The 72089-nt window shown below is 36.9% G+C and overlaps 1 long non-coding RNA gene across 1 annotated transcript; it reads right to left on the bottom strand.

Annotated features, from left to right (window-relative positions):
* Positions 1-18335: 18335 nt before the first annotated feature.
* LOC114697814 lies at positions 18336-66002 on the bottom strand. Its single transcript, XR_003735246.2, has 3 exons — positions 65816-66002; positions 32978-33067; positions 18336-18427 (listed from the first exon to the last, which is right to left on the bottom strand). It is a non-coding gene; the product is annotated as an uncharacterized LOC114697814 (long non-coding RNA).
* Positions 66003-72089: the final 6087 nt, after the last annotated feature.

Genomic DNA, 72089 nt, shown 5'->3' with positions numbered 1-72089 from the left:
TGTGGTGGTTTGAATAGGTGTGGCCCCCACATATTTACGCATTGGAGTGTTTGGCCCATAATGAGTGGCCCAATTAGGAGGTGTAGCGTTGTTGGAGTAGGTGTTGCTGTGTTGGAGAAAGCATGTTACTGTGGGGGCAGGCTTTGAGGTCTCATATGCTCAAGTGATGCCCAATGTGGCACTCTCCTTCTGCTGCCTGTGGATCAAGATGTAGAACTCTCAGCTATCTCTCTAGCACCATGTCTGCCTGCATGCTGCCATGTTTCCCACCACAAAGATAATGGACGAAACCTCTGAACTGTAAGATAGTTCCAAATAAATTTTCTTCTTTATAAGAGCTGCTGTGGTCACGGTGTCTCTTCATAGCAATATAAACCCTACCTAAGATGGGAGTTTTCACCAGGAACTGGGCTAATGCTGTGATAAGCCTAACTATGCTTTTGTTAGAAGAAATGTGGACTTTAGGGGGTTAAATTTGAAAAGCAGTTGAATGCTTTAAGAGAGGCTTGATGGACCTTACTAGTAGGAACACGGAAGACAGTGGTGTTAATGGTGATTTGTACTGTGGAGGCCCGGCTCAAGAGGTTTCAGAGAAGAATTTGAGTATCTTCTCTAGAGATCCTTCTTGTGAAATTTTGGTGAAGAATGGGACTGCTGTTTGCCCTTGTTCAAAGAGTCTGCTTGTGGCTAAAGTGAAAAATTTTGGATTAATTCCTTTGGCAGAGGAAATCTCAAAACAGCCTCAAATTGACTCTGTCATATAGTTATTAGCATTCACAATAATGAAGTTTTATAATAAAAAGGAGCAAGCTGAGCAAGGAAAAATACAAAATGTACAGATTGAGGAGAAAATGGCATCAGGAAATGAAATGGAACTAAGTCTTGTGTTCAAGAAGATAAACAGATTAAGAAATGGAATAAAAGAAGTGATGACCTCAGAGAAAGACCCCGCCCAGTTCAGCTTCCAACTTGGGAAAAGGATTAAAGAACAGCCTAGGTCGGGGCATTGTGGTGCCTGCCTTTAATCCCAGCACTCAGAAAGCAGAGGCTGGTGGATCTCTAAGTTCAACGACAGCCTGGTACGGCACAAGTTCCAGAACAGCCAAGTTCAGGCAGTGAAGGAAACCACTGAAAGTAGAAAGCTGGTGAAGATGTAATTGAACAAGGGAGGCATGTTCCAGCCTCAGCAAGTAGCAGAACCTGGCAGCTTTGCCAAGCGGTTCTGGCTTTAGAGTAGAATATAGAAGAGACTAAGGAGAACCACTGAGGTCAGGCACGTGGCAAGTGTGAAGTGTGTCCCTGCAAGGAGGCCTAGAGAAGTCATTGCATGAAGCTGTGAAGTTGAAGTCTGGATTGCCTTGCAGACCCCAAGATGTTGGAGATGCCAGGGTCCTGGGATACCTGTCAAGGAAAGCTGCTAGCAGGGAGTGGAACCAGCCTGAGAAAGAAGCAGGTTTCAGTCAGTTAGAGACATGAACAGCCCTTTGACAACAGACAGACAGACAGACTTTGGAGTTTGCCCAGCTGATTTTTGGTCTGGCTTTGGTACAGTATTTCTTCAATATCCTTCCAGTCTTCCATTCTGAAATGGTAATGTTTATCCTCTGCCATTGTATTTTGAAAGTATGTGATCCTTTTTTTTGATTTTGGTTTTATAGGGGATTACAGTTAAGAGATTGTATGAATCTGAGAAGAGACTTTGAAAGTTTGGAATTTTAAACAATGTTAAGATTGTGATAGCCTATGAGAACTGTTGAAGTTGGACTAAATGCATTTTGCATTATCTTATGGCTGCAAGCTTATTGGGTCCAGGAAGTGGAATGTGGTAGTTTAAATAACTATGGCCCCAATAGACCCTTGTGTTTGAATGTTTGGTCCATAGAGAAGAGAGTGACACTATTAGGAGGTACAGCCTTGTTGGAGTAAGTGCAGCCTTGTGGGAGGAAGTACATCCCTGTGGGATGTACTTTGAAGGTCTCATATGCTCAAGCTATGCTCAGTGTGACACTCTCCTTCTGCTGCCTGTGGATCAAGATGTAGAACTCTCAACTCCTTCTCCAGAACCATGTCTTCCAGCATGCCAACAAGTTTTCTACCATGATGAAAATGGACTATACCTCTGAACTGTAAACCAGCCCCAATTAAATGTTTTCCTTTCTAAGAACTGCTGTGGCCATCATGTCTCTTCACAACAATAGAAACCCTAACTAAAACATTCTTCCTTCTACCCCTTCCAATGTTTTCCTACTCTCAGATTTATAGCCTCTTATTTTTTGATGGCTATTGTGACATATATACTCGCAAATTTATAAATACAAACAGCTAAGTTCATTATAGTTGGTTGTGTGTGTGTTAATTCTGAGCTGACCTCTTTGTATTGGATAGTCATTCTGGTGTTCATTCCTGAGAGAGAATACTTCTAGCTCTTAGCACTCCTTAGTTACCTATAGTTCTTTGTCCAGGTTTGTGACTCCTGAAATTGTCTCCCTTCTCTTTTAACATATCTATTGATATTTCCATTGTTTGAATCCAGTTCATGCGCTCATTTCTAGGAGAGTCAGTCTTTCAGCAGAATTCTTGGTACTCTGACCATTACAATCTTTCCATCCACTCTTCTATGATATTCCCTGAGCCACAGATGTAAGATCTGTGTGGCAGATATATCCACAGGGGAGGGGCTCACCACAGTTCATTGATAGCTACCATTTTCTGAAATGGTCTCCATTTGTTATAGAGAGAAGCTCCTTTGTTAAGGTGTGAAAAGCTACATTGGTCTATATGCATAAGACTAAAAATGCAGCTAAGGAACTATGCTTGTCTATCAAAGCTGTGGAAGTATATTCTCTTCTATAACTTATTGTCTCACGAGCCCTGGGGGTTATCTAGTTTCTAGTACCAGGCATAATTTTCTTCTTGTTGAATGGGGCAAGCTTACATAGTCAGCTGTGTGTTACCACCAACAGGTGAGTGCCCCTATTGCAGTATTATGGATATATTGGTCATTGTGCGGTTTGTATTCATAGGACTATTAATTGCTTCACTTTATTTGCAGCTTTAATAGTGTGTTTGGATAATACGGAAGCTAGACCACAGAATTGGGGTTTTCAGTTTAGATCCAACTTGAATAACCCTGGTCTCTTTTCCAAACTGTGTGGTGTCTTCAGCAATAAGGGCTTACCTTCTACCTCTGAGAGGCATCCAAGGGCAAGATTGATACTCTACATTGCTTTGGAAGTCATATGCACACCCTGACCAACACTGGAACAGAGGTTTCCCATGCCTGGTACTGGTGATTTTTAGTTTTGTCTTTGGGTTTTGTGGAGAAGCATTGCAACATATATGTGTACAAGTTTATACAGATACATTTTGGTAAACATAAAGTAATAAAATTCCTCGAGGCATTATCAAGCAACATCGGTGTTATTTGTTTCTCCCTCATTTCTTTTTCTTATGTCTTGACTGCCAGTTAGAGTCTCTCTTCCTAATTAAATTCATAATGTAATGGTCACTGTGTGCCCCCAAAGAAGCTTTTTTTTAATGAAAGGTGAGAGCTATGCTTATCTGTGGAGTCAAGTATTTAGAATAAAATTTGAAATTATACTGATAAAACAAAGTAGTGATAATATGTTTTCCTCTAAGATCTATGCATTCACTAGATATAGGTTACATTTACAAAGTGCAGACAATTGACCGTGGGTTGCCGAGCCCTAATTAATGACAACAAAACCCCCATATCTAATATTAAGGGAACATTGTGGCAGAGGGGACAGACACATTATAGGAGTCAATGGAGAAGGAAGTATGCTTGATCTTTGTTTCTTCTATATATGTGGCAGTGAAGCTATACCCATAAAATATCAACAACGTGACTGCTTAAATAAAACCTGGAGTGATAACACCAGTTGACATGCCAATGTGAATGAAGAAAATCTCATGAGGCTTCACCTTTAGATGAAGAAGTATAGGCAATTACTGACCATTAGGCAATTACTTACCACCGAGAGAGGAAGTATTATCCTGTCCCAAGTGTAAGTACTTTAATTGGCTATTCAATATGAAATGGTCACTCTTAAAGTCATATATGTATAAATAACACTAAGGAGACCCCTCAGGTTGTAAGATATATATTGTAATACATGATTGTAATATGCGATATGTGATACACGCATGAGTGCACGTGCATGTGTGTGTGTGTGTGTGTGTGTGTGTGTGTGTGTGTGTAACAATAAAAATTAATGAAAAGGAGCTATAAATTTGAGAGGGTGAAGAGGCACATAGAAGGAGTTGGAGGAAAGAAAGTAATGATGTAAGCCAGGTGGTGGTGGTGCATACCTTTAATCCCAGTACTTGGGAGTCAGAGCCAGGTGGGGCTCTGTGAAACCCTGTCTTGAAAAACCAAAAAAAAAAAAAAAAAAAAAAAAAAAAAAGTAAGGGATAAGTGTTGAAAGTGTAGCTCATTGGCACAGCACTAATGTCGCTCATTCAAAGTCTTGGAATTAATCCCTAGTACTTAGAGGGAGAAGAAGAGTCTATATTAGTGGCTCCTTGATATAAATCAGCATATTGATACAAAAATGAAAACATAATGTAAATGCATTTGAATAAACAACTGAAATTTTTGAAGGAATACTGGTGGTTGAAGCATCTTGCAATACACCTTGTTACCCATAACGGATGAGTATGCAATATAAATGGAAGGCAAGATTCTTTAAATAGCATAAGCATTCAGAAAGGAAAGATTAATCATTTTCTAGAACAAACACAAATTATCTTATCTCAACCCAAGAACTCAGGGGATCAGCTCTATCTAGCAGAAGAGGAGGATAGTGCAGTTGTGTGTCTCTAGGGCTATCACATGATTGCACATTCTTCTAATATTTGCTACTATCACTCATGCATATTTTTGACTGCCCAGTATGCAAGGCACACATTCTCAACAGACGGGACAAATTACTCATTACATTACTTTCTGTGGCTTCAGTTACCCATGGTCAACCACGGTCTGAAAATCTAAAATGGGAAATCCCAAACATAAGTTTTACACTATTTACTGCATTGAGGAGCATGACGATATGACACATTATCCCACTATGTCCTACCTGGCACGTGAATCATGACTGTGTTCAGGGTGAACACATTATGTATGATTAGCCTTCATGAAGTCCCTTTGATTGGCTCTCACAGGGTGACAATGCTTAAATCAAGCAACTGTCCAAAAACAATGCCAGTGTCACGCACTTACCTTCATCATTCAGCCAAGAATGAACCCGATCTGTCTCTGCATAGCATCCGTGAACAGATGAGATTGGACATGTTCATGGTGATATGTCCACAGAGAGCCTTCGTCTCATCTGCCAGGCATTTTATTACCTATCACCAGCATAAAATGAATGGTTAAAATAAAATAAAATATTTTGAGATAGAGAGAGTAGAGAAACTGTAGTCATATAACTCTTATTAGAGTATATGGCTATAAATGTTTTATTGTTGAAATTATTAATTTTTACTGTGTTTAATTTATGCTGAGTAAATTTTTGCCATAGGCATACACATATAGAAAAAATAAATAAGAACATCTAGGAGCCAGCGTTATTTATAGACTCAAGCTTCCACTGAAGGTCTTGAATCACACCCCCCACAAATAAATGGAGGCTGACTAAACCTAATGGTAGACAATACCTCTATCTGAGAGGTTGCCAGATGATTGTGTGAAAAACACATTTTTAAATAGAGAACAGAAAAATAACTAGGAAGCTGTGAACTTTAAAAATGACTCTGTGCATGTAAAATGGAGATGAGGAAGACAGATGCTTTCTGGAAGGGAATGGAGGAAAGTGGGAAGGGGCAGTAATGTGTTAATAGGATTGAGTTTATTGTTTTAGGTTTAGCTTTAGCTCTGCTGCTTCCTGGAAGCCTGGCCATCAGAGAAGCGCTACCAGCTGCCACAGCAGACTCCTGAAGCAACTGTAGAATAGCAAATAGCTAGACTGGCCCTGAAAAAGTGCCAGAGAGAGAAAGAGGGAGAGAGAGGCAGAGAGAGGCAGAGAGAGAGAGAGAGAGAGAGAGAGAGAGAGAGAGAGAGAGAGAGAGAGAGCAGTCACTGTAATGTTCCTAGCTTGAAGGACATTAAAAATGATTTCTTTTTCTTACTGTATGAAAGTTAAGTATACATTACATGAGTCCAAATAATAATAACCTGGACCCATCTTCATAGCTGAGGAAGCATTTGGATCTCAGATCCCTGCTGCAAGCGGAGCCCCCAGAATACAAGGATAGTTAAGCAAGTTTCAAATCCAAGTTGCTCCAAACAGTGGGAGTAAAATGCACCCCCAGCTGGCATGGGTGACTGGGAACTGGCATCTGTGGCTTGTAATTCCACCCTTATGGTGTGAAGGAAAATGCACACACTATGGCAGTACTATTTTCAATTGATCATTGTCTCTTTTCAGTTGTTTCATTTAGAAACCTTGTAATTAACCTTCACCCAGAGGTTTCATTTGCTAAAATGGATAGCGTATTTTTGGCTGTGTTGTTTGAAGAGTAGAATGAGATCAATATAGTCAATAAGATTAAAATAGAACGAATTCAAATTGTTCAATGAAATTGGACACATTTGACATATGTTAGCATATTAAAGATGTGATTGAAGAAATAAATTAATTTCAATTTACAATAACAATGAAAGAGCAAACTAAATGAGAAACAAGCTGCCCAAGGGGAACAAAATCCCACAGAACTTTCTCTTTCCTCACTAAATTAAGGTGACAACTGTGCTGTGGGTTTCCATCTGCTTGTGATCACTGTTACCACTACCCGTGGGTCACATTGTTATGTGTCACATTACTCTTCAATGTCATTTCTCCACAATGCTTATTTATAAAATGGAAGCACCTCTGGGCTTGCACACGTTTAGGATCTGTGGTATTGTATCTGTAAAGGGTCTGGGGTGTGATATCCTGGATGGTTCTAAACATAGTTATTTGTCCCTTATTCCGGGTGCTTTAGACATGAGGAGTCAAGTGATGTAATGTACAACAACTAATGTAATGAAGGTAATAAACGTTGAGCACAATTTGATTGCCTAGGTGATGGCAGGGCAGATATAACAGGTGGCTTAATGATGTCACCTATGAGTAAGACAAGGTGAGTGTTGATTCTTGATACAGACACGTTTTCCCACCTTGCACGTATGTCACCAAGGGCACATGGACAAATAATATCAAAGTCAAACAAAAAGGGCACACACAAAGACCACACAAATAAGCAAAAACTAACAAACAAACAACAAGGAGTCCATTTTGTGTTTGCCTGCCAAGCCTTGTCCCACAGCCTTCCCTCCAGTGTGGTTGGCACACCCAGTGACATTACATTGTAGAAGACTGACTTTTCCCTTTGAGATCAGGTATGAATTTCAAAGATCTTCTTGGTTTGGAATGAGACTCCGTGTCTACTTCCCCTTCTCAGTGCTGAGATTTTTGTCTGGCTTGAACATGTACAGGTCGCATGTGTCTGCTCACAGTCTTGTGGGTTTATCACTTTTATTATAGCTGAAATCTGCAGTTTCCTTTGAATTATTCACTACCTCCGGCTTGTACAATCTTTCTGCCTTTTCTTCTGCATGAATCCTTGAACCCTAGGAGGAGATGTTTCATAAAGACATTCCATTTAGGGCTGAGTGCTCCACAGTGTCTCCCTCCCTGTACATTGTCCTTTTGAACATCTGTTGGTTGCTAACCATCTACTACAAGAAGTGTCTCTGATAAGGGTTGAGTGAGACACTGATATATGGGTATAATATGTATCATTAGGAGCCACTTCATTGTTATGTTCCTTCAGTAGAATAATAATATAGTAGATTCTCTCCTAGAGCCCATGACATATCTAGTTAAAACCACCCATCTCCTTTCACTAACACAGAGAGAAACCAAAAATTGTTTAAAAATTTGTGCAACCTTTGTGTTGCCTGTTCATGACATTTGTAGCATATTCTTTCATTTATAAATTAAATGACAGCATTAACAACCATTAAAGGAAAAACGAGAAAGGAACAACAATGCAATGTAAATAAAACTGAAATACTGTATAAATGAATTGTTCTACATCTGTGAAAATAACTACCTGGAAGAAAAAAATTCAACACAAAGCATCACAACTTTAATTCATTAAACCACTTACTTAAAAAACAAAACCATAACAGACAAAAATATGAAGGGAGTAAGGAAGAAAGGGAAGAAAAGAGAGAAGAAGGAAGGAAGAATAGGCAGGAAACAATAGAGTAAAAGGAAGGGAACGAGAAAGCAAATCCAAGACTTTACTCCTATTTTCCCTACTATTAGAACGAGCTGATTTTGTGTTATTAATAGCCCCAAACAGTTTTTCCTAGCATCACTCCCATGTCACAATGTGTTGACACATTATGTATTTCCTAACACATTTGGAATGCTAGGTTTCCCTAGTGAATCGCAGTATCTCAGAGGATGAAAACAAAATCTGAACACTGTCAGAAGCCTCCAAATGTGTTCTAATTTCAACACTCAGTGGAATACCCAATTACCTTGAGATACCCATTGTATGACAAGAGCTAAACCTTTTTTTGTTTTTCTGACAATTATTTATTTATTATTTAACTTTCCTTCTGCAACATTGCTGTTGTTTGTAAAACTTTCTTCTTCACTAGGTCATATACATAGATTGCCTAGGGAAAGTAAGGTTTAGAAAATAGAGAAATTAAAAAGTGGAAGTCTGGTTAACTCATTAAGTGTTATACAATAATGAGTTACAATATCACTACTAACCTTTGGCGTTTTCATTACCTTTCTGTGGATACACACAGACAGACACTGAAGAAAAAAGGCAAGTGTTAAGCATTCTTTGAAAGTCTCATTTTCAATAGTTAAGTTAATGTCAGTATATAGATTTTATTTTCTGTATTGTTAAGTGTTTGACTTACTTGTATTTCTTTGAGACAGAGCCTCACTATGTAGCTTTCACTGGTCAAACTCAGGCTATGAAAACCGCTATGGCTGCAGCCTCTCATAGATCAGCCAATCTCTGCCTCCTGAGTGCTGAGATTAAAGGTGTACCCCATTATGCTAAGATTTGGATAATTTTATAGTCACAGTTGTCAGCTACATTTATGAACATAAAATTTAATATATTTCTCATTATTTCCTTTATTGTCTTTTCTGTAATAAAATAATAATCTACCATAGAGGTTTGTTTGTTTGTTTGTTTGTTTGTTTTTAAGTCATGTAGAGAGCAGTTTTCCATTTTCTGCAGGAATGTATGTATCTGAGACTATCAGCAGATTCCTTACACCTGGGGTAGCACTAACTTCTGCCAGTTCTGGTTTTTCCCATATCTACATGCTTGGAACAAAGTTTAAATTCTAAAGTTAGCACAAGAAATGATTAATTTAGTAACAAACATGATATTAACAACTGAAGAAAGCAGAACCATAACCATGGACCCTCCAGCTTCTAAACCTGTGAGAATCTCTGCGACCAGCTGCCCAGTACACAGATCGTTGTGGCCTGAGCTGCCTTGGACACTGGATATGTGTTAATATAAAGCATATACCACAAGTAGTCAATACAATAGAACCAATCATAAATAGCAGCCATTATCATTCCCTTGCTCGCTGTGCTTCTAAACTACATTAACCTATCTATTTCATCATATTGATTTCTGTTGGCCAATTTGTACCACAGACTGGGTAATTTGTACAGAGCAGACATTTATTTACTAACTTTGAGAAAGAGGGAAGCACCAGCTTAGTATGAAGATGGGTTTGGTATTTTGTAAGGGTCTAGGAAAGGCATGTGGCATAAGACCTTGAGTGCTATGTCTCATGTGGTAGGAGAAAAAGCAAGAAATCACACCCATAATCTTTGTCTTATAAAAACATCAATGCACTTAGGGAGGAAGAGACTTCATGACAAGAATGGCTCCCCAAAGCCCCAAATCTCAACACAGTTGTATAGGAAACTAAGTTCCCTGTGTGCCGATTTGGAGAGACATACTCAAACCACAGTAATTTCTAATAATTCCTTCCAGTCATATCACACAGCATTATCTTGGTTCTATGATTTCTGATTGTATGAGACACAATTGTACTCTTGAGTTGTTTTACTTTTGAGGAACTACTTAGCTGACACCGAAAGGGGTCATTTCACTTTTCCACATGAAGATTTAGAATCATATGTGTCTACATGTCAAATGATCAGTGACAACATTTCTTTATGTAATTATATATTATAATGATACAGCCACCTGTGTATTAATTTTGATTATATTTCGTAATGGAAAAATTTATTAAAGTGGTTAATTTAAATATATAGAAAATGCTCATAAACTTATAACTATATTTCTCTATTTATACACTGAAATTTAGCTTTTAACTTAATCTCTTTACAGTAGAATAAAATTAATATTATTTAACTCTGTACATAACAATTTACTTGATTTGATCAATTATTACTCTACTAAACTTTTTTAAATAAAAAAAATTACATATGTCCTGTGAATATAGTTAAACATATACCAAAACCTTCTTTTTCCCCTGTTTTGTATTAAAAACATGAATTTTTAGACACAGTAATCAATTCACTATGTTACAGCATGATTATTCACTTTAAGTCTTCATATTAAGAAACATTATTCCGCCGGGCGGTGGTGGCACACGCCTTTAATCCCAGCACTCGGGAGGCAGAGTCAGGAGGATCTCTGTGAGTTTGAGGCCAGCCTGGGCTACCAAGTGAGTTCCAGGAAAGGCGCAAAGCTACACAGAGAAACCCTGTCTCTATAAACCAAAAAAGAAAAAAGAAAAGAAAAGAAAGAAAGAAAAAAAGAAACATTATTCCAATAAGCAAATCTATAGCTCTCAGAATATCTAAAATTAGTGTTTATAGAACAAAATATGAATGATATTAACAAAGGCAAAAAGTTTTCTATAAAATGTCACAGAATCCAAGATTCTTCCTGATATAAAGCTCAATACTTACAGATTTTGAAAATTGTATTCATGTTTACTATGACAGAATTTAAACTGGATGACTAATTTCACCAGCCTGTCATTGGATAATGATAATCCGCATGAACATCAACTAAAATGATGTCTTAACACTGTATTTTGAATGTAGTTCCCAAGCATACTCACACACACACACACACACACACACACACACACACACACACACACACAACATGCACCAATGTACTCCTGGGAATTTGGGGGAAAATTCGCTGAGTTGAACTATAAGAGATTTTTCACATGTCATATTATATAACAAAGGTTTCCAGTTTTCTTGACTCCAGTTGACAGACAATTGAGATCTGAAGAAAATGTCCATGTTTAATATAAGTAAATACTTCCATTTAAATCAAAGCATTACTGCAATACCTTGCCAGCTGAGAAGAAAATGGGGAAGCTTGTTATATAATATGGGAAAACCACTGCCCATGCGTCTGGGTTATTCTGAAAACACCAAAAGAGGTGGGACTGGATGACAAGCTCTATGTTGTCTTCCTTGATGATCATGTGTGGAGGCATCCACCATCATCAAGTAACATCTTCAGTCTGCTTTTGGAGTGGTAGAAAGTAGAATTGGCTAAATCATTCCCAAAATTTTCAGACTCAAAGTAAAATCTGAAGAAAAAGTCATGTAAATGGAAAAATCATTTACATCTAGACAAAACTAGAGTTTAATAAAATTTAATAATAATCTCTAAAATGAGTGAATAAACAACATCAGAAAAATGTAATTTTAACAAAACAATACAAAAAAGTCTCAATAAGAAAAAATTAAAACTTTATGTGTGCAAATATAATACATATTAAATGAATTTGGAAATGGTAGATATAGGTATTAAAGGTATGTATGACTGTCTAAAACAATTAAATTTGGGGAGTTTTGGCCTTATAAAAACTTTTCAGTTTCATGTGACCCCATTTATTAATTGTTGATCTTAGTGCCTGTGCTATTGGTGTTCTGTTCAGAAAGTCACCTCCTATGTAAACGCATTCAAAGCTGTTCCCCACTTTGTCTTCCATTAGGTTCAGAGTATCTGGTATTATGTTGAGGTCATTGGTCCACTTGAACTTGAGTTTTGTACAGAGTGATGAGTATGGATCTATTTGCATTGTTTTACTTTTGGTAGGATAGCCTTTTGTACTATATTAATCCTACCAATTGATGAGCATGGGAGGTCTTTCCATTTTCTGATATGTTCTTTAATTTCTTTCTTCAAAGACTTGAAGTCTTTCACTAGTTTAGTTAGAGTTACCCAAGAATATTCTATATTTTTCAGACTATTGTGGCAGGTGTTTTCCTAATTTTTTTTCTCAGCCTATTTAGCTTTTGTACATAGGAGGGCTTCTGATTTTTTTGAGTTAATTTTGTATACAGCTACTTTGTTGAAAGTGTTTATGAGCTGTAAGAGTTCCCTGGTGGAATATTTGTAGTTACTTATGTATACGGTTGTATCATCTGCAAGAAAAAGCTACTTTGACTTCTTCCTTTCCAATTTGTATGCCCTTGATCTCTTTCAGTTGTCTGATTGTTCTAGTTAACACGTAAAGTACTATATTGAAGAGCAACAGAGAGTGGACAACCTTGTCTTGTTCCTGATTTTAGTAGAAGTTTTTTACATTTTCTCTCCATTTAAGTTGATGCTGGCCATGTATTTGCTGTAAATTGTCTTATTACATTTAGATATGACCCTTGTATTGCTAATCTCTCCAGAACTTTTACCATAAAGTGATGTTGGATAATGTCAAAGGACCTTTCTGCATCTAATAAGATGATTATATGTTGTTTTTTTTTAAGTTGGTTTTAAAGGAGGGATTACATTTATTGATTTTCATATACTGATTTTCATACGCATCTCTAGGATGAAGCCTACTTGATCTTTGTGAATAATCATTTTTACGAACTTTGATTGGTTCACAAGTATTTTATTTAGTATTTTTAACTATGTCAATAAGGGAAATTGGTCTGCAAACTCTCACTCACACAAAGTGACAGTCTACACAATGGGAAAATACTTTTACCAACTCTACTTCTGATAGAGGACTAATATCTAAAGTATATAAGAAGCAAGAAACTAGATATAGCAAAAACAAGAAAGCCTACTGAAAAATTGGGTACAGGTCAAAACAGAGAATTCACAATAGAGGAAATTAAAATTTCCGAGAAACACTTAAAGAAATGTTCAACATCCTTTGCCATCAGGGAAATGCATAACAAAACTGCACGGAGATCTCATCTTACACCTGTCATAATGACAAAAGTCAATAATACAAGTAACAGCTCATGCTGGTGAAGATACTGAATAAGGTGAACTTTCCTCCATTGCTGGTGGGAGTGCAAAATTGTATACCCACTATAGAAATAAATATGGTAGTTCCTCAGAAAACTGAGAATCCATCTACCTCAAGATCCAGATATACCACTATTGGGCATATACTCAAAGGATAGTTCATCCTTTTAAAATGGTACTTGCTTAGCCATGTTTATTGCTACTCTATCCATAATAGTCCAAAACTGGAAAAAACTTAGACATCCCTCAACAGCGAATGGATAAAGGAAATGTGGTACATAGGCATAATGGAATATTACTCAGCTGTTAAAAGAATGAAGCCATGAAAATTTTAGGCTAATGGATTAAAGAAGAAAAAAATCATTTTGAGTGAGGTAACCTAGACCCCCAAAGATAAATATAGTGTATATTCACTTATACATGGATATAGCCATTAAATAAATGATAACCAAGTTACAATCTATAGACCCAGAGAGGACATGTGTGGAAAAGGGATCTGGGGTGAGGAGAATACATGGATCTCCCTGGGAGGGAGAAATGGAATAGACTTCCTTGTTGTACTGGAGATGGTGGAGAGTAATAGGATCAGGTGGAGAATAGAAGGGAAGAGGATGTTGAGGAGGGGATGCAGGGAGATCCAGCTAGAATTGAGGGATATTTGGGGGTGGGGGGTGGGGAAACAGAGTACAATGGAAATCTCCTTAAATATTTATACACACACACATGTATGATTGTATGTATGTATGTATGTATATATGTGGAGGTGATCTTAGTGAAGTTTCCAAATAATGAGGGAGACAGAGTCCCAGTTGGTTATCTCTTGTTACCGGTTGAAGCTTCCAGTACCAGGACAGGGCTACATCCAATGGATGTAATGGCCAAAGAGGTCCGATAGAAATCCCCAAACAACACAAACACTTGTCAAGGTAATAGGTTGCCCTTTGCAAATGGACAGGGAAACTCTGTTACTGACGAAAATGTCCCTACAGCTCAGAGGACATGGAGAGGCAGAAGTGGTGCCTGCTTAGAACTTTCACCCCCATGTTGTAATGTCTTTCGTATGGGAAGATACTCTACAGGCTACCAAAGAGAAACATGAACACGAACCCAGCTCCAACCGATGATCCACAATCTGCCTTGCCTGCAAATTATGCTAGGGCAATGATGGCACAAAACTTATGGGATTAAGTCAATCAATATCTGATTTGACTTAAGTCCTACCCCACAAAATGGAACTCATACATGACACTGCTTGGGTAACTAAAACACCGATACCAAATAGCCCAGAGACCTAGGGTTGAACCAAACACTACAAACATTTTTAGAAAGGCAATAAAATCTTCTACTGTACTCATGGATCAGTGTTTTATTCAACCACCATCTGAGACGCTTACCCCTGCAGCAGATGGGAATGAATAAAGAGAAATACACCCAAACATTGGAGAGAGAGAGAGAGAGAGAGAGAGAGAGAGAGAGAGAGAGAGAGAGAGAGAGAGAGAGAGAGAGAGAATAACAAATAGATCTAAATGGGATATCCCCCATAAAACCCCTCCCCTTAGAGCTCAGGGAACCCCTTGGAAGAGGTGGAAAGAGTGTGAGTGCCAAATGGACTGGAGGACACCAGGAAAACAAGGCCCTCTAAATCAGCCGAGCAAGCTCATACGAACCCAGAGAGACTGAAGCAACAAGCACCAGGTACTCAGGTACTCTGCATATAGATTGTAGCTTTCAGTTTAGTTTTTTTTTTTTCCTTATGGGACTCCTGCATGCACAAACAAGTGGCTCTCTGATTCTAGTGCCTTCTCTTAGCACACCTTTCTTCCTCTTGGTTTTCCATGTCCAACTTCAGTGTGATGGTTTTTGTTTTATCATATATTTGGCAGACCCTCCCTGCAATCTCCACGCCCTGCCCCCATGCCCATCAGCCTGAGACTCCAGCCACTTCCTGAGACTTAGAGACCAGCTCCCAGCTCCCATCCCACCCTGGAGCAAGAGGTGAGTGCCTGGGCTCATACCCAGAGAGGCCTGCCCCTAAGTCCCATCCCTGGGCACCAGTCATTCTGGGAAAGACCTGCCCAACTTGGCCCCAGGTTCTGGCCATCGGGCAGGATCCCCTCCACCCCCACCAGGAAGGTTCCCCTTCTACAAGACCCCGGGCAGATCCTGCAATCTCCATGCCCTGTGCCCACGCCCATCTGCCCGAGATCCCAGCCACTTCCTGAGACTTAGAGACCAGCCCCCAGCTCCCATCCTGCCCCGGAGCTCCCATCTGGACAAAAAATAAAATCTAAAAAAAATAAAAGTAATTTTGGGGCAACGACTCTCAGGGATATTCTTGCTATTATCTTATTTACTTTAAATTTTTAAAATTTTGCCCTAACGGGAACCTATTACTCATACTTCCATTCCCGGCATTTTCAGGATGCTGAGCCCTACATGCAGCCATTGTCCTGAACCATAAAGTACTAGACCACTGGGTACCAGGATGAAAATGTTAAGACATTTTCTAAGCAGTTGCATGCAATCTAAGGACAAGGAATAATAACAGAAATTGCTGATGCCTTACAAGGCACCAATCCTCATTTTTATGGCAAAGTATCTAGCATAGTGTTCTTGCAACTACTGTTGTACTTGGCATACATCTTTTCATAAATTTTTTAGGAAGTCAATGACTCCAAAGAAGAATGAATACCCTAAAATTTAAAAAATAAGAAGGGTGATATATCAGAATACAATCGAAAGAATGATGCATGCTAAACAATGCCTTGGGTAACCAACCATGAGATAGGCAAAGACGAAGGCCTTTTATCTAAGATGCATTTTTTTCCTGGATTGTTCTTGGATGTGATTTTGTGCCTCCTGTGACAAATATTTACATTCAATTCATAAGATATGTTTATTCTCGTTAGAGGTCATGGCATAGCTCTAGAACCAAATCTGGTCAGTGTGCCCTGATTCTGGATATGACCTTCTGCCTTGCTTTCATGCTTTCCCAGATAAAATCTGTAGAACATGCCAGGCACTTGTGTTTAAAGTGGCCAGTCCTGAGAAAATCCTGGGAAATGGCTGCTCTGTTAATATTTAGTATGTGCCTACTGGTGTTTATTTACACGTTTTTCTGATCATGTTTTTTTTTTTTTTTTTTTTTTTTTTTTTCTGAATTGAAACAACCTTCTTTTGATGATGCTTTCTTTGTTACTTTTGTATATAAAAGTACCGTGAAACTGAAGTGAGATTGTCTACAGCAGTAGACTGTAGTCTACCTCATTCTTTCAGGTCCTTAGATTCCAGATCCAACAGACAAGATCGTCTCAGGTCAGCTAAAAATTTAGTACTCAGTAACTCACAGGTAGATCCATGATCATGAAAAATTCTAGAAATCACAAGCAGACACATTGCAGCTTTTTCTGCTGCCTTGTAGCACAGGATCCCATCTCCCCATATTCAGGACAATGAGGTTCTGAATAAAATACATATAGAATTCAAAATCTGTCCAAGACCATTGCATTTGAATTGTGTTATTATTAGATGAAACTGAGGCTATCTGTTATTGGAAGGCAGTGCCATGTCAAATTATCTTGTTTATGAAAAAAAAATATTGATAGAAAAAAAGTTTAATCCCAAAAGAAATCAACGCTCATTTTAATTTGGTTAAACATACATTTCACATGTCTAAGATATTGTTTCCAAATATATTAATAACTGGGACATATTTCAAAGTTTGAATCACTGTGTAGAGGAATTTGAAGACATTTATATGGGCATGAATAACCAATTAAGAATAAACGATATCCACGAAGCTGGAAGAACTCTATACATGTTAACTTTGTTGAAGACAATGTTAAGGCTTTAAAGAGGTTCTGACTCTTTTGTCATGAGAAGGGTATAAAATATCCTGTTAATGTAGCTCTTCTGCAAGCATTGTAGCCAGCTCAGATTGTTGGGCAAAGGGGACTAAAGGAATAAGTAAATTATGAAATGATTATTTTAATGAATTTTGTCTCACACATTTATTATATCCCTTTTTTGTGTGTATACATACATATTTGGATGCTAAATTAAATTGAAAAAAAATATTAAAGTGTAAGTAATTGTAAGATTATGTACTAGACTTATGATGAATTTTAGTCAATGGCAGGATAAGACATTTAACATAAAAAGAAAGAAGGATTTTTTTTAAATGTACACTATGTTCTGATACTTAAACTGCTGACAGAACCAAAAATATACCTGGGAACATCACTTAGTACAGCTGGCAAAAGGCAAAGGAAAAGCTATTTAAGTGGCAAACAGTAGAAGGTCACACACTTGTAATTACACACACATATGCTGGAAACCACCAGGGTGTCAAGGAGGAACATAAAGTTCAGTCAAGCTAACACAACAAGGAATTCATACACAGGCACATCTTCAGTGTGGATTATCAAGACAGGGTGGTTACCAGTTGCTGGTTTTTATTTGGTCTGTCCTCACTAGCAGAGAAATAGAATGCAAAAACTAGTTTTTTTTTTTCCTTGATGTTACATTATCTGCAACACACAAGGATCATAGTATATTTAAACTGTATATTATTAACTTAATCTGTCATAGAGAGATAGTCTTCATTCACTTAGTTATTTACATAATAATTACACACATACACATACACAGAGGGAGGGAGGGAGAGGAAGAGGGAGAGGGAGAGGGAGAAAGAGAGAGAGAGAGAGAGAGAGAGAGAGAGAGAGAGAGAGACTTTTTCAAGTGGGAAGACATGTTCCTCCCTAGAAAAGAATTGCATTCTAAAATGAGACAAGGCAGGATAAGGAACAGAGACCAGCTGAATAACCAAGAAAACAGACTGCAAATTCACTCATCTGGGGTATTAAAAAATGGTATATTAGTAGCCATATCAAGATCATGAGAAACTTTATGCATGGTCTCATATGCCTATTTGATTGCAAAATTCAGCATCTAATTATTTGTTTCATAAAAATATACTGTACAAAACAATTATTCCAAGTTGGTGGACATACATGTTTCAGCTTGCTTGAAGCAAGACTACAATGCTCTCCTGGGATCCATACTTGCATTTATAGTTCATCTTATACAGAAAATCTTATTTTTGCTCCTGTGGGGGAAAAAGAAACGGAAAGATTACTAAGCCACTAGAAATTGCTTCGGATGGATGCCCAGCCCTTTTTGAGCTTGACACAAGTATGCCTGTGACAGGATGAATTCTGAGGACAGTCATCCCCTGAATGCTTGTACTTGGTGCTGTGGATCATTTACTGCATCTGCAGAGGAAGATCTGGGACCAGTCTCCACTGAGAATATAGCTATTGTTACCGCACTACTTGGATACATTCAAGCTCCATTGGCAGTCTAGAAATATCCCAAGTGATAGGCTCATTGCATATTTATTTCTGGATTAAATGCATTATTAACTTAAGATCTTCTGATAAAGACCATTTAGTGAAAAACTTCAAGTTCTGTGCATCCTTAGACTTGCAATCTGTTAGGGATAAAAAGGATGGTTAGAGAATAAAAGCAAAGCCACACTAGACAAAAAATAAATCCAGTACACTATCATCTCCCTAGTATACAAAATGATATCTCCATAGTAATACAAACACTTAAGAATAAATATCAGTGCATTTTGCATCTAGTTAAAAATCTCCTTTGAACATACACAGAGGTGCTACTTCACAAAATGGTTCAAAATTTCAAAATGACATTTCCTCCCTTGTTTTTTTTTTATATATGAATCACAACCAACAGCCAAGTCAAACTTCTAAATAATTGTCTAATCTATATTTATTTTTCTTCAAGACATTCACAGAAGTTCAAGTGTTCAGAGTCAGCACACTGGTGGACAATAATAGACTACCACCAACTCACCACTGATCACTAGCTATGAAAAAGTAATCTACCATTTAGGACAGAGATGACATCAACAGCACTTCTACCTCATTCAATAGAGGCTGGAATTCTTTCTGCAAACAAGCCCCTATTCATTTTTATTCAAAGAAAAACAAAGCAAGATATTTAAGTATTTGGATATTTTGTAAATGAGATAACTCCTGCTTCTGAAAACTAGAGCAATCACCTCAGTGCTTGTATCTTAAAATGCTAGTGATGTTGGAAGCCTGAGCATAATTGATGGGATACTTGTATTGTAAGGGGAAGTCAAATTCTGGAACCGAATGATATAAGTGAAGTTAGTATTCATATTTTTCTGTCCAGTACTTGAAGAACCATACTATATTTCCCTGATCATTTTTACATTCCTAATAATTAAATTTAAATTCACATATATATAGTTTAAGGGGAAAAGACATATTTATTTGCAGTTACATTTCTTATCCCCAAGAAAAATATAATACCCATAATAGGTGACTCATATACTGACTGAGCAAGTATATCTAAGTGTGTTGTATTCCTTTGAGTCATGGGATAAAGTGTGGCATTTGAATAAATGCAAATTTCCCCCCACTGACTTCTATATCTTTTCAGTTCTTCGCTGTGTCACTGAAAATTGGGAAATTTGGAAGAATGCTGGAGGAAATGTAAAATAACATCAATGTTTTTCTAAGCTTTAATGTCTAGAAGGCCTGGGAATTCTTTGAATTATGGTTGAGAAAAAGATATCCAATTCAAATATATGATTAGCAAATAAAGATTTGGTTTAGAAAAGCTGGCAAGGGTTAGGTGTATATCTTAGTGTTAAAGACCTTGCCTACCAAACACCAATTAAAAATACTTTGATATAATGATACATGCTCAGCTCTGGCTGAATATGTGTTCCACTTGTTTCCTCTGGGACGTGAGCCAAGTTTTATTTTCACTTTTGTTTTCTTTCTCGTGCCTGCATTTTCCTGCTGACATTATTCTCAGGAAGACATCTGCACAGGAACTCGTGATGCCCAATAGCATCTCCAAATGCACATGCCATTCCAGCTTGCGTTTCCAGAGGAAAAGAAAGTATGCATCCTGATAGATCACTCCAGTAGTAGCTCCAGTGGGACACAAGATCATGTAAATCTAACTTAACTGCACATTCCTGATGCAAGCCTTCCTAAGCCTGGCTGTCCCCATAATCAGGGATAAAGATGAAAAGTAGAAGTAAGGGTAGCCCTGTTCATGAACTAGGTTGACAGTGAACAGCGTCCAACACTCATAGCCTGCGAGCACCCTCCTCTCAAGTCACAGCGCATATCCTTATCTCTCACATCCCTCGGTGTTCCGGTGTTCCATGGGGATTTGCTTTCTCCCCCCTCAAACTAGTCAGAATGCATTCATCCCTGAAAGCATGTATCCATGTCACTCCCTTTCTAGACTAGTTTTCCTTCTTCCTTTTGCTTCTAGACTACTTTACACTCTTCTGGTAACCCCAAGTTTTCCAAGGTTAGGAAAGATTCATTGTTCTCTGCTAGAAAATACATATGCTTCTTCTCCAAACCTGTTATTAAGAAAATCACCTTTGTTTGAAAAAGTTTGAGTTTCTCTCATGTTACCTACATGAGAAACTTCCAGACTGTAATCTCTAGTGTTGTTCTAGGGTGCAGCATACTGCATCTGGTTCAAACTAGGCACTAAAAATGATTATACTCACTAATGATTCATGCAAGATTAATGGGTTAGCTAAATAAGTAATAATCAACGCTCCAAGTGGGAGGACAACCTTGCAGTTAAGAGCCAGATAGTAAATATTTTAGACTATTGAAAAAAACGCAGAGGTTTTTGTGGCATACTCTTAGTTTCGGTTTATATTTGGTTGGTTAGCTTGCTGTGTTTTTGTCTGTGAGATTGTCAGTCTGGCTTTCTTTTTATGGTTGTTTAGATCACAAGCTCTGTTTATTCTGTGAGTCGCAGTTGCTGACCTCTGCAGTGATCTCATAGTAGATGCCATGATTTCTGTGCTTATACACAGTATAAAAAGATGTCCACTCCACCTCATTTGCCTTATGCTGTGCTGTAGAATCTAGGGACCTAACTTAAGCATTTCTATTCTCAGCCCTGGTTCTGTAACCATGTTATTGTGTTCCTTTCTCAAATCTGTTTGGTACTAACTTTTTCCTCTCTGTAAAATGCCTGTACATTTCTCCTCATCTCCTGCTGTCTGTGCCACACTGTGCCTTTTCCATTTTTCAGCCAACTGCACCTGCTGCCCTGGCTTCTTATTACAGCTTCGAATTTGTATGCTGCATCATCACCCCTTCTGTTTCTGCGGTGTATGGTACAATATTTCAATAGAATAAGAAATTTATTTAAAACAAACTGAGTAAAACAGACATCCGTAGATTCTGACACCAGGGAAATAGCATGCCATCTGCCCTCCGTAAGAAGCTCCTTGCCGGAGGGGCACAACAGAAAAGCCCAGGTAAGCTCTTATGAATGTGGAAATTGTGCTGCAAACTACAAATCGTAGCTGTCACTCCGGACCTGCTGTCCCTTTGCTGCCCTCGCTTTTGGAGTTCATCCGTAAGCTTTTTCCTTCCTCACTGTACACACTCTGACATCTCTTCCCTGGATTACAACACCCACTCCTCTCCTGCATGGGAAACAAAACACCTGGCCCATTGTATCCTTGTGCTGTTAGGTCTTTTAGTGTACAGTGCAGGATTGTTTTAAAGAGAAAAGGGTGTATTTCAAGCACTGCTGTTTGATAAGTGGACAATAAAGAAAACCCCAAATATTTGCACACTAAGCACCTCAATTCCCATCCTTGTGAAGCACACCTTACAAAAACCAGTCAGGATGCAGATTGAAAAGCTTCCAAGAAAGAAAATGATAAGAGGTGTCTATCATGACTAGTTAAAAAAAAAATCAAACTACAGCAAAACATTAATTTCACCAAATTTAATACTGTCAATTAAAATTACAATATGTATGTGTCATTTGGCAAACATGGCAATTAATTATATAAAGGTAAATATTAGCTAATGCAATACAGCTAATACAGAAATCTAAATTTGATGGGTTTTCATAAATGCATGCTCTTTTATTTTTTATTTAATTCATTTTTTTTTTTTTTTTTGGTTTTTCGAGACAGGGTTTCTCTGTGTAGCTTTGCGCCTTTCCTGGAGCTCACTTGGTAGCCCAGGCTGGCCTCGAACTCACAGAGAACCGCCTGGCTCTGCCTCCCGAGTGCTGGGATTAAAGGCGTGCGCCACCACCGCCCGGCTAATTCATTTTTATTAAGAAATTTTTATTAAGCCCACATGCCAACCACAGATCCCCCCTATTCCTCCTCTGTCTCCTCACCAGCCTTTGCTGCAAGCCTACCCCCCCCCAGCCCCTCCTCCGAAAAGATATGGCCTCCCATAGGGAATCAGGAAAGCCTGGCACATTTACCTGAGGCAGGTCCAAGCCCCTCCTCCTGCATCAAGGCTGTACAAGATGTCCTACCATAGACAATGGGTTCCAAAGAGCCAGATCATGCATCAGGGAAAGATCCCACTCTCACTGTCAGGGGCCCCTTAAACAGACCAAGCTACACAACTGCCTTACCCATGCAGAGGGCCCAGGCCAGTCCCAAGCAGGCTCCACAGCTGTTGGTCCAAACTGGCTTACTTGGGCTGTGTCTGTAAGTTTCCCCATCATGGTCTCAATGCCTCTTGCTCATAGATTTCCGCTTCCCTCTCTTCAACTTTACTTCCAGAACTCTACCTGGTGCTTGCATGATCTTTTAATAAAACTCTTAAAAAGTCAAGAAATAGATCCACTTGAAGAATTTTACTTATGTGTACTTCATCTATATTCTCATCTACTTTTAAAGTAAATATTATTATTATTTATATGGAATTAGGGGTTTTTTTTAGCCTTGAATTTCATATGAATAAAATCATGCACTAAACTATCCCTTTGATTCTGGATCCTGCCACCACATTCTGACATCTCATCCCTTTACATTGTGAAAGATTCTTCTATGGGTAATAATACCTGTTTGATCATTCATGTCTGCATTGGTTGAGTTTATATTCTCTTGGTTTGTGTATTGTTTTCACAGTTTAGATTTATTGATGTGCATGTGTGTCTGCCATGCCTGTGTGTCTGTACATGCAAAGGCCAGAATGTGGTTTTGGATTTCTTGGAGCTGGAGGTAAAGGAGGTTGTGAGGACCCAATAGCAGGTACTCTGCAAGACTAATACTTGCCCTTAATACAGGGCTGTCTCTCCAGCCCCATGTCTGTATTTTTAATAATGTCATTATTAACATGCATATACACATTTTTTAACTTCTCTTAGTTAAATTCTTAGGTGTATGCTTGCTTTTGTAAAAGGTAAAGGTAAGCTTGCATTAATAAGTTGTCCATACTGTTGTAAATAATTTCTTACCCATACTGGCCTAATGAAGCCTGACTAAACTCATTGAGTCATTGAAGAAAATAAATAAACAAAATAATGAATGAATATAAAGAGGGAGAGTCTGAGAAGATGAATGGTATCATGGAGGGAGAGAGAGGAAGGCAAGAGAGGGGGATGGGGGAAATTAACAAAATGTGTTGTATGCATTTATGGTGTCATAATGAAATACCTTCTAATATATGAACAATAAATGCCAATGTAAATGAGGACAGGCTTACATTTAGCTTTGCAAAATGATTTAACACTTTTAAAAGTACTCTTGGAACCTCACATTTTGCTTACCAACTTATTTGAGATTCAATAACCCCAGTCCTCCAAAAATTTTTGGTGCTTCTTAAAGTTTCAATGTTGCTCTTTTATTGGTGTGTGATAACTTCATTATCTGATATCTAATTAATTCTTGCACACATTCAATTGCTTGTTGGCCTTTCATCTCATTTTTGCAGACATGCTTCTTCACTAACCACCTTCATTGTTTTTACTATTATTATTGGTTTAGATAAAATATTTACACATCCAGAATACACATATATGGCATAAAAATACTTGCTTTATTTATGATTTAACTTAATACTGTGCTTTTAAAAACCTTACATAAATTTTAAAAAAGATTTTTCATATTACCTATATGTTTTTTTTTTCTTTTTTGGTTTTTTTGAGACAGGGTTTCTCTGTGTAGCTTTGTGTCTTTCCTGGAACTCACTGGGTAGCCCAGGCTGGCCTTGAATCCTATATCATTTTTTACATAGAAAGTTTGAAAGATGGTATAAGCATTTCCAATAAACTTTATTCATTGTTATTAGTATATTACATCATTATTGATTACCTATTACAATTAACTAGACAATAGATTATTATGAGCTCATCCTCTTGTTTAGGCTTCTGTAGAACACACCTAACATCCCTATTTGCTCCAGGTGTCCATTTGTGATTCCATATTGCCTTAATAGTTATGTCTTAAAATTCTCTTAGTTGCAGTAGATTTTACCTGATTTTTTTTTTCTCTGCCTGATTTTGATCAACATTGGTGACTATTGTGCAGAATGTCTCCCTAATGAGTTCTGGTTAATACTTTCTCATGATTAAGAACATAGTTACACTGGCCAGGAAGTCTATTGAGACAATGTTCTACATTTATTACATCAAGGAGTGAATACTACTGACTTGACTTATTACTGTTGAAATTTTCTTTGAAGACTGAGGCAAGGACTATGTATCTACTTCCTCCATTTAAAATTGCTCGCATGCGTCTCTCCTGATTCATTCACTCCACAATTTCATGTATGTTGTTTGGCAGATAGTCACTATTCAGAGCCTACATTTAAGAAATGGGGCTTAATCACCACCATGAAGAATATTCATAAGTAATTTGGCAGTGAAGGTATATCTCTTCTCCCTCATTATTTATCGACTCAATAGACTATTGATATTATAGTGGACTCATGGAATTATATGGCACATTTTGAGTTATAACATGATACCATTACATATTTTTACTTGCTTGGGATTTTTATGTCTGGCTGTTGGGAATTCTTGCAGATGGTACCATGTGTTCCTAAAACATATGTGTATATGAATCATTTATTTAAGAATAGGCTTTATTTTTTGGAGAAGATTTAGATTTGCAAAAGGTTGTTCAAAAAATAGAAAAGTCCCATATTTTTTAATTACTTACACAGTCTGCCCTGTAGTGGATATTTTGCAATAGTGTTACCTATGTTACATTTGATGAGCTCAAAATGAATGCATTGTTATTAATTAAGCCCGTAACTAGCATTAGGATTTATTTGTAACATTGAATCATGTGACTTTTGAGAAATACATGTGAGGTAGCTACCATCATATTGCTATTTGCAGTAGGATTCATTGTTTTAAATACTTCCTTGGATCTATCTGTATGTCTCTAACTCAACCGTGAGTTTTTGGAAACCTCCATTCACTCTCCCGTCTTTATAGCTTTTTCTTTCCCAGAATGTCATATATACGGGAAATGGAATTTTACCTCTTCAGACATTTCCAAACATTTAGCCATAAGCAATTACTTATCCTCTGTTATCCTATGTTACTTAAACGTCAGTATGACAGGATCTAGAATCACCTAAGACATAAAGCTTTGGGCACTCCGTGAGGGAATTTATAGACAGATTTACCTGAGGTAAGAACCCCCCTGTGAATATATCTTCTCTACCCCATGGGCTGTGGTCTGGATTGAATAAGAGAGAGAAAGCAAACATAACAGCAACAGTCCTCTCCTGCTTCACAGCTAGGGATTCAGTAATAGCTTCACAACCCTACTTCTGCACTCTCCCCACTGTGATGAGCTATACCCTCAAAAGGTAAGTCAAAGGCGACCCCTCCTTACTTTTAGTTGGACATTTTGTCAGAGTCACAACTAAGGCATAGTACTTAGGAAACAATGACACTCAAGTGTGTGGGTTTATCAAAGTGCGATTATTTATAGACCTTTTGAAAGATACTTGAGTTACTCCCAACTTTTTGCCAATTAAAATTTCCACTTAAGATTTTATGACTATCATGTGTGATTTTATAAGCCATTGTGTCAGCATAGATTTTTTTAATCATAGGAATAAACATAAAGAATATGATATATTCACTTGTGTACCACTTTGTAACCAATTATAATTTTTTAAGAGTAATTGTATTGTTTTTTTCATTCCAACTAGCACTGAGTAAAAAGTGATGCTTTTCTGCATCTTTCTTGGCTTGTTATTGTGTGGTTTGGAATTTATCCATTATAATGTATTTGTGTAACATTTGCACGTGCCTTAATTGTCAGGCCTGTAACATCAGGATAGTGAGTGTATTTTCATGTGCATATATATTTCACTCCATTTCCCAACATGCATAATCACTTCCATACATACACATGAATATGCCTATATGAAATATACATAGACATTTCCAGCACATCAAGGTTATGCTTTGGGTTCATTTTATTTAGTTCCTATCTCATTCCCCAAAGAAGGCATTTTCAAAGAAGCTTCATTTCATTTCATTGGAAAATATTAGAAAGTGAAACCTTTGTGTTAAGCATGCCAGCAGAGTAATGTCACTTCTCAGCCATTTTTCCTGGCAAAACTGACATATGTGGATCCATATCACAATCCATTTTCTTCTGTCATAACTATACTAGAGATTTAAAAACATGTATATTCACTAGAAGTTGATTTTTCTGTTAGCTGAAAATAACTCATAACTTGGTTTATGAGCAAGAGAATATCAGAGTCACAATAGAAAGATACTTCTTTCAAAAGAACCTATTCTGGCAAATGCTAGCTCATACCCATGAAAACAATGTTAAACACATTAATCAGTGTGGAATCTTCATTATCTAATTGTCTAAAGCCATACCTGTCAACACTATCACAGTGGCTATTTTTTGAGGGAACATTTGAAACATAGAAATAAATTTACATACAATTGCTTCTGTATACCACCTCTTATATTTTTTATTTAAATAAGCAGGAGTCAACAGAAATCCCTTCAACACAAATTCATAATTCATCAACAATCACTTGTTCCCATCTTATCTATGAGGAACTCAAATCCTATGCTCTGCCCACACTGTTCTCCTGTTTAGTTATAGTATGCATGCAATGTAGTTACAAACCTAATGTCCCTTATCTCTATAAGAAACAACTTCAGACACAGACCATGCTTGCCAGAAAACCAGGTAGGCTGTCCATAGACCTCCAGAAATCAGCATCTGCAGCCTTACATCCCAAACCTAGGTGCCAAGAAACCAGCATAAAAATGCAATTAACAACAGCCAGGGTAATATGACTCCATTAGTGCCTATCTATTCTACCACAGCAAGGCCCTGAATACTCCAACATTGCTGAAGCAAATCCCTCCCCTCAGAGATCAAGGAATCCTGCAGAAGAGAAGGCAGAAAGACTGTAAGAGTGAGAGGGGATGGAGGACACCGAAAGAACAAAGCCTTCTTAATCAACTAAGTAAGGTGCATATGAGCTCACAGAGACTGAAGCATTAAGCACAGAGCCTACATGGGTCTGCACCAGGCCCTCTGCATATGTATTATAGTTATTAGCTTAGTATTTTTTTATGAGATTTCTGATTGTGAGAATGAGTGTGTCTGTGACTCCTGTGCCTACTCTTTGGGACTCTTTTTCTCCTGTTGGGTTGTCATGTCCAACTTCAATGTAACAGCTTTTGCTTCATCTTATTATATTTTATCTTGTCATGTCTGGTTGTTATCTCTTAGAAGGCTGTCATTTTCTAATGAGAGACAGAGTGGGAGCAGATCCAGAGGGGAGGGAAGGTATAGAGGAACTGGTAGAGGGAGGGGACATTATAATCAGCATATAATGTATGAGAAAAGAACCCATTTTCAATAAAAGAAACAGAGGTTATAAAAATATAACTATGCACATTGGACTTGGTGCTTTGGGTGGGGTGACTATGTGCACATGGACTAAAGATAAAAATCAACCTTTTAGAGTATGTCTATACCTGACTAATAACAAAGTGATAGTTTTTGACATTTTAATATGTAAAGAATACTAGATTTCACAACAAACCTAGCTCTACAGAATATTTAAATACAATAGGAAATTTCCAAGTGAAAAACATTAATTTATTATACTCATTTCCTTTATTTTCATGTAAAGCATTTCTCCTCCTTTGGTTTGTAAGATCTTTAGCAAAACCTTCATTTTTAGTCTAAATCAGCCTCTACCATACTATGAGTTCAAGTCCAAATCAAACAAATATGGGTCAGCATTTCACAATGTTGCTTAAGCCCAAATATTATTTAAATAAAGACTTTCATAAATATTAAATTTTACATTGGAAATATACATATAAATTTGATTTTGAAAGACGTCATCTTTTGCAAGTTAGAGAAAATAGAAAACAAAGTGAAGGATAAGAAGTTATAATTACATTTGCTTTTTGATTATTTTCAGTTTAATAATTTTTAATTCACATTATGATAATTTCTATTTCTATTTTTTTACCTTTCAATTCTTAAGATTCTCAACCAATTTATTAGTTGTCCTAACTAGCTTAAATTCAAATGTATATATTCTATTAAAACAATATTTTTTTATATTTAAATATATAAAATTTGTAAATTAAGTGTGCTATGTTTTTAAATGGGTCTCTTTTTCTGTTCATCATGAAAAATAGAACTTAGAATATGTTTAGGACAATTCAAAATAAATACAAGTAAAAACAGTAAATAACAGGAAACAACTCTGTCCATTAGAGCAAAAAGCTTCTGAAGAGTTACTTTGTCTTTATTGTTACAGACTCACTCCAAATTCACTTTAATCAAGTTTCATCCCCCAATTTCAATCAATGATTTTTTTTAACTTATTAGTAATGACATTAAATTATATGGTATTGTTTGCCATCCCCTTCTTAAATAGTAAGGCCTATTAATGGACTTTGAACTTTGAATTCCTAAGTACTGTTTGCTCATGATGGAGCATTGTGTGGTTTTAACAACTGCAAAGCATCATATTCATCATTGCAATTTCACATACTTTTGCCCAAAATTCCCTATGCTTTGCTGTTCCACCTACATTCCCTCAAAATCTACTGCACTCTTAGCAGGAACTAAGTTTCACTTCAAACAGCATGGTGTTATTCAAAGGTAGTGTAGGTAGGTACTTCGTACCAGAATGTTCCCAAGTTCTTTCTCCTATACCCACTCACCCAGCTGTCAATCACTTCAGTTATACACATGCTGTGATCACTGTTACCTTATTATATATATATATATATATATATATATATATATATATATATATATATGTTCATATATGTGTATAGTATTTTAATTAAGAATCAACAAATTTTTATTCCTGCTATGCTTGCTTTGACAGCTTTCTTTTCCATGTGAAAGTTTGATTTTTCTTAATTTCTTTACTCTTTCTCTGAATAACATTTTTTAAATCTATCTTATGCAGTAAGTCAGCTCTTTGTTAACTATTTCACTTTTTATTTGTCTGAGAAAATCTATGTCTGTTGTTTGTTCTGTGTCCCCTGAGATACTTCTGAAATTCTTTTGGTTTCCTCAGTGTTTTTCTAGATGTGAATAGGACGGATATACATATAGTAATATTTATTTCACTTGCTGTTTTCTAAAATTCATAAATTTATACCTTGTTCTCTTTATTTTGAAAAGGTGCTGGCCATTATTTCTTTAAATATTTGAGTAGATTGTTTCTTCACATTTGAGGAAAAATAGTTGTCTGTGCATACAAAGGTTTCCTAAAAGACTTGGATCATTGGTCTATGTGTTCATGTAACTATAGTGCCAATTAGGCAATTACAACTTTGTAACATATTTTGAAGTCTTATTGTAAAATACTTTTGCTTATTTTACTAGAGGTCTTCTGTGGTTCCACCAAAATTTTAAAAGCACCTTTTCTAGTTTTGCAAAGAAAGTTATCAGGAATCCTAATGGACACCTATTTTTTCTGAAACATTAGGTGTGTTTAGGAGGATGGATATTTTTTAATGTTGATTCTTTCAATACTTACATGCCACATACGCTTCTATTTTGGGATTCTCCTTTTTTAATCCCTTCATACACTATGTGTTATTTTTGTTTAAGTAATCAGTAACATCATTATTGAAATGTTCTCCTATGTAGTGTACTTCATTTATATAATATTTATAAATATAGTTACTTTCTTAATTGTTAGTTCAGAAAATTAAGTATTAGCTTAATACTAAAGATTCTGGCTGGTATAGTTGATTTTATATACTATAAATATGCTGATAAAATTTATTAGTTCTAGTGCTTTATATTGGCTTGCAATCAGCAAGAGCATTTGTTAAAAAACTGCCAGCATATTGGGGTGGAAAATGGCAACCCCTAGAGAAGGTTGCAAGCTCCTTTTAAGAAGAGTTAGAGAATTCCAAGGAGGAGGGGATTAGTTGGGGCTGATTGGTAGAGAAAAGACTAGTCTGTGACTGATTGGTGGGAGGCTTTAGTGGTTAGGGACATTCCAGCAGCAGGGTAGGAAAAGCTATCTTCAGTTAACAGAAGGCTGGGGTGCAGGCTTTTGTTGAGCCTTCAGAAAGCTGTGGGGTGCCTGCTGATTGGTTGCCCCTGAGTTGTGGTCTTCCTGAGAACTGCTTGCTCAGCTCCAGCCAGTTCCAGTAAACCAAAACTAAGGCCTAGTCCCTGGCAGGGCTATGAGAAATCTGCTATGGTCCTTGTATGGCTCCCACCCTATCAAGTAACAAGAAAGTAACTCATCAGGCCTAAAGAGATGCTGTGGAAAAGTCTGTTGTCAGGTGGATATGACATCACTTTGTAGTGTGACTTCTCTTTCTGCCTTGAGCATTTTCTCTAAATCTTTATTCTTTGACAGTTTGATTACCTTCTGTGTTGGTTCAGACTTTTTGATCAAATCTGACTAAGAAGCATATATTTTTGGGGTGTATATCTGTCTATTCTCTTAGCTGTGGTGTTGGGCTTTCAGGTATTTTCCAAAGAAGCTTCCTGCCACTCTGGCATTCTCAGATCCTTTTAGAATCCCCATCCTTGACTATCTGTTATTTAAGTAATATTGGAAAAGTCCCATAAGCCTCCTTCATTCCACCCTATTCTAGTTTCCAATTTGATATACTTGCATGGCTTGCTTCTCTGCAAATTCTCTCTTCATTTTAATTTATTCAATTATTAATGCTTGCTATATTGTCTTTACTTATGCTCAATATTTTCTTAAACTTCAAGATTTATGTCTTACTGTTTTCCAGTTGATTTAATTTCTATTAGAATGTGTTTGTGTGTGTGTGTATGTGTGTGTGTTATGTTGTAACTATTATTTGCCATAAACAGCAAACAAGTTGAAATCAATATTAAGCAAAACAAATATTCCATAAATATTGGAAGCCACATGTAGATATAGGTTGATAACATCTTTTGTAGTTTTGAGTTCTATTCTGAATTAGGTAGATTCAATACAGTGAGTTCTTCCCTTGTAAAATTCTGCTAAAGATTTCTGTAAAAAAAAAAAAAAAAAAAAGTCCACATTCCTTTTCCATACCATATCCTCTGTTTTGTTCAATAAATATAGAGTGAAAACCTTTCTCAGAGAAGAAAGTAAAAGAGAAAGACATAAATTATATAGAACAGACAGATCACAGATCACAAACTAACAGACAGACAGAAGATATGAATTTGGCTTCTCTACAAGTAAACTACTCTAAGAGGAATCCTCTTGTCATTTCTAATGCAACATTGACTCAGATGGTGAAAGTGTTGCAGGTAAATCTGAAGCATAGATACAATAATGGCTCCCAAATATGTCCAAATCTTCATATTTCAATCCTGTTTACACTGTAGCTTAACTATTAAGAGGAACTTTGCAGATGTAATTGCAGCTGGAAGTTTTTTGTGTTCTGGCCTGCAGGTGGTCAGGACAAATCTCTCCCACTTGCGTCCCCCAAGTAAACACACAGAGGTTTGTATTAATTATAACTTCATGGCTATGGCTCAAGCCTTTTGCTAGCTAGCTCTATATCTTAAATTAGCCCATAACTATTAATCTATGTATCGCCACATGTTCTGTGGCTTTACCGGTGTCCCATTACATGTTGCTCCTTGGGCGGCTCGCTGATGTCTCCCCCTTTTTTTCCTGTCTCTCTCTTTGAACTTCCCACCTGTCTCTAAGTTGCCTCGCCATAGGCCAAACGGCCTTATTTATCAACCAATCAGAGCAACACATATTCGCAGTGCACAGAAAGACATTCTTCATCATGTAATTAAGTTAAAGATCTTGAATTAAAAGTCCTTAATTCTGGTACTTCAAATAAAATCACATGCATCCATAAAGTAGAGAAGTTACCCTAAATCACAAAGATAAATGAAGACTGAATAAGAATGCCATGAAATTGTAGATCATAAAAGACTACACCCTGTTTCACCAGAATAGTCTTTAAATGCTTGAAAACCCAAGAGAATTCTGACATTTAAGAGAGGTTAGAAAGTAATGCTGTTTCTCATAACAGTCAGGTAAGAAGGCCTTGAGAAGAAACTGCCTGAACAGAGTTGAATGTTATCCATCTACTCACACATGATAAAGCGTAAATTCAAGAACCTTGAGGCATAAAGAAGCTTAATTAAAGAAAATATCGGATATAATTTTTGAATATCAATACAACAGTGCATAAGGACCAGATAAGAAGGTGAATGTTGACATCAAGTAGGCAGATAGGACCTGATATTCAGGGGCATTTTATTCCTACTGGGCCTGAGAACTTTTGTCCTTTGGGAGAGAGGAAAGACAACCGATGTAGTGCATACCTTTGTCCCAGTGCTCCAGACTCTGTGAGGTCAAAGCCAGCTCCGTCTACATCCTGAGTTTCGGAATAGCAAGGACAATGTAGAATTCCTCTTTCAAAAAAAAAAAATGAAATAAAATAAGGAAAGGAAAAAAAAAAAAGAAGAATCATTGATGTAGTGAAGGTGGAGACAGGAATATAAGAAGGTTGTTGGAGCCTAGCTAAGTTTCTTAATGGCTTTACATAACCAGCCACTAGTTTTTACCTCTACGAAATCCTCAGCTTAAAGAGAGTGAGTTCCTGTTTCCTCACAACTTATATACCTTTCTCTGCCCTGCCACATTACTTCCTGGGATTAAAGGCATGTGTGTTTCCTAAGCACAGGCATGAGATCTCAAGTACTGGGATTAAAGGTGTGTGCCCCCACCGCCTGGCTCTGTTTCTCTACTATACTGGATCAATTTCATGTAGCCCAGTGTAGCCTTGAACTCACAAATGAAAGGGTTAAAGGTATGTGCCACCACTGCCTGACCTCTATGTCTAATCTAGTGGCTGGCTCTGTCCTCTGATCCTCAGGCAAGTTTATTAGGGTACACAATGTATCACCACACTCACATGTTTGCATTCTTGTTAATGTTACTCATCACTATTATTATTTGCATTAATTCAAAGATTTCAGAAAACTACTTTAGAAAGAAGATTGGGATTTTCATACTTGAATCATCAGTGCTGTGATTCTCATCCAGAAGTTCACATCTTCCAAATTATCTGTTTAAACATCTTCCTCACCAGTTTGCAAAGACAATATTTTTCACTTGAGTAGTTTCTGATCAATGTTTTTTTAAAGCTAACACACAATTTAAAAATCTAAATAACAATGATCTTTGAAGACCTATGCAAATTCACTGAGATGAGAAGTTTCTGCTCTTTGATTGACTAAGAAATATCAGTTCTTGCGTGGGCTACGTTATATTGGACCAAGCAATTCCATCCTGCTGAGCGATAGATTTCAAACTTCAGATATAATTACTATTGTTTTCCTTAACTCAGAATGTCAGTTTTATACATTACACAAACACTATATTAATATTGAGAAAGTGTAAGTTTTCATGGTTAATATTAAATTAAGAAGTTAATTAGAAAAAAACAAAGGTATTCTATAATTCATTAAAATATGTAAAGGAATTACAATCTACTTAAATGCAAATCTGAATAATAACTACATCAAAAAAATAAGGAATAAGCATAGATATAAGTTTTTAAATTATGTATAGGACGTAATTACTTCAACTTAAAATAAATATGTGCATCTCATATTTTATTATACCATATTAATATTTTAACAGTTACATAAACATCAATTAAATTATCGACTGATGGCATTATCTTGAAGGCTAGTAATTAAAAAAAAGTTATATATTCTGTAGATTTTTGCCAAATACCTAAAGTATTTACCAAGAGATGAGAGATTCCTTGAGGACATGTGAACTTCCTATAAAATAACTGGTGTTCCAAAGGTGCTTCTGGCCTTTGACTCTTTCAAGTAATTGTACATATCCTGGTGAATTTGTATAATATATATGTAAAGATCACCAAAATGCTGAAAAATGTTCTACTGAGTACCAAATAATTAGCAGTATGTACTAGTACCAACTAAACAATAACCTAATTACTGAATCACTAATATAACAACATTATATATTAATCAATTTTCAAAGAAAAATGTCATTTATTCAAAAAATACACCTCATTGTACTTCCTAATGAAAAACATATTATTCCACAAAATTAGAATTTTATTTATAAATTAAAATACTTTTCTTTTAATTAATGGAAATAATCTAAAACTTACTGGTACAGAGAAATTTTTTGCTCTGATTTTGAGAGAAAACACTGTATGATATGAAAATAATCATGTAAGGGACATTACAAGCCTGTCTGTGCTAAGATCATAATTAATCAATAAAGGGTTTTCCTTTAGTAAAATGTGACATTTAAAGATGTAAAGCTTAAAGTTTTTAAATTTTGCTCCCCAAATATTCAGTTACTATTATAATTTAATTTGAAAAAAATCATTTTATTTTTTCTAAGATTACTAGTCTTCCTACACTCCACATATTTGTTACAATCATTTTAGTTATAGGTTAAACAATGGGGTCCTGTAAATGAGCACTTGTTTATCATAACTCAGCAATATCCTGTGAAGCCTGAGGGCAAGCATTTGAGAAGGAGCTAATTGTGGGCATGCAACACTGTTCTCTGATTACAGTGTGATGATTTTTTCCTCTAACTTTTTTTTTTGTGACTGCATGATCAGAACTTTGGTACACATTTCTTGTTAGTTAAATCATTATTATCCAATTCTAGTTGGGAACTTGTGAGTAAACATCTCAAAAATCATTGTCTGGGTATTCCCTAAAGTGAGTCTGAAAAACAAAAATGTTAACCTTTATTCCACATAAAAATGCTTCTCCCAAGTTTGTCTTTATACACATAGATCTTTCAACCCTCACCAAAAAAGTTTCCTTTACTGTGTCAACTAATAAAAAGAGCAACCCCTGGTCAACACACACACACACACACACACACACACACACACACACAATAAAGGACTGTGGAGTGTTCAACTCTAAGTGGGACATTTGATCACAGCCCGTCCTCTAAAGGCTCAAAGATATTGAAGAAAAGGGGACAGAGAGATGGTAAGATCCAGAGGCAAAGGATAACTGGAGCAAACAGTGCTTGGCAGGGTCATTGCATACCTGAATGCAGAGCTAGCTGCTTTGACTATATGGACAAGACCAACACAAGAGGAAGCCAGATGAAAAATTCACAAAGTTCCATCATTAGCAGAGAAGCTACATGCAACTGATTGCTGCTGAGGGAGAAAGAGACAGTTTTCTACAAGTAACATCAACCTATATAACATCAATCCTATATAAATACAGCTAACAATAAGTAGGTTTGGAGGGTTTATAACCAGAGCACATAAATTTAGCTCCCAGAAAAGTGATGGTAGTGATAGAGGAGAAACAGAAGAAAGGAAATGGGGTTGAACTTGGTTAAAATACATTATTTGCATCTTTTAAATTCTTAAACAATTTAAAATGCTGACCATCAGCAGTTAGGACTTTACAAATAATTGGATTATTTGATATCCATTTATTCATGTGCATGCTCTCAAAATATTAAAAGTGTACTTAATCCTATTTTTATAGAGCCTAAGGTACTTCCTATGTGGCAGTATATATTGTAAGTAGAAGATTAAAAGAGTCTGTGTGCAGATAATGTTCATTTGGGAGAAATCCTTGATGTGATACTCAACAGTATTGTAGAATAGGTGTTCTGATTGTTTTTATTCATAGACTTTTCTTTCCATATTTATCCACAGAAATACTTTAAGGAAAGAAATGTTTGCATGTTCAAGAGCACTTTCTGAGGTTAAAGATCAATCCATGTCTGATGGATGGAATATTGGGTACAGTGGAAAACAACCAATGACCCCAGCTGTTTTGTTTTGATTTACTGTGACCCTGATAACTGGAAACCAGTTCCCACATGCAACACAGAATTACTATGACTTTCTGAACTGTCATTTACTGAGCAGAGGTTAAGGTACACGGGTCAATGTATTATAAAAAGATATTTATTGTGATAATTTTCCTTTAAATACAATACTAAAATATTATTATTTTTAGTTCAAGTATATGTTTCAATTCCCTAAAGAATACATTATCCCTTAATTCTATCAAAAACACAATAAAGCACAGAATAATAAGTCATAAAGAAGTCAAAATAGTATGGAACTTGTAGTTGAATCTTTATAGTTTTTTCTTAAAAAAAAAAAAAAAACAACAAACTAATATACACCTAAGAACAACCAAACTAAACAAAGACTTAGAGTGGCCAGCAGCCTTTATTTTTCATCTACACACTGAAAGCAAGCTACAGAGTTGTTTTTTTGTTCTTGTTCCTTTTCTTTCATACCTTCCAAGGAAACCATGCCAAAAACAAAAAGATAAGTTCTCTCTGTCTCTCTCTCTCCATCCATCTATCCATCCATCCATTCTTAAAATCTCAGCCCTGAAATGTCTAATGTGTGGCAGACTGAATGAAGAAAGCAGCTACAATGCAGGAAGATTATTAGCTCATGATTTAAAGGCTAGGGGATGTTTGCTTTTATTTGTTTATTTTGCCTATGTGCTGTAAGTCCAAAAATCCACTGAGAGTTAGGAATTAAAGAGAATTACATGAAAAACTTATCCAGTATTATGTTCTTCCAGCAAAATCATATTTCAGCCCACTCAATATTATGATTACAATGAAAGTCTCATTATTCTGTATGGTTAATATTAATAAAAATTTGAAAATAATTTGTTTCCAATAAAATTTTAACACAATTGGAATAAAGTTCCATATGCATGCCTTGGGAGAATTGTGCTTTCTAAAATAGAGCTTTCCAAACATTGTTTCAATTTAACCACATTGCATGGCAAGATTTTCCTATAAATTGATCAACATATAGCAGTATTTCATATTTTCTACTCATTTAAATTTTTATTACTTGTCAAATTATAAATGTAAAACTGCATAAACAGCGTTCATACCCACAATGCCAGGTGGGAATTGAAATAAAATATATAAATTGCATAGCAACATAAAGGTAGTTTTTCTATCTTGTTATATATAAACTTCACTACTTATGATTGAATCAAGAAGATAGCTACTTCAAAATCTAAATCTAAAAGACAGAAAACCTGCAGTCAAAATGCTTTCAAGATTTTTATTTATTTGAGCTCTTTAGAATGTTAAGTATTTTGTTTTCATAACTCAAACGTCTAGGCATTCTCTTCCTTACTGTCCATCAATGAGCTTTATCTTCCAGTGAAGTGCCAATCGTATATTTGAAACAAAATGGGAAGAGTCTGAGTGAACAGGTTTGGCCATGTTGTACATATATTCACCAAGGATTTTTCAGGCCTTTTAGCCACTGATGATCCCTAAGCTGTCTAATCTACATGGTTTCCATGTTTCTGTCACTTGTAAATTCTATGCCCAGTCAAGAGTAATGGAAAAGCCATCTCTCTCCATCTCGCTGGAGCTGTATGCTCCAACTATCAAGCAGAGTGAAAGTTGTGCTTGTTAAACATTTGAGTACACTGCTTTCATTACTACCAGGAAGAAGCCAGGGTCTTTGTTAAAGTGTGGTGTCAAAAGAATTCTGTCTGCCCCTTTCTTCTGATTCTTCCAATGTAGATGAATATAAACAATGAGAAATCCAGTATCTCTCTCAAGGTCTTTAGCAATGCCTCTTATGTGATCAATTGTTTCCAACTTTGCCAAGAACATCCATAACAATTTTGGCATCATTGAGGGCTTCTTGACAATATTCCTTGCCATCTATACTACCCAGACTGTTCCTCAGGGGAGCAGAGACATGGCAGGTTTGGGATTTCCCTGAATATCATCCGTGTCCCTTGTACTGTCACACCTGGTGAAAGTTCACAACCGAACTGGAAAAAAAAAATGTTCACAGGTGTAAATCTGCATGCCTATCACAAATGTTCTGGTCAAAAATCTAGCCTGGAGTAAACTATCAAATGTGATTATGTCAAGGGGGTGGTGAGGAAAAATTAAAGACCTGTGTCCCTCAGTGGGCATCCTGTTCACACTTAGTATCAATTTGTCATTAGGGCCTTTATCAGTGACATCATTCTTCCACCCTTAATGCTTAGACTGGCATTATACTAAATGGCCACATTGTCAAGCTTATGTCCTAGAGTGACAACGAATTTAATCCATCAATATTATAGTAGACCTCATGGTCCTCCTGAGCTCTACAGGATAGGATCTAGTGGATTGTTCACCCCAGTAAGAACATAGGAAGAGAGAACTATGACATTTGGGAAATCAGTGCCCAGGGACATCATTCCTAAATACTGAGGATCTTTCCCTGCAGGTTTCATTACAAACACTTGAAAATGGAACCTAGGAAGATCCTCCTGATATATTAGTTAGGATTTTCTAGAGGAACAGAGTCAAGAGAATGAGTACTTATTATAAGAGGATTTATTAGATCAGATTACAGGATACTTATTAAGTACTCCAAAGATGGCTTTCTTCTCATTGAAATGCCTGTTACTTACTCTGTCTATGGATTGAGATGCCTCAGAAGTCTTGGTCTCATGCAAAAGCCTGGGAGGATACCTAAAGAGACTGCTTCTTTAGTTCACATTGAAAATATGGAAGCAGATGTAGAGATCCACTGCCAGGGCCCAGGTGGAGCTACGGGAGTCCAATTGGCGAGACAGAGGAGGGATTGTATGAGCAAGAATTGTTGAGACCAAGATTGGAAAAAGCACAGGAACAAATAGCCAAACGATTGGAAACACATAACTATGAACCAATGGCTGAGGGGCCCCCAACTGGATCAGGAACTCTGGATGAGTGACACAGTTGATCAGCTTGAACTGTTTGGGAGGTGCCCAGGCAGTGGGACCAGGACCTGTCCTTAGTGCACAAGCTGGCTGTTTGGAGCCTGGGGCCTATGCTGGGACACTCAGCTCAGCCTGGAAGGAGGGGACTGGACCTGCCGGGACTGAATCTACCAGGTTGAGTTTAATTCCCAGGGGAGTCCTTGCCCTGGAGGAGATGGGAATGGGGGGTGGGCTGGGGGGAGGGCAGAGGAGGGCGGGAGGAGGGAGGACAGATTCGTGGCTGATATGTAATATTAAATCAAATTATATAAAAAAGAAAAGATATATTAAGATGCAAAAAAAAAAAAGAAAGAAAATATCAAGAAATTAGATTCTGGTATCAGCAAAAGGCAGCAGAAGCAACAGCACTAATGGTGACAGAAACAAGAGACATACTTGACAGCAAGATGTCAAGACAGTAAAGTCAGACGAAGAAGGAAGAGGAAGAAGAGGAAGAGGAGGAAGAAAGTAAAACTTCTTAGAAATTCAATTTATATCGGATGCCACTGAAAGATACCACCCACAGTGGGAGTGGACCTTCTTATTTCAAATAACCTGATCAAGAAAATATCACAGATGTCCCCAGTAGTCTATCCCTTGGTTGATTACAGATCCAGTCGAATGCAGTTACCGACCATCATGTCCTCTTCCACATCATCATCCTTACAATAGAATGTGAGATAAGAAGAAACAGCCGGGCGGTGGTGGCGCACGCCTTTAAACCCAGCCCTCGGGAGGCAGAGGCAGGCGGATCTCTGTGAGTTCGAGGCCAGTCTGGGATACCAAGTGAGCTCCAAGAATACACGGCTGGGCATGATGGCACACACCTTTAATACCGGCACTCGGGAGAGGCAGAGGCAGCCTGGCTTACAGATTAAGTTCCAGGACAGCCAGGACTGCACAGAGAAACCCTATCTTTAAAAACAAAACAAACAAACAAACAAAAAATAAAAATAGTCCCTGTATAATCATTAATAATATGTACTTTGTAATCCTTGTAAATCAAAAACAAATAAGTAAAGTTTTTGTATTTAACATGTTTAAATTAAAATTTTCCCTAATTCTATCCTCTGTCTACTATATATTTTTCAGCAGTTAAAAATGAATTGATCAGAACCTGATGTATCTCTCTGAAGCTTTCATTTAGTTATACTCTGAATCCTTGAAAATCTCTATGCGTGATTAAAATTCCTTAGAGTTAAGTCTGAGCAAGTATGAAAGAAATGTAATTTCATTATCTCATCATAATAATCACAAACATGCCATGAAAAGTATTTTATGTTCTTGTCATTATTGTGAAGGTAAGGAATCTATATCACAGGCTGAATATAATACGTTCCTTTAAAAGGATTTCACACATTTACAGATGCTGAAAATTCAGTGTCTAGGGATAGCATTTATGGTATATTGGCTTATTTAGTATGCAAGACTAAATAAAGTGCAGTCCTTCTTCTTTACAATCACCATCTAATTATTGCAGTACAAAATTTCACAGTTTGAAAGGTTGTAAAATAATTTGGGGGAAAGTAGGAAATCCTAGACTTGTTTTCCCCATAGGAAAAAAATGCCTATTTTAACTAACTTTTCAGATTATTAAGGAATATTTTTTTAAATACAGATTGTTGAGGCAATGTACAAAACTGTCATCCTTTCTTATCAAATTGAAAGTTTTAGAGTTTGTTTCTCACAGCCTTATTCCTTCCACAATGGATATTCTCAACCACAGAAGTATATGCAATCTGAGATTGTAGCGTCTACTAAAATATTTAATGCAATCATGATATCAAAATATATCAGCTAGAATTAATATTCAAAAGTGTTAACATTTGGTTACTGAAACTATTGCAAGATATAGAAGCATTCATACTAAATTCATTGCTTATACACAAAGCACATGGAAAAAAGCAAGATAACAAGCTTACCTCTCAGTTACTAATGGTTATTGGCAACTTAGTTCATTTCCAATGTCATGATATGATCTTAGACAAAAATATAGCATTAATTGACGAAAGTACAATCTGCAGAACCTATTCAAGTGCATGTTTATAAAGGGTGAATTGAAGAGAGAAAATAGAGGAAACTATCAATGCCAAAGAGACAAACATTAGGTCAGAATTTTATTTATTTGAGAATACATTTTTTTCAATGCCAATGTGAACTCTGAAAAAAAAACTGTAGTTCCCTTAAAATTTTGTGCTCATGATGAGGTGGCATGACTAATGTACATGACTCAAAAGAGTGAAGAAATATATTCAGTAATAAGACTAGCGTTAAATCGTGTTTCAAATATCAGTGAGTGTTAATAGTCATTGAAGAACTTGTTAGTTTGAAGATGTAAATTAAAATAAAACTTAAAGGTAAAATAACTTGGATAATTTAGGACACATTATTTGGCAAATAGTATTTGTACTGATTTTGAATCGTGGAAATTGAGAGGCATATAATGCCTTCTGAATTAGTTACCTTTCTTGTTGCTGGAACAAAACACTTGACAGAAACAATTCAAAAGAAGATTTACTTTGGCTGATTGTTTCTAAGGGACACAGTCCATTTTCAACAGAAAGGCAAATTTGCATATCTCTGTCCATTTAGACAAGACCAAGTGTCAGACTCCTTTCAATGTGCAGACTGGGAATTTTGCATGTAACAGGAATCAGGAGCAGGCATAAGTCTCAAAGTTCCCCTTGCTTCCAGTAACCTATTTCTGTCAATCAGATCCTACAGTATGAAGTATACATACCCTTTAAAATAGAGCCATCAGTTATTGAATGAAGATTCAAAGCATTTGCCAAGGATGCTATCTTCAAGCAGCCTGCCCTTTCCCAAGTGTCCATAGGTCTGCAGCCATATCACATGGTAATTTACTTATTCCTACCTAGACTGTCTCAAGTTATAACACAGCTCTAAATACTAAAGTCTCTAATGAGACTTGGATGAAACATACCTGAATTCTATGTCTCTGTACAATCCAAACAGATGTTACTTCTAGTAGACAATGGCACAGAGTAAACACTTATGACCCAAATTAGAGACACAAGACAGTAACAGAAAAAAAAATAAATAAATAAAAAAAGACAAAAACCACTATAGATCTAAAGACATTAACATTCAATTACTTGGCCTTGGGTCTGACATCTGGGACATGCGCTGTCACTATGTGAACTGCAGTAGATGTGGACAGCCATGTTCCTCAGACCTTCTCATTTCCAATAGGACCTATCTTGAGCTAGCTCCTCTTATTGCTTATGTCTTTCCTCAACTGAAGCTCCATACTGCTAAGATCACAACAGTTTAGCATACCCACTAATGCGGAGACTTCAAAACTTCTCATGCTGCCCTCCTAAGAGTCTTCCTCAGTAAATCAAACCCCTCTAAGCATTGTTTATGCTCACCATAGACCATTCTATTGTAATCCTCACTCTCAAGCTAGCTAAAAACAGTCAGGAATAACCATGACACAGTCTGACTGCTCTGTTGTTTTGATGTTTCTTCTATCCACTAAGTATGATGTTTCCTCTACAAATTAACTACACCGTATCTCTGGAATTTATATATTCTTTACATGAATTTAACATGAATAACCTATAATTCAATTTCTAACAGTCATTGTTCATTCCTGAAATCTCACAAACATCTTTTTAATTTTCGTTTCTGTTAACTTTCATGTCTTCAAAGCTACCACCGGAACTGCCACAGAAACTTCTGGCATTTTATAGTTTCTCTAGCCTGTCTGCCCCAACTTCTAAAATCTGTGCACGAATCTTTTCCAAGGGCCTAAGAACCACCCCATGATATTTATCTACAGCAACATTACTACCTCCCATGTAGCAATTTTCTCTATTCACTTTTGTTTCAAGGACTGCATGCTGAATATAAAGGAGGAATGATTTATTTGAGCTTGGAGTTCATGATGAAGAAGACAAAGCAGAGAGCCTAGGTTTATGGTAGGGGAATTCCATGACAGAAGCTCCTCTAGGAAACAATAGCCTTGGAAAGAATTATGAGTGGATGGTACCTTCAAAACCCCTTCACCAATGATCTGCCTCTACTCTTCTGGACCAAGTATCCACAACATGGAGGACATTTCAGATTCAAATCTTAGTTGCTTAGCATGCAGATGTTAAAAATTCTACCTGTAACAAATATGTGCAAGTATATGTGTTTATTTTGGCAATTCCTATATGTGCAATATGCAGAACATTGGATAATTTATTTTCAAAGTTTATTTTGAAATTTGAGGACAAACATTACAATAACTGTTATTCATTATGCTACCTAAATATTGGTTAGCATGTTCAGTAAATGTTAATGGGCCATTTTGGTTTGATTATAGCAACACAGTCTAATATTAGAAAATATCTTTTAAAGGGAAATTGTGACCTCTGTATAAAATATGATCTCAAGGACATGAAAAATCAATTAAACTCACATATTCGAAGCAAGACATTAAAAACCATTGTAAGGACAGCAGTTGAAGGAAAAGAACATTAACTATAAATTTAAATGAATATAACCTTAGGGGAGGGACGGAAGCACTTTAGGTGAAATTCATTCATGTAATGTTTTAATCTGATTGAAATCTCCTGCAGATGAGCCAGAAGTTGGCCAGAAATCAAGGAGAAAGACACTGTTCTAAAAATTTAACATTAAATAAAATAGAGTCCTAAACTATCAGAGGGACTGGTAATTGAAGATGTAATTCCTAAGAAGTCATCCATAAAGGACAACTCTATAACCTGCATTAAAATCACTTTATTTTTTTTATTCACTCTGAGATGCAGTAGTTAAAAGGAGACTGAAAGACTCTTACGAGAAAGTAACCACTGGCAGGCAAAAAGAGCTGGATTGTAGGAAAAACAGAATATGGAGCCTCAGAGTATGGATATTAGAAGGTCTTCATAAATATGTCAAATCATCATTAAGAGCCTGAACAGCTACACACAAAAATCATGGCTACATTGACAAAAGTAGCTATCCAAGATAAGAAGAATTTAATTTCAATATCTTTAGAATATCATACAGCAATTCAATTTCATCCTAGAACAAAAGTAAATGTGTGTCTGCTTCAAGTAAGAGTTCAGAGTTTCTACAAAACATTCTGTAGATGATCCCATTCTCTGTGGAAAACAGTTAGATAAAGAAACAGGAAATAAGACAAGTCAAGAGTAAATACAGATAATATAAAGGGAAGTATAGATGACATTTGTTTTAGAGTAAGCATAGAACAACTCCAAAATGTGAGGTAGGTGGTAATAAAAAGTGGCTCATTAAGTTTACCTGTTCTGACTACCAAGTTTGATGTAATACAAGGAAATACTGCAGCATTGTGGGACACTGTGTAAGGACCTAGCCAATCAAATTGAAGTTACAGGTGTGGCTAAATGTATGTGTCAAATTGGAAAGTGTTTTGGGATAAAGTTGAAGTTTAAATTCTTTAACTTTGAGTAAACTGATTACCTTCTAAATTTAGTGTGAGGATTCTCCAGTCAACTAAAAGCTGAGCAGAAACAAAACATAAGCTTCAAGCCAAGGAGAATTTTCTGGCAGAGTGACTTATGGCTTGTATACTATAGGCTTTTCTGGGTAACCACTGTAAAAGACTTCAGATTAGAAATGTGTCTAAAGATAGAGATTTCCCCCGTGCTAGATCCTACGAAAAATTTGGAATATCACTCTACAATTATGAGTCAATTCCTATGTTTTTAGATAATACTTATAATTATAATGATCATTTGAACTGAAGTTAATTCAAGGGAAAAATAAACACTTGAGCTAATTAAAGCAATTTACACTTTCAAAGCAGGAGTTTCTATGGTTGGCAGTATAGTGACTTGGAGGGCAAAGATGTGGCATATTAGCCCTGGCTTGTAGAATGAGTAACTCATTTAAAGAGTAAAGAGAGGTATTCCAGGATGTGAGACATTCCTCTGAAATTTACTTATGATACTGATGTTGTAGTTATTAGAATATTTAAAGTGAGTATAATTAATTTGTGAGTGTCCATAATGCAAGCAATATTAATATGTAGTGGAATAGATACCTGATATCAATAGAAAGATGGGCCCTAGCGCATAACAAAAAGGGATTTGTAGAAATTATTAAAAGTGTCATGAAATGAAGAATTCTTGTGATATAGCCATCAATATAGCAGGCATATCCAAAAGTCAAATCAAGGAACTTCAATATAGGTCAGTTAAAAACTTCAAAAAAAAAAAAAAAAGAAAAGAGTGAGGTCTTTTTGGTTAAAAAAAAAACTCAATAATAGAGGTAGGATGGAAAAATGTACAAGTCAGTCATCAAAATATCAAAACATTAAGTCCACATCTACCTACCAAAACAAACACTTGAATGTGGAGGTGGTCCAGAAAATGGGAAAAAAATACTTCCTAATTATGCTTCTGGAATGGACTTAGTGTCCATAATATATAAAGAATTCTAAAACTCAATGAAGTAAGAAACAAGCAGTATGTGCTGTGGGATATCTTTATGTATGCTGTGAATATGTGTTGCTCTGATTGGTTTATAAATAAAGCTGTTTGGCCTATGGCAATGCAGCTTAGAAGCAGGCAGGAAATTTAGGGGAGAGGCAGAAGAAGAAAGGACAGGCAGAGAAGAGACACTGCTAGCCGTGGCCAGGAGAAGCAAAGTATAAAAGTACTGGTAAGCCACAAGCCATATGGCAAAGTATAGATTTATAGAAATGGGTTCATTTAAGATGTAAGAGATAGCTAACAAGAAGCCTGAGCTATTAGGCCAAATAGTTTGAAAATAATATAAGCCTCTGTGTGTTTATTTGGGACCAAGCAGCTGTGGGATGCAGGTACGAGAGATTCCTCCTGACCCTAAAGCAGGGCCCAGGTGGAACACAGAAAAACTTCCAGCTACAAGTATGGGTCAGCGAAGGGGCTTACTTAGTTGGTCAAATACTGGCTGTGTAAGTACTAGAAACTGAGTTGATATGCCCAACATTAAAATAATATCTAGGTGCAGTAGGAACATCTGTACTCCTAGAGCCAACAAGGTGAAACAAATTATGAGATCATGACTGCTCCAGGTTCAGTGAGAATTTCCTATCCCAATAACATCAGTTTAAGGATGATTGAAAACATCACATGCTGTCAATTTCTGGCATCCACATAAACATGTACACACGTGAATGCTCAGTGCACTTCATGTGTAAACATGAACAAATGTATTTGTGTACCACAAAACAAATACAAAAATAAAAGAATAAAGCAGGAAGTGACTTTAATAAACAATTATAAGATTTACAGGAGCAAGAACACTCAACAGTAGTTATTAAGGAAAGCAACTTAAAATGAAGAGATGTTTGCTCATCACTGTGGGTATATTTATCAGAAAGAGGGATGGTAGCAAGTTCAAGTGAGGTGGGAAAAGGTCCTAGAATGCTTTTGCCAGAAGTATAGCTTACTTTGGCTGTGGTGAGAATATTGTAAGTGATTTATCCAAAATTTTTAATGTAGAACTTCTGTTTAATCTGAGAATTCTACACCAAATGTATATCCAAAGGACATAAAACTATGATGTCACTGAGACACTTGAATTCCCATCTTATTTCAGTATTCTTTGCAATAGACTACACAATATGGAAATGGATGCTCATTAGTTCATAACAAAAAGAAAAGGGGTGTACATTCCAGCCATGGAAAAGTTTAAATTTTGCTCTTTGTAACAATCTGTGTGGAACTGGGGATGGATCATTTTAGTAAGTGTCTTAGGGTTTCTAATACTGTGATAAAACACATGACCAAAAGCAACTTGGGAAGAAGGGGTTTATTTGGCTTATGCTTCCACATCACTGTTAGTCACCAAAGGAAGTCAGAACAGGAATTCAAGCAGGGCAGGAATCTGAAGGCAGGAACTGATGCAAAGGAAATGGAGGAGGGTGGCTCTGTTCCCCCAGATCTAATCCCCACAGTACCATGTCCAGGTTTCTCACAGAAAACCTTCTGTGGTCTCCCTTTCTACTCTGACCCCATCCAAAACAAATTGCAAATGTCTTCTCTAACCTTCCTTCCAGCCGCTCATCCCAGTATCCAGTATCCCAGCCTCCAGCACCAGCAGACATTCATTGGGAACACACCAGCTGAGGAGGCCAGAGAAAAAGGTAAGCCACCTGAAGACATTCATTGATTTCTTCCCAAATCCAATCTCCTAATCTCACCCCCAACTCTGCAGCAGAACATCAGAGACAGCGCTTCCCTGCCCACCTCCCTGCTTCCATTTCCTGTGGATCTCACAGATCCTTCTAACCTTCCTCTCTCTACTTGTTACTTCATCCCAACCCCCAATTCCAGCAGGCACTACAGACAGCTCCTTCTAAGAAAGCAGGTGGGCGCCCTGTAGATCTTTCCTCCTTCTTTTTTTCCTCTAGACCCTGCCCCCAATCTGTTTCAAGCACTATAGCAGACCCTCTGTGGTGACTTCACTTCACTGTCTGTATCTCCCCATTCCACAGAGACCAAATGAGCATATTCTTGATGAACAATCTGCTCTCCTCTCTCCTGTAGACCACATCAAACCTCTAACTTATCTCAAATCCTAAACGTCTGTACCCCATAGCCAGAAACACATTTTACAGGGAACCCTCAGCTTCCTCAACTATCAGTTCCAAAGCCTACCATGCAACATGAGGGCAGGCATGACTCTCCCAAAATACAGAGGTGAAACAGAAACAAAAGAAGAAAACACTCATTCAATGAAGACTAATCAAGAAAACGGCACCTAGTAATATAATCAACCCAACTCCAATGTCTAGATGCCAGCTTAAAAAGACAACCAATAAGAGCCAAGGTAATATGTGCCCATTAGAGGCCAGCTGTCCTACCACAGAAGTACCAGAATATTTCAGAATATTTAAAGACAAAAAAAAAAAAGACCTTAAAATCACCTGTATGAAGATGATAGAGGTCCTCAAAAGGAAATTAATACCCCCCCCCTTTTTTTTTTTTTTTTGTTTTTCGAGACAGGGTTTCTCTGTGTAGCTTTGCGCCTTTTCCTGGAACTCACTTGGTAGTCCAGGCTGGCCTTGAACTCACAGAGATCTGCCTGGCTCTGCCTCCCGAGTACTGGGATTAAAGGCGTGCGCCACCACCACCCGGCTCATAAAATCCCCTTTTTAACGTCCTGGAAAACACAAAAAGTACAAGTAAAGGAATAAAACTGTTCAAGACCTGAAAATAGAAATAGAATCAGTACAAGAAACCCCAACTGAGAAAATTCTGGAAAGGAAAAATTTAGGAATTCAAACAGGAACTACAGAGACAAGCTTTACCAACAGAATATAAGAAACACAAGAGAGAATCTCAGGCATTGAAGATATATCAGTCAACAACAACAACAACAACAACAAAATGTTAAACCAAAAAAAAAAAAAAAATCCTGAAACAAAACATACAGGAAATCTAGGACATCATGAAAAGACCAAATCTAAGAATAATAGAAATAAAGGACAGAGAAAAAAATCCAGCTCAAAGGCCCAGAAAATGCTTTCAATAAAACCATAGAAGAAATTTTTCCTAGCTAAAGAAGTATCCTCTATATTTCTAAAAGCTGACAAATGAATTTGAAAACATTTTTTTGTAAAGAAATGTTTAATATTTGAGAAAGTATGTTATTGGTTATTTTTTCCTCTTTTACTCTTTGTTACATCTTTTTCTCAGATGTTTCTCTTTTGGGTGTCTGCCACCTAGCTCCCAAGTAAATCACACATGGAGGGTTATTCTTACTTATAAATGCCTGGACTTAGCTTGGTTTGTTTCTTGCCAGCTTTTCTTAACTTTAGATTATCACATTTACCTTTTTCCCCTGGGCTTTTTCCTTTTCTTACTTCTGCATATCTGTCATTCCCCCTTACTCCATGGGTGACTGTGTGGCTGGTTGGCTGGGCCCTAGCATCCTTGTCTCCTTGTTCTTGCTCCTTCTTCCTGTGGTGATATTTTGTTTGTGCTTTGACAAAGCTTGCCTGGGGATCAGAGAACAAAGCCAGCCACTATATTATACATTTAGGTCAGGCAGTGGCAGCACACGCCTTTATTGCTAGCATTCCTGAGGCAGAGATTCATCATGATCTCTGTGAGTCCAAGGCCACACAGGGAACAGAGCCAGAAGTGAGGACACAAGCCTTTAGCCCCAGCACTAGTTAACCATAGAGGTCTAGATGGCTGTATAGACAGACAGGAAGTGATAGAGCTTGGCAGAAAGAGGAAGTGATGTAGCTGGGTGGAGATAGAAAATAAGATGGCAGGGCACGGAAAGGTATATAAGGCATGAGTATCTCTCTTTGGTTGAGGGTTTACTAGTGGTAAGAACTTGTGGCTGGCTTGTTCTATTCCTCTGATCTTTTAGCTTTCACCTCAATATCTGGCTCCGGAATTTTTTTTTTTTATTAATAAGACCATTTAGCAATTCATATTACATCTCCTCTCTTCTTTTCTTCTTCTATTTATTCTCTGCCTGCCAGCACTGAATATCCTTTCTCCTGCCTCGCTATTGGATGTTCAGCTCTTTATTAGGCCATCAGGTGTCTTAGACAGGCACAATAACACAGCTCCACAGAGTTAAACAAATGCAACATAAATGAATGCAACACATCTTTGCATCATTAAACAAATGTTCCACAGCACAAACAAATGTAACTCATCTTAAAATAATATTCTACAACAAAAGTATACATATTTAACCTTATAGACACATTACACAAACTTCCATGTAAGACCTATATGCATATATGTTATATATATATATATATATATATATATATATATATATATATGTAAGTCATGAGTCGGCACTCTTATGATTTTATATATCCATTACATAAATTTAAACTAAGAAGAAATATATATTCAGTAAATATATGTTAGATATGTAGTAAGTAAAACAGTGTTATAATTAGAGTTTATTAGATTCAGTATATGGCACTGAGTTCTTCAGGGTTGGTAGAGTTTTAATGACTGCTTCTACTTCACTAGGTTATAGGTCTTTTTAAAAAGTGCTAATTTGATCATGATTTGAATTTGGCAGATTGTGTATATTAAGAAAATTATCATTCGTTTAGATTCCTTAAATCATATCCTCATGTTTCTCTGGATTTTCTCAGTGCCCTTACACCTCACTTTTCATCTCTGATTTTGTTAATTTTAATATTCTTTCTTCACATGCATTTTACTTAATTTGCACAAGAGTTTGTGGATCTTCATCGATTTGTCATCTTTTTATTTTTGTGGGATTTTTTTGGTTGTTTTTATTTAATTGATTTCAGCACTGAGTTTGATCATTTCTTACTCTTTACTCACTCCTTTTGGATATGATTTCTTCATTTTGATTCAATTCTAGAAAGTCTTTTATTTCTTTCTTAATTTCTATCCTGATGGTATTTCATCAAGTAGTGGACTGTTCATTTCCCACGAGCCTTTTAGCATCATATTTTTGTTGTTGTTGTTGCTTTAATCCCAGATGGTCACTTAGGATGCAAGATGATATTGCAATACTCTTGTATCTGTAGAGACTTGTGTCAAATTATGTGCTCAGTTTGGTAGACAGTTCCATAGGATGCTGAGAATAACATGTATTTTCTTATGTTTGGGTGAAATGTTCTGTAAATATTTGCTTGGTTCATTTGGTTTATAACATCAATTAGATTAATCATTTCTCTGTTTATTTTTTGTCTGGATTACCTATCCATTGGCAAGAGTTGAGTAACTCCCACTATCAGTGTGTGAGGGTCAATATGTGGTTTAAGCTGTGATGGTGTTTCTTTTTTCAAGATTCGATGGCCTTCTGTTTCGTGTATAGATGTTAAGAACTGCAATGTCCTTTTGGTGGATTTTTTTTTCCTTTAATCAGTATGTAGTGTCCTTCTCTGTTTCTTCTAATTATTTTTGGTTTGAAGTCTATTTTGCTTGATATTAAAAAGGCTACACTCGCTTGTTCCTTAGGTCCATATGCTTTGAATATCTTTTGTCTATTTTTTTTTTTTTACTCTTAGGTGATGTCTATCATTGGTGCTACAGTGTGCTTCTTAGATAAAACAGAATGATGGAACCTGTTTTTCCATCTATTCTGTTAGTCTGTGCCTTTTATTGGGCAATTGAGAACACTGATGTTGAGAGATATTTAGGAGAAATGCGTATTAATCCATGTTATTTTGTTGCAGTGTGTGTGTGTGTGTGTGTGTGTGTGTGTGTGTGTGTGTGTGTGTGTGCTTTCCCTCTTTTGATTTGCTGATCTGGAATTATGTTTGCCTTGTGTTTTGGTGGTGTGGTTTTCCTATTTTGATTGGAGTTTTCCTTCTAGTGCCTTCTATAGGGCTAGATCTTTTTTTTCATAGACATTGCTTAAATTTGATTTTACCAGGGAATGTCTTACTTTCTCCATCTATGGTGATTGAAAATTTTGCTGAGTATTTTAATCTTGGCTGGCATCTGTGGTTAGACTCTGTAGAACATCTGTCCAGGTCCTTCTGACTTTTAGAATCTCCACTGAAAAGTCAGGTCATTCTAATAGGTCTGCCTTTATATGTTACCTGGTCTTTTTCCTTTGCAGCTTTTAATATTCTTTCTCTGTTTATACATTTTGTGTTTTGATTATTTTGTGAAAGGGGGATCTTTTCTCATGCAGTCTATTTAGGGTTCTGTGTGATTATTGTACCTTAATAGATATCTCCTTTCTTAGGTGAGGGAAATTTTCTCCTATGATTTGTTGGAAATACTTTCTCAATATTTCATGTGGGTTTCTTCTCTTTACTTTATTGGTATTATTCTCAGGTTTGATTTTTTCACAGGGTCCCAGACTTTCTGGATATTTTGTCACAGGATTTTTTTTTTATTTTGGTTTAACATTTTCTTTGATCAAGGTTTCTATTTCTTCTATTGTGTCTTCAGTGCTGAGAGTCTCTCTTCTGTCCCTTATATTCTGCTACTGAGACTTGCCTCTAAGATTGTGTTCAAGTTCCTAAAGTTGTCATTTCCAAATTTCTGTCATTTTGTTTCTTTTCTTTATTAGTTCTTTTTCACTTTCAGGTCTTTAACTGTTTAATCATTTTCCCCTACTGTTCATCTTTTCATAAATTTCTTTAAGGGACTTAAATAACAATATCATATTCATTAAGTTATTTCAAGGTCTTTTTTTCTTGTGCTTTATTTATGTTGCAGGGCCTGATATGGTACAGTTGTTGGGCTCTAATGGAGACATATTGTTCTGGTTGTTTTGATTTTGGAATCCAGGCATCTGGATTTAGGGAGATTATAATTCTAGAAGCTGATTTCTGGTCCTGTCTTGTTGGTTAACGTTTTGTTCCTTGTTTTCTGTCCATTCTCTGGTTGTTAGGAGAGTGTAGTGGCTGCATGTTTCTGGTTCGGACATTCTTCTAGTATCCTGATTGGTGTGGCCACTGCAGGTTCCTGGGAAATATGATTCTACATTTTGGAAGCTGAAACTTAATTATAGGGTCCAGAAAGGGTCCAAATGATTGAGGAAGGCAGGGAGTTTCCTGTGGACCTCTAGAGCAGAAAGTGAAGAGAAAGTGAAGATCTAAAGATTGCTTATGTTCTTAGCTTGCCTACTTGCTTCTCTGGCAGGTTTGGTTGGTGGGTTCCCAGAGACTGTCAGCTGGAGCTAGGGCCTAGGATAACAGGGTGAGTAGAGAGGACAGTTGGAGGAGATCAGTGTGATGGGAGTCAAGAGAAAGAAGAGGTTGAAGCAGGTGGTCTGCTACAGAGCAGAGGATGAGATGAGGGCATTGAATTTGTAGAAATGAATGGAGGGATGAAGATTTGAAACTAGCCTACCTGCTTTCCTAACTGGAGTGGCCTGCAGGTTCGCAGGGAATTCTCCCTGGAGTTAGGGGTCTAATCAAAGCAACTGTTGGGGGGAAGAAAAGTGGGAGGGCAAAGTTGTATGATCCACTAGAAATAGGGAGAGGGCAGTGGGGCGAGAAGAAAGCTGAAGCAAGTGGTCTGCCACAGAGCTGTGGATGAGACTGAAACTTGGATTTGGAGGAGTAGAGAGAGAGGAAGAGGTGAAGATCTGAAGCATGCTTACCTATTTTCCAGTCCATACTGTTTTATTTCACTTGAACATATGAATAGAAATGTGTACAGTGTGATGATGTCTACACTATAGTTATCCTCATAGAAGTTTATGTGACAACTACCAAGTCTTCTACATCTACCACAGAAATCATAAAAAAGTGCAAATCTTGAATGAAAGTTTGTAACCAGGTATTTATTTTTTAAAAAGCAACAACACCACAATAGCATTTGAAGATTAAACTGATTTATTCACCCCAAATTCTGATAGAGAGGAGAGACTGAAAAAAGGGAAGAAACTGTAGTTCTTGCCTTTCATACTAACAACAACCCAAATTACTGTCAAGTAGCACAAAATTATCGTTATTGGAATGCATCCCTTGTATAATCTAAATCTATCCTATTTGTTATAATTTGACTTTTGTTTCAACGTGATTGTATTTTAGAGGGATTTGATATAGAATATTTCACTCTTTCTAAAGACAAACAAATGGCTCCTGCTGAACTGTCTGAACCACAGATGTGAAGCATCAGGATGAGTGTAAAGAATAAAGGGTGTCAACCACCATGAAAATAATGTTTTTCAAGTTGCTGTGCATGACATCTGTGATTAGTATACCTTTCTAATATGAAATAATATTTATTTATGGCTACATACTGTGCTCAGTTTCATAAATCCACCTATTATTCATGATGTATTTAAATATTTGAATTGCTACTTCTAAAACAATATTTAAATTGTCTAATATGTATGTAATTACATACTGGATTTTGTGGACAGTGACTTCTACTTATTAGTATTTTTATTTTTAACAAAAATAAGAAAAAAGGAAACCTTTTAAATGATAGACTAGCACATTGGTAGAAGGAAGAACTGGCTCTTAAGAAGGTCCATTAGACTTATGGCCAAATGGTGTGAAGGTGAGTCATAAAATCTTATTTTAGTATAGTCACAATCTCTCCTAAAAGGAGGCAGTCATTATTGGAGTTATGATACGCTGTACCAAACCAGCACCTGAAGCTTCTACTAATGAGAAGAAATTTAAAGGCTTGCTATCAGGGAGCTCCATTCAAGCTGAAGTCTTTCCTATTGTCTTCAAGACTCCCTGTTTCTCCTGCAAAACCCAAATTATCTCTTCCTCCATCCTCTCCTTCCAAACCCAGAGAAAGATATAAAGAATTACTAATAAAAAATATTTAAATGAACTAATAAAAGTGAGAATGACTTTTCTCAGAAATGACTAGGAGATACTAGATCATGAGGAAGGGAGTAGAATAAGAGAACACAGCTCTGAATGCAGACTATGATAGGAAGTCAGAAGAGCACTGTTTGTGTCGATTTTAGTGTATAAAGTTACCTGAATATCACATCTATACACCTAACTAAATGCTAACAGTGTTTCATTTGAGATCTTAAATTATTCTGTCTGTCTGGAATTCTGTTTGCCCCTGCTCATTCTCTTATTTTTCTTAAACACTGGTCATATTACATTTACTTAATTGAGAATCAGTGTATCAGTAATGTGTGTGTGTGTATGTGTGTGTGTGTGTGTGTGTGTGTGTGTGTGTGTGTGTAAGCCTGTGTATCTGTGTGCAGATCCACGCACATGGAATGAGTGTAGGTATGTAGAGAGGCAAGAAGAGAGTGATGAATCCTCTGGAGCCTGAGTTACAGGTATACAGATACTGGGAAATCAAACTGAGTCCTCTGTAAGAGCAGCAAGAGTTCTTACTGCTGACCTATCACTCCAGCCTGGTCATGTTCTTTTTACTTTGGAGGATGAAAAAATTTGCTTTCTGGGGATGATGACAAACTACAAAATGAATGACGAATAAGCAGACTGAACAACATCCCAACATGTAAGGAGTATCTACAAAATCACAGTGTTTTCAAAAACAATCACTCCTTCTAGTTTGATTTGTTTTTAATTTTAATTTATTATTTTTAACTAGGCGGTAATTAAACTGATACTGATTTCCACAAATCATCCACATTTTACCTTTGATTGCGCATTTTTTTCTCTTTATTTTTCCAAAGTCTTGTAATCCATATGCTTGAATTAAGCCAGGATGAGAAATGGTGAATATTAAGCATCTACATTTAGCTTGAGATACTGAATATAGTAAATAGTTCTTCTACCAATTCAATGAAGAAATTTATAAAATACAAAATTATATCTAAAAATAGGGCTTTCCTAAATTGGAGAGCAATTATTTGTTGTGTTAATAGTATGTTAATTCAGATAACGTTATTTTTTTCCATTAAAGTATTTGCTTAATTTTTTTCAGTTTTTCAGTACAATGGTTAAAAATAAATTTCTACAACAATACTAAATAAATACATTTTATATAAGTACATGATATAAGTGAATTTATTCAACACACTTTTGTTTATGGGTCTCCCAAAATACAATCTGATATCAAGGAAGTAATGAATGGTTAAAATGGTTGTTTAGCTTTTGTTTTTATTCCTTTTGCTAGTGCTAAATAGTAATAGAGAATCTGGCATCCGTGATATACTTTTGTAAGAACAGCAAGGGTGGAACATTTGGCTCCTTGTAATAGTGGAGTCTGTTTTTCCTTTATTCCAGTGACATACAGTATGAATAAGATTCTTAAGGCAATAAAAAGAGTATATATAGGTCAAGTTTGTCTGATTAGCTGGTTTTCTGCCTAGCAGTGGTTAGGGTGACTTCTGTGATGTACTGTCTTAGCCAATTATGTGTTAGGAGGTAAGTAGGTGTTATCAGGCAGCAAACAATTTTTTTTTTAAAAAAAAAAAATCCCTGGAGCAAATGTGTTGCGGAAATTTTTCCTGTGTCCTGTCTGGCCCAGGGTAGGGACAAAGCTCTCACCCACAGTCCTGCAGCCTCTTATAAAATAATCACACAGAGGCTTAATATTATTTATAACTGCTTGGCCATTAGCTCAGGCTTATTACTAACTAGCTGTCATATTTAAATTAGCCCATAATTCTTATCTATGTTTAGCGATGTGGCTTGGTAGCTTTTCTCAGTTCTGTCTTGTCATCTTCCTTCCTCTGTGTCTGGCTGGTGACTCCTGACTTAGCTTTTCTCTTCCCAGAATTCTCCTTGCCGCTTATCCTGCCTGTCCTTCCTGCCTGGCTACTGGCCAATCAGCATTTTATTTATCAACCAATCAGAGCAACACACATTCACAGCATACAGAACAACATCCCACAGAACAAATGTCATTCCAATTTGGTTCTGATTTCTCTCCATGGTCCACTTCATCCAGGGAAAATCTCCCCTTCTCTCCACATCCTTTCCCTTCATCTTTGTTCACATTAGATCTCGATCCTTCTTTATAAGTTGCAGTAGACCAAGTTCCAGGTTTCACAGCATTTATCTCAGTGGGTTATATTATCATAATTTACATAATCGAACATGCTTTACCTCACTAGAGCCTGAGTTATGTGAAATTGGGAATAAGGTGACCTATGGATTATCACTACTTTATCCAATGCTAGGTAGTCTCTTTGTCACATTGTAACTGTTCAATGTGTAGTGAGAGAAAGGAAAGCCAATACACAGAAAAATGAAATTTACCTAAATCTTCACATAGGCCTTATGCAGCCTCTTGACACTAAAATGTGCAGCTGAGGGCTAGGTCTCACATAATAGGAGTCAAGTACACTTTATCGTCCTTGTTTACTGATGACTAACAGGTTTATCAATGTGTTTGTCTGTTAAATGTCAACATTGATTACCGTTCAAACTTTCACCTCTGAAGGGACCCTTTTCAATCCATGGGTACCTTCGTACTGAAGCGGCACTGTGAAGCAGTCAATAAAGAGATGGGCATCAAAACCATGGGTTGCAAAACGAAAAGAAAATGTCAAGGACCTGGTTCAAAAGCATTAAGAAATTTCAGACATGACAGATGTCCATTAAAACACAAGTCTGTCTGGTGAATCCACATGAGATAGACACAGATATAGCCAGCTCTTTAAGTCGCCAAAAGGCTTACATGCTTTTGTTTGTCTTGTTTTGTTTTGTTATTGTTGTTTGTTTGTTTGTTTGGCTGGTTGGTTGGTTAGGCTTTGGTTTTGGTTTTGGTTTTGTTTATTTGTTCCTGGATCTGATTTTTATAAAAATCCTTCCACTTTCCCTGTTCTCTCTCATGGGTTTCATTCCTTTCTCTTCTCTTCCATTAGGTCACACACTAATATTTAGACAAGGAAAGTATTATCACAAGAGGAACCAGAAAAAAGACATTTGTATGCAGAGCAGACTTCCTTAGTCAATGCAGTCTATGGGAAAGGGGTTAAGAGTCCCACCCCCAGGTCAGTTCTCTTGGCAACTCTGGAAGGACATTGTAACACCAATTTTCTATGAGGATAGAATGAACCCAATGTGGCATTTTGACTGCCATTGCCCCTCTTGCTCACAGATGCTAAGATGCAAACCAACAATGACATTCATCAGAGTTGTAATACTATATTTTGAAACCTCAAGAGCAACTCCTACATTCAACACACACTTGGCAAAATTCCTTCCTCTCTTCCCCTCCGTTTACTTTTGGGTATCACTTGTCTTAATTTCTGTTTCCCTCATTAGATGGTTAAACCCTTATTTAGCCAGTGCTGTGATTACAGCTCTCCCCCACAATCTTATAAATAGCATGGTGTTTTGAAATGATTCTGAATATTATGCATAGGTGTTAAAATAATAAGTGACGCATAAACACATCTCTTGTTTATAAACCCTGAGCTTTAATTCAGTTTTTCTTTTCTAGATTGCATTAAAGCAATTTTTGTGTGTGTGGGTAGGGGGTATGGCTTTCAAATGTAATCTCTCAGAACCACCTTAATGTGTTTTAAAACAGAGCAGTGACCCTCCCACAGTTTCTGAATCAGTAGGCTTGAGAGAAGTTCTGATTGCTTTCATATGTAAGTTGTCAGATAAAGCTAATGTTATCGGCCTCTGAAACACATTTGGAGAGTTATTGTCTATATTTTAAAATTGGTTAGAGGTAAAATGTCTGGCCCTCTTCAGTGTTTTCCTAGCAACAGAGTGGCCATTGTTTGGTATAGCCAAGTTCTCAATATACACATTAATAACATTGCATATTCATAAACTGGGGCCAGAGAGCATTGATGGCCACAATGGCTAATCATTGTTGTTAATTTGATTGGACCTGGAACCAGTTAAGACATGTGTCTTGACTGGTCAGTTGGAGTATTTACTGGTTCAAATGAAGGGGGAATATTCTCTCCCAGAGACAACAGAACCTTCTGACAGTAGCCCAGATACAATCTGAGGGAAAAGCATTGTGATTTTGCCTAACTACTTTTACTCCTTGCTGGTGATACCAATCCTGTCACTTGTTGTTGCTGTTGCCATCTTTCAGTGAAATTGCAGCCCAGTTTCTTTGACCTTCCAATGTAGAATGAAAATCAGTGCCTCTCCAGGTATCCTCCAAGCCTTCAGCCCTAGACTGGCATTACTAAGGCACACTGCTTTATAGTGAGTAACTACTGGCTTCTCAACCTCTCAACTATGTACAGTCTAATAAATCGCCCCCACATAAACACACACACACACACACACACACACACACACACACACACACACACACACACGCATGCACACACATACACTTATTCAACAGGTTCTGTTCTTCTAAAGAACTCTGACCAGTATACAAACCCATTTATGCCTGAGGTAAAGCTGTTGCAGATAGTGGGTGCGGCTGTGTGTTGCTTAGGTATAGAGATGTCAGAGATGGTAATCAAGAGATTAGAGGACAGACTTCTGGGAAAACGTTCTACCTCATTCTCATCATTTCATTTGTAAGAAGCAAAGAACATTATCTAGGAAATAATACCTTATGATGCTCGAGAGTACTTTGCTGACATAAAATGATGGAAAGAAGTGAACCAATTTGTCTTGCTTCTGAGAAATTGAAATAAATTAAGGAAATAAGGTCACGGTTGTGTTCCAGTGGTTTTGTTGCATAAACCATTCATAGTGATGGGTTAAATGAGCACAGCATTCTGAAAACCTGCCCTTGTCAAGTATTTTCACCTTTGGCCTCCTGTTGCTCTGTGTAACCTGCAGTTTCTCTAGTTATGCCTTACTACAGGGGTTGGTGTGATTGTGGTACTGTTGAGAAGCAGTTTTCTCCAGGATTAAAACCTCTCCTATTCTCCGGAGGGAAACTCCTTGAGACGGGATATCTACGGGGGACTGAAACAACAGTCTGTTTTAAGGGGAAGTGAAATACTGCAGGTAAGTTAATGAAGTCAGGAAGAAAACCACTCAAACTAGCTCCAGGAAGTCCCTGAAAATGAACAGATTCACTAGGCCCCTCCTTCCCCAATTGTATATAAATAGTAAAAACTGCTGAGAATCATTTTCAGACAAGGCAAACTGCATAAAAGACTCAGACAAATCTAGGCATCAGGAATGAGCAGAGGCCAGCTGAAGTACATAGAACAAACAGACTAACTGTTCTGCATAAAAGACAATCACATTGATTAAGCCACCTAGAAGGGCTACCTGCGGGCTGTGCAGTGTCCTCTAGGTTTCCAGCTTTGTTGAGCTCTCACATGTGCTGGGGTGTGCTTTGGTGATGCGTCTGTCTCTGAGTCATCTCTATTCCTGTTAGTAGCCCCTCATCCCTATTCCAGCAAGCAACTCCAATAAAACTCACTGGTTCACCAAGTTAAACTTTAGCAGTATCTGCACTTTGGTCTGTCATCTGTTCTCTATTTGGAGTTGTAGATATGATGTTGTTGTGCATGATTCCACAGGAAAGTCTATCACACAAGCATCAATTGAAAACAATGCCTTTCATCTAATTGACACATAACCTTTTTCTTTAACATTTACTCAGTATATGCTCTACTTTGCTCTAGGTGTACAATTGTTGAAAGATTTAAGCATACTAATAGATCTACAAAATCATCTACTTATTTACTTTTTGTCATGAAACTATAAAACTATAAACCTATCATTAGGAGCTGTGGTCTGTTTCACACTGTAGATACTTAAAGCTGATATCTCTTGATACTTGTAGATTTTGATCAATATCATCCCTTTCCCTGTCTATTAACTGCCTCCGTCACCCATGCTTGTCTAAGCTCTCATATTGTTCTACTCTCTGTTTCTTGAAGTTCGCTGTTTGCAATTCCACATATGAATGAAATCATATATGGCATGTGTCGTCATGTCAGAAAATACTATATTACTCAAAACCTAAAACAATAGTAACTACATAGTCTATCAATCCTCCTACTGGGTATGTGCACTAAAGGGTTGAAATCGATATGTTGGAGAGAGATGTCAACTCCCACAGTCACTTCCGCATTGTTTAGGGTAGCCAAGATTTGATAGCAATTTATGTTTTCATTAATGGATGAAAAGCTAAATAAAATGAGCGAAAGAATATCATGCAGCCTTTTAAATCAAATAAACTGTATATCCAGAAGGGCAAAGGCATGGCAGAAGGTATTGTGGTAATAGAAATTAGTTACACATAGTGGTGTGTCTTGTTATGTTTAGCCAATATGACTGTCAACATTTAGCAAGTGAAAGAGGCACATACACAGTGTCTATGGTCTAGGTAAACTAGATACAAAGGACAGTCATCAAGAGAGATGGAAGTGTACTTAATGAGATTGAGGTGTTTTCTAAAATAAGGGGCTGTGGACTGGGGGCAGTTTCCACTGAATAACAAAATTCACAGTTTATTTCCTTAAAAAAATCATCTTCACTTGTGGATGACCAAGGTAGATGGTACAAATCATCAAGTAAGTAAACACTGTTATATTTGGAATTGAACATGCTAGCCATTGAATCTCTCAATAATAATCTTAAAAAACAATGTTCTGGATATGTCTCACGGTTGTATCATTTTCGTTCTGGCCACTGCTTAAAGGACATTTGCAGAGGATCAGTCTTGATATAATTCCCACCAGAGCAGAGAAAGGGATTTATAAAATCTTTATAAAATAGATTATAAAATATCTCCATCTAAACCAAAATTTTGGCTATTTTCCATACAGACAATTTGAATGAAATAGCAGTCGTCCTAAGCTGGGGTCTTTAGCGAAGGGCAAACTTCAAGTCTATTTGTAATATTTGCTTACCTGATTTCAGTTATTACCTCTTGGGATGTGGGAGAACAAAGAAAACTGACATAAATATTATGGTCTTGCATTCTGTGCTCTGTGTCTATGACTGGGAAGCCTCAAGGCTTCAGAAAGAATTCCTGAGCTGCCAAGCTAATTTGCTAGCTTAGACTTAGGAAAGAACATCTCATAACTGACAGTTATTGACAAACAACAAGTGAAAGGAAATGGGGGGATGAAAGAAATGATATTTTAGGAGAAAAGAATTGAAAATAATAGCTATGGTTTGTCTAATTCTGTATATTAAATAGTCAATTTATTTGAAAATACATTTTCTTAAAGAACTTCTAAGATTTCTTAGAGTTGACTTCTACAATGACAGTATTGATTAAACTGTAGTTTTCAACAATCAGACAGTCTCCACATTAAAATTATAACAAGATAAAATACAACATTAATTATTATGTTTAATTTTTGTAAATTAAAATAAAAACAAATTAAAATTAAAACATGTTATTTTCTGCTATTTTTTAATCTAAAAAACTCTCTTGAATTATTTCCTCAGGCGAAACTTTAATCACAACTAGAAAACGGAAATTTTATCACTCTTTGATGATTTTAGACAGACCATGAACCTTTGATGGTTAAGGATAAGGCAGTTTGTGTGATTGAGAATTCAGTTTTCCACAAACAGGAAAATCATTCAAGCTATTTTTCTTCACATTTTCTCTGTGGAAATGGCATTCACTCAATTGCAAATCTCTTTATATGCAACCAACATTTTTTTTACCTTAAAAACAGTAACAAAAATATCAAGTCGTGTTGCAAGATATTTGATTACATTGTGAAGTTATGTCATATTGGTTTAATAAAAAGCTGAATGGCCGATAACTAGACAGGATTTCCAGGCACAGAGAACACTGGGAGACGAAAGGAGGAGATGCCAAGGAAGCAGATTAAGCAGAAAGACATGTAAAAGAACATAGACTAAAGATACAGGTTAATTTAAGTTATAAGAACTAGTTAGAAACAAGCCTAAGCTATCGGCCAAGGTTTCATAACTAACAATAAGTCTCCATGTTGTGATTTGGGAGTTGGCAGGACAGAGAAAGATTAGCAACAAAGTTGTGTATGGAATTCAGGTTTGCTGTAAGAAAGTTAGGAAGTCAAGGAGTCCCCTTCTGTCTGATCCACACAACACATGGCAGGTTACCCCCACACTTCTATACAGAAACATGGGGGAAATAAATTTATAATCTCATGTTTATAATTAAATATGATATTTTCTATGAAATAACTTCACATTTTAAATCATGGATCTTTCACATTAATTAATTTATTTATTTTTTAGAATGTTATACAAGAGTACTGTTTATATTACCACCCCTCCTTTGCCAATTCAACACCTTTCTTGTCTCTCTACTCCCAACTTACTGAGTCCATTTAATGTTGCTCATTCATTCCCCTCTAAGAGAGCTGGCTACAGTCATTTATTTCATATATCTGGAAATGATCACATTGCCATTCACTACGAAAACTCAAACCAAATAGAGCAGCTTACAGAATTACAGGTGACATCATAGACAGCATAAAATAAAGAACTGGAGAATAGTATCATTTAATAAAATAAATCATATTGTCAAAGGATGTACTTTTTAGCCAGCAGATACATTATTCTTTAATTTTGATTACTAAAGTGCTCAGCAGTTTGGACTATGAATTCAGATACAAAGAATAAAGGCCTTAGGATGTTTACTGGAAGGCATTAATAAATGTGGTGAGTTCTTTTATTTATTTGTTTTGTGAGACAAAGTTTCTCTGTGTAGTTATGTTGCCTGTCCTGGATCTTGCCCTATAGACCAGGTTGGCCTCAAACTCACAGAGATCTGCCTAGCTCTGCCTCCCTAGTGCTAGGATTAAAGGCATGTGCCACCACCGCCCGGCATGTGCTGAGTTTTTATACATACTCTGCCTTTTTTCCTTTCTCTCTCCATCTCTCCCTCCCTGCTCCATCTCTTACTTGAACTTACAAATTCATTAATATTTTACTTATCATTTACTAAATATTATATCATGCCATAAAGCAGTGTCATTGGAAGGACATTCTGAATTCTAAATTTGAAATATAATACGATTATTTGTGCTCTAAAAATTACATATACTATCCTGAGACACAGGGTGTAGCAAGTACTGTAACTGTTGTGTCTAATTCAAGTCTAATTTCAAGTCTGTCATGACCCTCTCTAGCAATATCAATGAGCTCAGTGGTTGAATACTGTTTTGTTTTTGTTTTTGTTCCAGCATACTGACTATTTCTCCAAGCCTCTCCACTAACAACCTGTGACTCAGTGTCTCTTTTCCAGCCAATGATGTTATAGACATGAACACCTGGGTCTCATTTTCCAAGGACCTGTCACCCTTTCCTCTGCCTTTATTCCTCCTTCCTAAGTTCAGCTCCTTCAAAATGTTGACAGGACAGAACTACAGTTTCTGATGGTTACATGAGTCAAAGCAGTCTTATCAGCTCACATCTTTATGGAAGAGGAGGCAAAGGTTTTGTCAGGAAACTTACTTGATCATATGTCTGTGCAGCATGTATTATAAATATTCAAATGAGATTTTACTTTTAGAGCTGAGCTTTTGATGAAGTTCTTAATTAGACACATTCAAAAGTTGTCTAAATGTTCTTCGCAGCACACAGCCATTTATTTTGATATTAAAGAAAAATAAATACACAAAACCAGTAAGAGGATCTTTCATCTTGGGTGAATAGACACCAGCCATAAAAATCTATTTAACACTGTATAATTGACCTGTAGAATATGTGACTTTGAAATTTCTCTTGAAAGCCAATTTAATGTTTCAATGGTAGCATTATGTGAAGTAAACAAAGAAACCAGAGTGACATAAATACATCCAGCCCTAGGAAACATGCAATACTTATTTTTAATGGATGATGAAGGCAAGGGACTTTGGAAAATGTTGTGGGCAAATATTGTTCTCTTGTCAGAATTCCATAATCATTACATTTATTGCCATTTTAGTACCCTCGTCTGTAACATTTAAGGAAAATTAGCTCTTTCCTACTACACATACTATTTAATGTTTAGGGTTTTTTACTGTGAGCTGAAGGATAACATTCAGTGATATAACAACCTGTGATACACTAAACCTCCTTGAAATTTAAGAGTGTCTCTTGCCCTCACCATCAGAACCTTCCTTTGTTGTTGTTGTTGTTTTGAGTGTGTATAGGGTCTCCTGGAGGATACATTACCAAACCTGTTCTCCATGGGGTCTTGGCATCTTGTGGCATCTTAGACAGCAAGTAGAAGAAGAGGAACGTGAGTCCTATAGACTATTGTTGCTACTCATTAGCTTAGTGACTGGAAAGGTATTTAACAGCTGACTAATGCTTTTTTGCTTTTCAATCATAGTTGCCTGAGATGATCTTCATAACTTCTCCTCTAGTTTATGTTTTTACAGTTTACATATATAAAATTTATTTAAAGGTGACATTTTCAAAAGGAATCTACACATAGCTGGGGAAAAGTAAAGGTGTTAACTATTTTGTGGAGCTATACTGACATCTTTGGTTCGGTTCTGTTTGATCAAAATTCTAATGTAGAGATAGATAAATAAGAAGATGGACAGTTAAAGGGTTGGGATGTACATAGAATCATCCAGATGCATTAGTATCAGACTGTATGCTGTTTTGGACATAAACATATTTATGAGCAAAAAAGTTTACAAAGGCAAAAAAAAGAGAGATTATGTCAACTCCACAATCTAAACATTTTAATGGCATTAATTGCATATGTAAAGTGTTAATGAAACATTGAGATGCAAAGCTCGTATGATTAAACAGACAAAATTGCTCAGAGGCTTCTCCAAATGAGGAGCAAGGTGTGTTCTCCTTAGCACAAGAAACCACGAATAAAGGTATTTGGAGAATCAAGAAAGTTCACCTGCCCTCAAAATAAAAATTTAAAACCACACACCCGCCTCCCCAATATCCTCTGTTGTTAATATACCTGATCTGATTGCCATTTGCTTGGCGCTCCGCTAATACTTGTGTTTGGACGGTCTAGAGTACGGGTGGTGCAGGCACATCCATGCCAGAGAAAAGCAAAGAAGTAAATTTTTTTTTTTTTTTTTTTAAATTGCAAGAAGCAATTGCAGAATCCGCGTTTCTGGGATTGTGTTAGGGACGCAGGCGGATGAGATGGGGCTGATTACCTTAGGCTGGAAACAGAGAGTCTTTCTGCCCTGCGGGGGAGGGGACGCCTTTCATGCGCAGCCCTCCGCTCGGATGCTCCCTCCCTCGCATTCACTTGCAAATCGCTGTGTGCTGGCAGGAGCCGGCACTTCCAGTCTCTAACCTTCCCATGGCGAGTGCTGCAGCTCCATCAGCAGAACCTTTCTCTCCGAGTGAGGAAGGGCTTTCCCACCCCCTCCCTCTTTCTCCCCCCCCCTTCCTTAATCAGAATCACTGAATGAAAGCCAATCAGAGAGAGAGTTCGCCCCGTTTTCTTCGGTTCCCTGCCGTCCAGAGTTAAAAGTGACGCTGAGAGAAAGCTTGAGTTAGACCGAAGTAGAATCAGCGATAGAAAATAACAGCAGAAAACAAACAAAAAGGGGACAGGGTGACAGTCTCTTCAGGGTTATTTTGGCTGGAACCAACTTCCGTTTTCCAGAAGCTGATGAAACCAGGTAGGAAGAATTCACCTCTTGTCTTTTAACTCCTTTAAGGTCTCGCCTTTTCTTCCCCCGCTGTTGGGGGGGAGATATGTTTTCGCTTTTATGTTTTTTTTTTCTTAAGGTATATGCGAAATTATTTCAAAATCATGACCTTTTACTAAGCAAATGAGCATGCAACTCCTTTTTCGAGTTTCCTGGAACAACTGCTTTGAATGTAGGTAATGTGAAGCTTGATAAATAATATATTATGTTCAACAGTGTGGGTCTGGATATTGGAGTTTTTGAATTTATTCATTCTGAGCAATTGCAGAAAATATTTACGGAGTGTAATTAGTCATGCTCATTCCTGTTTACCCTCTGTTTAAAATATCAGTTTAGCAGGTAGCACTGTTTGCCATGAACTCTAACATCCGACAGCATTACTTTGCATTCCATATGAACGGATTCACTCCTCACTTAGTCATAGTCATAGTTCATTGTACCTTCAGTAGAAAGAGAAATGACAGACAGAGGACAGATGATGCCTAGAAGCTGTTAGTGGTCACTAAGTATCTACATAAAGACAGTAGATTGACATCCATCAGAAACAGGATGGGTACAATTCCTATGTTCACATTTTATATGAGTCAGAAATATGAGGGGGTACAATAAAAAGGGGGGAGATTAAACACACGCAGTCAGCAGTTGCAGCATTTATTGTCTTTGCTGCAATAAAATCCATATTTTATATGGTGTTAAATTAATGCAGCATGTTGCAAGTCTAAATGAATGTCCTCAACAAGTAACTATGATAGCACTGTAAGCATGGGCCAAAGCAATAGTCTGCAAGTGTTTTCAGGCCACCACAATAAAAGCCAACTACCTCTTTACCATTAAAAGGGGAGAGTCTATAGGTACAGACAAACATCATTTTAAAACTGACCTATCATCGCTTGCTTTCAAAAAGCAGATCTATTTCCTACAATTGTGGTCCTTCATTCCAGTAAAAGCTTCTATTACCCAAAGCTGTGCATGTATTACTTCTCAGCTCTTTGGAGATGCATTATTTTTTTTTTCCATCTCATTTTTTTTTCTCTTGAAAGATCTATTTTAAAAATAATCTGTCCCTGTGATGCTGACAACTGTTATACTTCAATGCATATGTTAGGAGACTTTCTCCCTTCACACCATCCCCCTCTGTCTTTCTCTAAAACGTACTTACAAGAGCTTCACTGTGGCAAAGAACACTTGGCAAGAGTGTGCTCATTTTTTTTTTTTTTTTTTTTTTAGGTCTGGTATGGTGAGGATTTTTAATTAGTGGAACTTTCATGAAAACATTATGTCATTGACAGAGCTGCATGTTCATTTTTAGTTACAGTGAGGAAGGGAAAGGAAGAGAGTGTGTCCTAGAGAAATGGGTAAATGATAAGTTGCATGGGTAATCTGCACCCCCGGGTGGTAAATGGGGCACATATGTATTCAGTGTGCAGAGCGAGGGGGATTGCTGGTTTATTTGGGCAGAGAGAGGTGAATGGATTGAAAAGTGAACAAATGTAAACAGCCTGTGTATGTGGCCAAGGGGCACATCAATTGCAAAACCATCCCAAGGGTAAGAAGATAGAGGATTGCTTCTTTCTGCTCTTACTTTTTTTTTTTTTTTTCTTCTTTCCCTGACTATGTTTTTAAAGTCTGACTCACTGTCTGCTTGCCTTAAAGCAGACACTTCTTTGGTTTCAAAGACTTGCTGTTAACAAATTGACTTCAGTGGTGAACGCATATTCTTTCTCTGCCTCCAAAGAATGGAATGACATACATTTTGATGGGGGGGGGGGCAGGGAAAACTGGGAAAACCGAATGGCAACAGTGTGAACCCATGTACCTATACATATGTGTAAATAATGGTTAAATTACCAGATGCCTGATTAATTCTCCAGGTGAGACTACTTCATCTTTATAAAAACCAGTGTTCATTAAGAAGCCCAGCACAATGCAGACGTGGAAGGCAGTGCTCCACTGTCAGATTTTTTAGTTTCTTTTTTTTAACCCTACACTGGGATATCACTGGTGAAAAAAGATTTTTTTTTTGTGTGTGTAGAAAGATATACAGTTCTGATACACTATTAAGGAACTTTGTGGAATATGAAAAAGGTATATCTATATATCTATATATGTCTGTACGTCTATACTTTCTTATTAGAATTGTAACGTGTGAAACTGGAATGATTAATTGTGAAAGATGTGAATTCTCATCGGACTACAAGGTGAAGAACTTGACTTTTGCTTGGTTTCCCATATAAGCAAACAGTGAAGGCAAAGTGTATAGATCTGGCAGATTTCTTGTCACATCGCTGTTTCCTGTGCCTTTTAACCTACTTTGCAGTAAGAGATACAGCACCACGTTCTCTCGGAGTATGTCATTTTTATACCACAAGCCACCACGAGGCGGCAACACAGGCACAGCTTTGGACAGATGATGCTGATTCAGCAGCTGTGAAGCACATATTTGTTCAAGTGTTCTAAGGAGTCTTCCTAAGGCACAGGAAGCAATTAATAGAGACCAAGGTTATGTGAACTCAACTACCTCAGTCTAGACCTTAGGTTTCAAGAGCATCAGCCATCATGTATTATTATTTTTACTCTGTAAGTCGCATCCTGCTGATGTCACGTTACAAGTGGTTTCAAAATAGTGGCAAGTACAAATAGAGAAATAGAAATATTATGTGTGCCAATTATAGGTAATTTAATTCAGTTATTTAATTTATAAATGCTAGACCTATCTTTTTTGACAATTGTTTTCGATTAATCTGAAATATTGTGAAGAATATGGTACTCAAATAAGAGCCCACTTGCTATGTATTCGATTATAATGAAGTGGGTGGAAGATAAAAAGGAAGTCTGGAGAAAGATCACCTCTTATCTGTTCTCACTGGTGCTGAAGCTGGTCAAACATTGCTTCAGCTACCATCTAGAGGTAACTATGGTGAGGATTTGAATAAAAAGAAAACTATTCAATGCAAAGTTGGAAAAAGAAAGCTGACATAGGAAACTCTATATTGATGTACATGACGGTCAAGTCAGTAAGTTCATCTAGACAAGAAACTGTAATGTGTAGAACCAAAAAATGCCTTTCTTTGTGTGTCTTTAAAGCAGTGGGATCATGTTCACAGAATGTACTTCTAACCTTCTATTGCTTTTAAATGAACAAGTTCAGTTTTGTTTGTTTGTTTGTTTGTTGTTTTTCAGTCAACAAGCAATGCCTGTTTCCATGATGGCAATGCTAGCATAAGGTCACCTTGGTAGGCATTCTGACTCAGTGATAGATTTACTCCTTACTTGACATTTTGCTCTGAGCCCTTGAGCCATTCCAAATCAGTGCCTGTCTTTCCTCTCTGGGTGGCTGCCTAAAGCAGAAGGCCATGCTGCTTTTGCCAGCCCTTCCTTGCCAACATTCAGTCCAACTCACCCTCACCCACACGCAGGGCTGCAAAACCAGGTCTATCGCTTTAACGTGATAGATGTCTCTTGAAGTAGAACAGTGAAATATTAGCATCAATCTGTCAAAAATAATCTAGCAGGTCTTAAACGTGGCTTTTTAACACAACTTTTGCTTAATTGTTTATTATCAATGCAGCTTCTCAGAGAAAGATGGGTTTTTGTGGAATTTTTTTTTTAAAGAAAATTACTGATTCCTTTATAGTTTTGTTCCGTTTCTTTGTTCCTGAATGTGTGATGTACTAGCCTCGCTATTACTGAGGACATTTTTCTTAAGCTTTAACTGTTCTGGAAGTAGACTTTTAAAAAGAAAACTGAGCATTGAATATGAGTGAGTAAAATCAAATCACAGCCTACATCATTTCAGAGACAACATTCCTTAGAAATAATGCCTGCTTGTGGGAGGTTGAAATGCCTTCCTGTAGCAATCTCATGCAGCTAAGAGATTCATATTCTTAAGGAGTTTGTTAGTAACACTATAAAGCACTTTACCAAATCATGTGATTTAAGTGTTCAGTCTTTATTTTTTTCAGACAGCAGCCTCTATGTGCTGCAGCTTTATAAATTAATGTTAAATGACATTTCAGGCTTCAGGACAGGATGCAGTAGTAGGCTGAAAGATGTAATACAACATTGTCTCTCATCAGGGATTCTAGCATTAAATGACATGTCTAAACACTTAGAGCATGGCTGATCCTCATAAATTTAACCGAACATTTTCGCAACTCTCTCCCTTTTTTTTCTTCTCTCTCTCCCTTAGCACCTCTCTGCTCTCCCTTCCTCTCTCTCCCCTCTTCTCTCATTTTTTTGGTAGTTACAAATGTCCATTTGTATTTAATATTATACCCACTGGTGTTTCTATAGGTTTTATGAGTTTCATGGCCAGCATCCCCATATTCACTGCATCTTGTATTGGATTCTCTGCCTCATCATGTGCACTGTAACATGCATGACACTTCTGCTGCCCAGAGCCTGTCCTGTAAACTGAAAGCAATCCTGTTGACTCGGAGGCTTCTGAGGAGTTGAAACTAGTGCCAGCACAGTTTCCTGAGCATTCAGTTTTCATTAACAGAATGACTTCTGCAAATAATCAGCAAGGAGACTGCATAGTCATGAATTATGATTCCCAGTCCATCAGTTATTGATTATGAGGCTGTGTTGATTTAGTGTAAGAAGAGAATATTGAAGTGGCTTGACAGAGCTCTGATTTTAAAAATAAATCAAACGTAAATTGCATGCTTCCAGAAAGCCGTATTCCATTAAACGTGTTGATTCTTCTCTGCTGTGAAAAACAAGTATACCAGCTGCTAACCTAAGAAAGGAAACTGATAGGTAAGGAGGAATTTCTGTCCCCATATTGTCAGATAAAGGACTACCATTGCTCCTCAGAGCTCCGGATGGAAATGTGGATAAGAAAGTAGAGCAACAACCAGGTTAAGCAGAATGTGTGACAAACTGAAATAATGAACAAGTAAATATTTTAACTTGAGCTATTTTGGTAATTCTCTAAAGTGTTAACCCAGTAGGTATAAATACAGGAAATTTGAAAGAGCTGTCTGAATAGTTCGAAGACAGTCAGCATATCTACTTAGGTCATTCAATGTTCATAGCATATTTTTGTGTGTAATCGTTACAGAAGCTCTGTGAAAGCATTACTATATTTAATTAATCAATTAATTAATTTCTGGTGTCTTGAGATGGTCTCATGTTATTCCTCTCCCAATTGCTGGGGTTACAGGTATGAGTTACCACACACAGCTATAACATGAGTGGGAAAGATGACTCAATGATTCAGAGCACTGCATGCTCTTCCAGAGGAGGCAGGCTCCATTCCCAGCACCCACATAGCATGGTGGCTCACAACCATCAGTAATTCCAATTCCAGGAGTTCCAGGAGATTCAGCACCTTCTACCATCCTCAGAAGGTGCCAGATGCTCAATTGGTACATAGACAGACATGTATGCCAAATATCCATCCATATATAATAATAATGATACAGATGAAAACATTAAAAAAAAAACAAAATATTCTTCCCATTGTTTCATAACCAATAAAATTGAAGGGGATAAATTCTCACCATTAACAGTATAGAATATGGGATTTTTTAAAGTAATAAATGATGCCAGGCGGTGGTGGCGCATGCCTTTAATCCCAGCTCTTGGGAGGCAGAGCCAGGCAGATCTCTGTGAGTTCGAGGCCAGCCTTGTCTACAGAGCAAGATCCAGGACAGGCACCAAAACTACACAGAGAAATCCTATCTCAAAAAAACAAAAAAACAAAAAACAAAAAAAAAAAGAAGAAGAAGAAAGAAAGAAAGAAAAGAAAGTAATAAATGTTTCT

This window comes from Peromyscus leucopus, chromosome 11 (assembly GCF_004664715.2).
Source record: "Peromyscus leucopus breed LL Stock chromosome 11, UCI_PerLeu_2.1, whole genome shotgun sequence".
Taxonomy (NCBI): domain Eukaryota; kingdom Metazoa; phylum Chordata; class Mammalia; order Rodentia; family Cricetidae; genus Peromyscus; species Peromyscus leucopus.
The sequence above is the reverse complement of the archived record's forward strand: the minus strand, read 5'-3'. Positions and strand labels throughout refer to the sequence as shown.